The following is a 64,800-nucleotide window of genomic DNA, read 5'->3' as shown; positions in this document are numbered from 1 at the left end:
CCTTAAGGATGGCCGAGTTCGAATTTCGTGAAAATCGGCCCAAAATTGAGAGACAAAATGGCTGCAGTTCGTTCTCAAATAGCGTAAAAAATATGGTATATCAAGGTTGTGGACCCTATAGAGGTCACAATTTTTATCCGATTTTGTTGAAACTTGAAATGTAAGTTTATAACACAAAGATCTTGGTTCCTTTCGATATTTGCGCATATCGAATTGTAATTTCCTGAATTATGGCCTTTGATTGTAGGAAAAATCACTTTCTTTTTAGCTTGTTCTCTATCCATCTCTCGAAAATGTGGGCGTATCCTGCCTGGCAGCCGCTGGTTAAATTAAATTGTTAAATCGCGAACCGTTCTAATCTAATTAAAATCTCGGGTATCCGATGCCATCGAGAGTTGATTATGGTCTTGTTTTGTTAATAAATGTCTAATTAATAGTTTATATAACATTTTAGGCATAAGAAAGGGCCTGCAACAGGCAAATTTAGCTCTTGCATACCTGTAATGTATGTTTAAGTCCCACGAATTCTTAGATCCATGGTCTCTATTGAGCGATATTTGCATTTTTGGCAGCAGTTTATCTTTAGATCATCGGACCAACGGTCCAAATGGTTTTAATCTCATCCCTTCTGACCGTCGCCTATTAAACCTTTGGGCCGCCTCTAAGATTTCAACCAAATTTGGTACCGGTATGTATGTTGCTGAGGTATTGCTTATTCAGATTTGTTCAAATGAAGTTTCATAGTTCCATAGTGACGAAGCGGGACAACCTTACAAGGGTAATTTAGATATCTACTTATTTTCAGTTGTACACAATTTTGTTAGCTTTTAGTTATCTATGCAGATCCCATACGAGCAGTGGCACCTTAAAAATGTAGACAGTTTTTACTTCATTCTCCCAAACTAATTAGCCTATAATTCAATCAAATTTGGTAGTTTAGTCTCTTTGTTACTCGGGGAATGGCCCACATAATTCAATCAAATTTGGTAGTTTAGTCTCTTTGTTACTCGGGGAATGGCCCACATAGGTCTATTCCGATTTTTATACGTCCACGTTCATAATGTGGACGTATATTGCCGTCACCCCTGTCTGTGTGTGTGTGTGTGGGGGGGGGGGTCTGTCTGTGTGTCGCCTACAGGCCACAATTCTTAAGTGATCATCTTCAAACTTTACATACTTATCCCTTATACCCTAAGGATGATCTCTATTGTTTTTGGTGCATGTCCGACCCCCTGGGGCAGAGCCACGCCCATTTTTTGTATTTCTTTGTTTGTCATCTACAGGCCGCAATTCTTAACGTATCATATTGAAACTTTGCATACTTATTCTTTGTACCCTAAGGAACATCACTATCGTTTGGGGTGCATGCCCAATCCCCAGGGAAAGAGCCACGCCCATTTTCTTTTTGCGTGTCTGTGTGTCGCCTACAGGCCACAATTCTTAAGTTATCATCTTGAATCTTTACATACTTATTCCTTATACCCTAAGGATGCTCCCTATTGTTTTTGGTGCATGCCCGATCCCCAGGGTCAGAGCCACGCCCATTTCTTGTATTTGTTTGTTTGTCGTCTACAGGCCGCATTTCTTAACGCATCATCTCGAAACTTTGCATACTTATTCTTTGTACCCTAAGGAACATCCCTATCGTTTGGGGTGCATGCCCAACCCCTAGGGGAAGAGCCATACCCATTTTCTTCTTGTGTGTCTGTGTGTCGCCTACAGGCCACAATTCTTAAGTTATCATCTTGAATCTTTACATACTTATTCCTTATACTCTAAGGATGATCCCTATTGTTTTTTGGTGCATGCACGACCCCCAGTGGCAGAGCCACGCCCATTTCTTGTATTCATTGTCTGTCATCTACAGACAGCATTTCTTAACGTATCACCTTGAAACTTTGCATACTTACTCCTTCTATCCTAAGGAACATCCACATTGTTTGTGGTGAATGCCCAGCCCCCAGGGGCAGATCCACGCCCATTTTATTTTTGTGTGTATGTATGTCACTTACAGCCTGCAATGCTTAATCGATCATCTTAAAAACTTCTTTATACTTATTTCTTACACCCTAAGGCTGACCTCTATTATTTTTGGTGCATACCCGACCCCCTGGGACAGAGCCACGCCCACAATTTGTGTGCCTTTTGTGTTGCCTACAGGCCGCAATTCTTAACATTTCCTTTTGAAACTTTGCATACCTATTCCTTTTCCCTAAGGATGCCCCCGGTTGTTTTTTGGTGATTGCCCAACCCCCAGGGGCAGAGCCATACCCATTTTTTCTTTGTGTCTCTGTGAGTTGCCTACAGGCCACGATTCTTAATGGATTGTCTTTGAACTTGGGATATGTATTCCTTATAGCCTAAGGAATGGGGCAGTGTCACACCCACTTTATTGTTAGTATTTTGTCTGTAAATTTGGCAAAACAAACCCAACGCCATTTCATATTTCATTCTCTTCATTTTAAAAAGTACCATATTAATCAAAGCTGGAACGTGGACGTATACTGCAGCGTTAGCGATGCTCTTGTTTTCAATTATTAAAGATCATCAGATCCATGGGACAGAGGAAACCATAGGCAAATTTTAACCCTTCATGCATTTTTGGCTTCTTTAACAAATTCTGAAATTCAGTCGATGCAAAACAGATGGATTTTTTATCCAGGAGATGCACCAAATAAAGCCCCTCTCCTGTTCACTCTGGGTCCACAACTTTAAATCCCTTAAAAAAAATGTCCTAACATCTCTCAATGAGTCAAATGGTAGGCCTACCAAAAGAAGCCATAGCCCAGCGGGCACGCAACGTTGTTACAACATTGTGACAACGTCAATATTGGTCGTGACGTTGTACAACGTGTTTTCGACCAATATTCGACGTTGTATTTACGTCATATACAGGTTGTTGACACAACGTTGTCACAACGTCATCAAAACGTTATCAAAACGTCATATACAGGTTGTTGTCACATCGTTGTCACAACGTTGCCACAACGTCATTAAAACGTTATTCTAACGTCATATACAGGTTGTTGTCACAACGTTATCAAAACGTCATATACAGGTTGTTGTCACGGCGTTATTACAACGTTGTTACAACGTTGTCACAACGTTGTAACAACGTCTTCAAAACGTTATCAAAACGTCATATACAGGTTGTTGTCACAACGTTGTCACAACGTCATCAAAACGTTATTCAAACGTCATATACAGGTTGTTGTCACAACGTTGTCACAACGTTATCAAAACGTCATATACAGGTTGTTGTCACGGCGTTGTTACAACGTTGTCACAATGTCTTCAAAACGTTATCAAAACGTCATAGGTTGTTGTCACAACGTTGTCACAACGTTATCAAAACGTCATATACAGATTGTTGTGACAACGTTATCAAAACGTCATATACAGGTTGTTGTCACGGCGTTATTACAACGTTGTTACAACGTTGTCACAACGTTGTAACAACGTCTTCAAAACGTTATCAAAACGTCATATACAGGTTGTTGTCACAACGTTGTCACAACGTCATCAAAACGTTATTCAAACGTCATATACAGGTTGTTGTCACAACGTTGTCACAACGTTATCAAAACGTCATATACAGGTTGTTGTCACGGCGTTGTTACAACGTTGTCACAACGTCTTCAAAACGTTATCAAAACGTCATAGGTTGTTGTCACAACGTTGTCACAACGTTATCAAAACGTTATCATATACAGATTGTTGTGACAACGTTGTTAAAACGTTGTCACAACGTTGTCATAACGTTATCGAAACGTCATATATAGAAGTTCGAACCTTGACCTCTGATTGTCAAACCAAGGTCACCACGAGACTCCCAGGGGTCAATTTAGTTTAAATAGCCACGACCTCAAGGTCGTCGGATCCGATTTGTGATGGGCGAGTTATCTGCCCTTAGACCACACCGCTGTAATACTCAGCTATTTCACTTTCTAGGGAAATTTGCCCAAAAAATGTCTTCCAATCGCCCCGGGATTTGGTGACCCGATAGACTGACCCAACATTTGTTCTTCATTTTTTAAAATCGGCAACCAAAAGTCGTGACCTTGACCCGCTAGGGGCCCCGGAAGTATTTTGGTTTTTGAACCCTAGAGGCCCATCTAATAAAGTCAGGACCACTGGACCTTGACCTTCCAAAATGTCATCTTGGTCCACATGACCACGGTAGGTCAAGGTCATCTGAAAGGGTCAAGGTCACCAAAATATCTACTGAGTCGGATGCTCCCGGGCACATGGTGAGGCCCCGGGTCTGCGCGGCAAATCAAAGGTCATGACCATGGATAGGCAACTCATTGACCTTTCGAATGGGGCCTTGACCTTTGACCTGACCCTTGACCTTGGGATCGAAAAAGTCCCAAAACTTCATGTACCACCCAGACTTTCGCTAATAAATGTCAAGGTCAAAGTCGTGACCCGCACCCGCAAGGTCATTTTTGGGGTTGTAACCTGAGTCAAGGTCATGACATTGCCTGACATTCCCTGTTCCCGGCAGCAATTTAGGTAAAAAGTCACATTCAAAATCCCGAGAGAAAGTGAAAGCGGAACTTTCAGAATGTTATTTGGAAGAAAATATTTTGCTTTCTTGTCAGTAAAATAAAGGGCCCCAAATTCGATGACTTTTAAGTATAATATAACATTTTCACTTTCTTGTCATTGAACACGGCGAATTTGTACTGCATTGATTGCGGATTAAAACATTTCGTCGGGTCCCACTCGGCGGTGTGCGACATCGATCATTTATTTGCTTTATAATTTTTCGGAAATCATAATTTCCTTTAATGCATTAAAGTTATTGGTGTAATAAATAGGCAATACTGGCCTGCTTTCATGTTGCTGAGCACACGGGTTGGGAAAGCAAGAAAAGGCGTTTACGTCCGTCATGTATTATACAAAATGTATTATGAACTGTAAACGAGATGCCTCTCCCGCACCTAAATGTCGCTGTTTTTACATTCGGTGTTTTGCAATTGAAATAATAACACAAAGCACAGAAAATGGTGATTAATGCATATTGTGTAGTGTGCAGCGTTTGCTACACAAATTCAGTGCATAATACGGGCCTAAAACAGGAATTGCAATGCGCTTATCTATAGAAATTGACGTATGATCTTGGGTACAGTTGTATTGGTTAACGACGTAGATCGAGATTGAATAACACAATACAAGCTATAATACATTTTAATTAAGGCTTATTGTAAAACAACTAGAAGCTGACAAATATTCCGGTTAATTCTTCAGTAAATTATCTGGTAACACTAGCGGGTTTTTTTCCCGCGGATACTGATAACGTGACTCTAATGTTGCCGCGAAAGATGCTTCTGGGACGCCATATTGGTTTTTTGGTTCGTGCCGAAGGTAAGTTCTATTATTTTAACTCTCAACTGGGTATGTGGAAGGGATATAAAAATCGTCAATTGCTTCTTCTAAGGCTAATATAAGATCAGATAAAATTATATTGTATCTTAACACCCAAAGGGCTATTAGAGACAGTATACAAACAAAACATTAGGCTACCTACGCTACAGCATTATCATTGGCTATAAAACAACAAAAACACCAACTATATTTACATGTATGTAAAACACGCGCATCTATACATACATCATGTAGTAACAGGGACTATTATTATTAAGTTGAATATGAAAGCCCCTCGAATTTGATTACCGGTAAGGTAGGCATGGACTTCGTTGACGACCGCGGTGTAAGTGGCGACGTTCATTTCAAAACACAGACTCAGACTGCAGCTGTGCCGAGTGAATTTCATATTTTTAAGTTATATTTTTAAGTTACAGAATAATCCTATTATTCCTATAATTCACTACTGCCAGTTGAGAAATTGGCCAAAATATCATTTTCAACTTCAAATTCAAACGTTTGAAGATAGTTTTTCCATGGGGGGGGGGGGGGGAGAAAAACAAAGGTGGTAATTGTGTTATTATTTCCGGTGTGAATGATTTTATAAGCGTCATAATGATACCTATGATCCTATAATAGTGAGTTGACAGCCTATTGAGCAAAAGATATAGAAATAATTATGTTTTGACTTTCTTAGAAAATATGAAATTCTCGCTTTAACTATTAAAACTAGCTGGACCAGCTGCATGATTGTGTCAGTCCGCTCAGAATACACGAGTCTAGGCCAAGCGACGTAGAATTTAGAACTGACTGACGTGATCTGCACTAGTCTAGGCTAGACATTTGTGTTGATGTGTTGCGCAAGTAGATCTAATCTAAATGAAATCTCTCATCATTAGTTTTTTCATATTACTCATATACATTGCCGTTAAACGAATAATTTTCAACACATAGCAAGCCATTTGATCTATACTACACGTCACTGGGCTATTTGATTTTACGGAGATTTGTTACCCACGGCAAAATCTCGATCGACGCTTGGTAGTTGGTAGACTTGACGCGATTTTATCATTCGGCTTCACTAAACAAATTATTAATAAAAACAGCCGTAGATCGACATCTAATAGTGCTAATGTAAATTTAATAATACTATTCCGGTATAAAAAAAAGAAATGATAATAAAAGAATAATGAAGTTAAGTATTTAAATGATCATTTTAAGTAGATACCGTTATATTACTGAGCGCCATGGAAAACGCATCACTTTTTTTCCCAAATATTTTATTACTAGGTGGTTTTGTATGTATAATATTATGCAATACTATGAACTATTGTTTCACACAATGCTCCCAAACGCAAAAAATTTCGGCCCGTGTGCACCAAAAAAATTGCATAAGATGCACATGAAAAACCCAATATTCACGTGCAGCATTGTGTGTGAGCCCTTTAAAAGCATGTTTTCAAATTAATGTGTTGTACATGAACTGTGAAACATCAATCTGTCGTAATTTGTTGTTGGACGTGTGAAGGAATCGAGCTAGAGATGCCGAGACTTACTGAAAATCAACGGAATGAAGCCATGGGAATGTCCAGGGCTGGCATGTCTACACGTGCTATTATTGCCAGACACTTCAATTGTCATCAGTCCACTATTGTAAGGTTGGTGGAACGTGTTCGAATTACTGGATCAACACGTGACCGTCAACGTCCTGGTCACTCATCTGCGTGACAGATTCCGCCCAGCGACTCGAACAGGTGCAGCAGTCGTCGGAAGACAAGGACCAGTAAGTGCCAACACCGTAAGACGTCGTCTAAGAGAAGTAGGACTCCGTGCACGACGACCTTATGTTGGAGCTATCCTCACCGTGAGCGGCGTTTGATATGGGCTCAAGGACACACCAGACATTGAGAAGAGTAGACTGGCAAAGTGTGCTCTTCAGTGATAAGAGTCGCTTTCATCCTTATCACGCTGATGGCCGTCAACATGTGTGTAGACGTCTTGAGGAACGTCTTGCAGACTGCTGCATCTTCGAAACGAATCGATGGGGTGGGGGGGAAGTGTAATAGTGTGGGGAGGCTTCACATTTCATCACCGGACCGCCCTACACATTTGCAGGGGTCGCGTTAATGCTGTAGCCTACCGTGATGATGTCTTGCAACCAATTGTTGTTCCGATGTTTCGAGCGCACCCACAACTTCAGCGCTTCCAATAGGATGATGCACGTCCGCATACCGCCCGTTTTAGTATGGACTTCCTGGCTGCTAACAACATCAATGTCTTGGACTGGCCAGCCATGTCTACGGACATGGCACCGATAGAACATGTCTGGGATGCGATTGGACGCCGTCTGTATCGGAGACCACAGATGCACACCATTGCTGCTTTAGAAGCTGCTCTTGTCCAAGAATGGAACAATTTGCCCCAGGCCTTCTTTCAAACATTGGTTAATTCCATGCGACGTCGCTGCACAGCGTGCGTAAGAGCCCGCGGAGGACACACATCTGACTTTGTACCGTTGATTACAGATTAAACATCCATGAGTGTACAAATGTGTTGTTATTGATGTGTTCCCATTTGAATATTGTTCACAATAAGAAGCAAAATAAATAAGATATGTTTACAGGATCATTTTGTTATACGAAAAACTAAGTGATGCGTTTTCCATGGCGCTCAGTATATATAAGTGTGAAACCTGGCCATTATTTAATTAATTACAGGTCTAAGTGAATCCCAGCAAGCACAAAATATTTTAAAAACGTTTTTTGTTTTTGTTTTTGTTATTTTTTTTTTGTTTCTAAAAGGTTATGTAAAAAAAAAATATTTATCAAACGTTTTTTAAATGTTTTAAGTGTATGTTTTTCAGAAGTTTTCGATAAATATTGATAAAAATGTTTAATATAATATGTTTAGATAACGTTCATAATTGATGTTTTCTTTCAAAATTTTCCATTAAAACGTAGTACCGTAAATATGATTTTTTTTTTTAACGTTTATGAAACGTTTATAAAGAACCCGCAATGAATAGGTAAAAAAAAATTTTAAAAACATTTATTAAAGGTTTAATACACCTTTAAAACTTAATTACGTTCATAACTTAATTGCAAAATATCTATATTTAATGTACCGGTATATAAAAAAACCCAATAAAGGTCAAGATTAATTATCTTATACATATTTTATTTTAAAACACACCCAAGGTTGACAGTTGGTCCAATCAAATTTAAACATCTTTCCGCCAAAAAGGAATCCTAGCCAAACATGGCTGCTTTATTAGAGCTGTGATAAACTATTGAGTTTTATAAGTTGCTAGAAGGCGTAAAAGTTGAAAATTAGGTATGTTACGATTAATTAACATTTTGTGTCCATTTAGAAATAATTATGATATAAAAGAATTAATTGTTTCGGTAATTGTAGATTATTTTCTACTGGTAGCCGAACTTCTATTGTCATTTCATTATTGAACCCTCCTTGCAAAGTAAATTGAGTATTTTAAATATGTTTTATTACCTCTTAAATGATTTATTTTAGTTTTGAAACTTTAGTGTTTTTATTTTATAATTGTATTGCATTTTAATCATTTAGTTTTTGGTTAATTGCTATGTCTGGATTTAGAAAGAGCTATTTCAATCTATGTCTGGAATTGGAAGGGGCCATTACAATATTTATAGTATTGTATAATGGACTTTCCCAGTATCTATTATCTTTAAATGTATAGGGTTACCAATTTCATGAAGCTTTGCAGGGAGTGTTAATAGTAATGTAACGTATACAAAACTTGTGATATATTACAAATGACAAGTGATATATGCACTCGTGCTGTATGAACTATTTATATAGTCTTTAGTGAATGAAAACATTTTTGGCTACCATTCCTGGTTTTGAATGTCAAATATGATATGAAAACGAATATCGGTTTGTAATTTTTTTTAACCGTTTTTTTCCCCGGTTGTACGTGACAAGGAGTTGGGTCGCCTGTCCAACCTGGTGGGTTTTCTCCGGGTCCTCAGGTTTCGTCCCACTGCTAAAAAGACCCCCTACGCGCTAGCGAATTATTGAAATAAAATTGAACCATGTGTTAGTCCCGAAATGACCTAGTTTGTGTCAAGTGGACGTTAAACCCCATTTCTCTCTCTCTTCGCGTATTTCGCCGAACATAACTGATTAGACATTACAGTAAAAACAGAAACGATTGAATGTAAATCAGTTAATATACATTCATATTACATTATTATATGCGTTGCAACCCATTTATGTCCATTTCTAGGTGTCAAGGAATGGAAAGTCAAAATTCGTGGTATTGTCAAACGCATAAACAGTATGTCTTTTTATTTTAACAGGTTGATGTCTAATTCCCTAATGGCCCAATTTAATTTAAAGGGAAATAAAGGGAGGCGGTCCATAATGGACTTAGAAATTTACAAAGTTGTCCAAGGTTTGTTTTTATCATACTCAATTTACGAACATATCCTTAAATATCGGATAATCAAACATGGTATGGGCATACAGGAGTTTTTATTACTTCATCGATGAGTATTGATCTTTTTTTTTTGTAATTTACACCCAAGCCTTTCTTACACGTACAAATTCATGGAGAATATGAAAGTTATAACACAAGCGATGTCTCATATAGAATGTGTTATTGGGTCATATATAATATAATTCATATGGGGTTTAACGTCCTACTGTTCTGCTCCGACTAGGCTAATGAAGACGGGCATGAGCCATACCGCGTGCTATGATGGAAATTTTGCCCGGGCCGCGGCACTATGGCCTACTCTTATATCGAATTCCAACTGCCAAAGAGATCTTTTACTTGCACGTCAATGTGTACACGTGGCCTCGGTTTTTCATACCATCCAAACGAATTGTCCTTGTCAGGCCTACTGAACTTTCTCGGCAAATGTAGGGATCGAAAATGCGACCTCCAGACAAGCGAGCCAGCGTTTTACCCAATTAGCCACCTTTGCTCCATAATTCATGGGATGCAGAATTATCTGTTACAGCTTTAAGACGACCTTTTTGATCGGACTCAATTATATAATTTACAAAATTTGACAGAGTAAATATACAGTTTTTTTGTATTCTTCAGATAGTGTAATGATCAGTCAGCCGAGCTGCAAGGAAGCCGAGATAATAACAGCAGTTTCGGCTCATCTAAAATATGCACCCGACAGAAGAGGGACCAATTAAGTACATGTACAGTTTTAATTTGTTTATTACATGTCATATTTTATTATAATCTTTATAAGCCATTTTGAGCAGTGTTTTATATTGGTAACAGGCGCTTTATAAATAAATAAATTTTTATTATTATTACGGTACCAATTGCATTACAATTACTTTCTCATTTTTAGCAATATCATTCATTACCATTACCCATTACATTGAAAGTAAATAATTACATTTTATTACTATTTAAAGATTAGAGCTAATTTAGCATTTAATCAATCAGATTTAAAGACAATAGTTTTACCATGTCTTTAAATCTGATTGATTAAATGCTAAATTAGCACTAATCTTTAAATAGTAATAAAATGTAATAACATTAAATATGTTTCCTTGTTATATTCTTTTAAAACTCTAGTTATCACTGAATGCATAAGAGTATGGTTTTAATATATTTCTGTAAATCCTCTGTTTGATCTTTTATGAATGTATATTTAGTTAATCATGTATAGATCTATGCCTTATTTTCTTTTAAACTGGTTTCAATTATATAGTATAATGTGTATGGTTTCAGTACATCTCAACAATCCTCTGTTTGATCTTTTAATTGTATAATGAGTTAATCCTAGTATATACGATTATTTACCGTTGTTTCATCAATAGCTTGTGATAGCTACTCATGTTCACCTTCCTTGCATACTGATGTTTATATATATATTCATATCTTTCTCATTTTATTTATTTGTATATATATGCTTGAAAATGACTTGTGAAATCTTGTTGAAACGTTGCAGTGAAATAAACCATAGTAATTGTTATTCCATACAAGTGTGTTTTTTGATTATGTTCCAATTACTAAATGCCATTCAAAAATGCGCCATTAAATGTAATTGAAATGTAATTGACCATTACATGATTTTCGGAATGTAATTAATTACATTTCCATTACTCATTACTTTTGAAATCTTCCATTACTCATTACATGACCATTACTTAAAATTTAATGATCAGATTCTATTACCTTTACCCATTACTGCAAAGTTAATATTGTCTGTAATATAATCGTTTGAATTGAATGTTTTGAAACTACGTATTGTCCTATTAATTGATACTGATTTTATTCAGAAAGAAGCAATTAGATTGGTTGTGATGGGACACAATAACTTTGATTCTAATTGAGTGAGAGTGTTGAAACTTCGCGTATCGTTTCACTATGTCAAAACCGTGGCCCAAATCTGTCGGGCATTTAAGCCCCCCCCCCCCCCCTTCCCCGCACACACACCTAATTTAACTTCCATCCTGCCCGGCCGCCTATTCCCGTCTTCGTTAGTCCAGTAGGGGCAGAACTGTAGGGAGTTCGGATGGGGCTTATACTGGGTTTTATACAACCTCAAAACAACAAATTCTGACGTCGTGACAACTTTTCGCCAACCACCACACAACGTTGCAAAACAACAAATTCTGACGTCGTGACAACTTTTCGTCAACCACCACACAATGTTGTGACAATGCTGCTTGAACGTCCGTACAACGTTGTCACAACTTTTCGTCAACCACCACACAACGTTGTGACAATGTTGCTTTGACGTCCGTACAACGTTGTCACAACTTTTCGTCAACCACCACACAACGTTGTGACAATGTTGCTTTGACGTCCGTACAACGTTGTCACAACTTTTCGTCAACCACCACACAACTTTTCGTCAACCACCACACAACGTTGTGACAATGTTGCTTTGACGTCCGTACAACGTTGTCACAACGTAAGAGTTTGTTGCAAAACAACCTACAGCTGACTTATTTCAGACGTTGTGATACAACCTCTGAAAAACGTTGTCACAACGTTCTGTGCCCGCTGGGAGGCCTACATAGGCCTACACACACTGCTTAAATAAACTGTTTTCACTTTTATTAAATGGAAGTAGAATAGATACTTAACTAGCCTAAATTCTAAAAGTTTACTTAGTGTTTTCGACTAAACTTGTCGATTTATGACTTAAAAAGTCGGTCATCTAGTTTAGTGCCTGTTCTCAAAACGAGCTAACTGCAGACAGACAGAAAGTTTAGTAATAATAGTAAATATCATGTATGCACTGATCTATATATAGATCATGAGCTGGGACCTGTTTCACGAAATTTTAACTGAGATAAAATCCAAATTTTAGTAATTTGATTGGATAATATTAGATTGATTTTAGTGCTTAGCCAATCAAAATTGAAGTGTCTACTAAAATTTGGACTTTATCTTTAGTTAAGATTTCGAGAAACGGTGTAGTAGTATGTCTAAAAAAGAGAACGGTGGGGCTGACTGGGCAATACAAGGGAGGCTACTCAAATTTAAGACTTGCCTCCCTTTGAACAACCTATTTGTCGACGTCATACATTTCTGAGCACACATTTAGTGACGTTTTAATCATGGATACTTTGTAAACAAAGCGGATATGGATAGAAGCCTATAATAATAATTTTATGGGGTTTTAATGATAATTAAATGTATTGTTTATCCTTCCCGTAATCATGGGACACGCAGCTTCTTCTAAGAAAGAAACTAACCCAAGTATGTCGGTTCTTCTTCCTTTATATTTTATATAAACATTTTCAGTAGATCTAAATTGATAATATTTATATTAGACCGGGAGCCCAGATATGGTATCAAAGCATGCATATCTGGTATCATCAAAATGTAAGTCTGCCGGGTATCTGGTGGTGGGTGTGGCTGTGAAGGCTGCGATACTGGGCATGAATTCTTGGGCTAGATTAGCTCAAAAGTGTACCACATGAAAATGGTACAGCAGTGTACCTTACATCTTCAAGTATTACAAAAACATTTTGACTGACATTTCTAGTGGTGGGGTACCCCCGAAAGAGGTATCTAATTGCCAGACCACAGCTAGGCTAGATTAGCTGAAATCTGTACCACTTAAAACTGCTTTGCAGTTGTTCATCACCACCACAAGAATCATGAATGATCAATGATCCCAGCTAGGCTAGATTAGCTTAAATCCGTACCGCCTAAAACTGCTTGGAAGTCATTCAGCACCACAGGAATCATTAGTGATCACTGCCAGACAGTTTTTGCGGTGGGCTACCCCTAACGCACATCCCAAAATGCCAGACCCGCCCCTCCCCACCTAGGCTAGATTAGCTGAAGCCCGTACCACCTAAAACTGCTTGGAAGTTGTTCAGCACCACAGGAATCCTGAATGATCACTGCCAGGCAGTTTGTGCCGTGGGTTACCCCTAACACTAACAGACACGCCAAAAATGCCACGCCCCCAACTCGGCTAGTCTAGCTGAAGCCTGTACTACCTAAAACTGCATGGAAGTTGTTCAGCACCACCACATCAAGCAAGAATGACCACAGCCAGACAGTTTGTGTGATGGGTTACCCCTGACAGTCAAACCCAAAATACCATGACCTCTCTCCCCCAACTAGGCTAGGCTAGTCCGTACGATCTACAATTAATTGGACGTTGTTCGGCAAAACCTCAGGAATCATGGATTACCACTGCCAGACAGATTGTGCGGTGGGGTACCCTTGACGACCATCCAAATTGCCACGCCCCGCTACTAGGATCGATTAGCTGAAGTCGGTACCACCTAAAACTGGAGGTTGTTCAGCGCCACCACAGGAATCAAGAATGACCACTACAAGACAGTTTGTTCGTGGGGTACCAATGACAAAAAGCCCAAAATGTCACGCCCCGCAACAAGGCTACATAAGCTGAAGGAAAGCTGAGGAAATTTTCTGGTTATTTACTTTAATTTAGTGGGGTAAAATTCGGGAGATATTCTCTCGAACCTTGGTATGAAAATAGTTTCTATAAGAATTTGACCCATTGAATCCGACGAGCTTGGGTGTTCGTCCTAAAAGTTACTGCTAATTCCAGTAGGAAGCCAAATTCACAATGGGGGCTCATTTTTGAAGGAAACTTATAATGTTCCCTAAAACGGCGTGTAATATATTGAAATATAGGTTTTCGTTGTCAATTACTTCAAATATAAACATAAAAAAACATGTTTCGACCAAAAGGTATTCCAATCTGATGATATTCTGTCCCTTGTATTCTTATAAGGACACAAATTATACACGGTCAAACAGAATCAACCATCGGTCCATCGTGAGTCAAAAGCAAATGTGTATAAAAGCTAACTTTGGCTTGTCGAACCTCATGTAAAACTCTAACTTACGCTCGCTTGAATCACTGGAATACTTGAATCAGTATAACAGTCTGATTCTTCCGCGTTCATCATTATTATGCAATGGGGGTGAACCTTGTCTTGACAGTTATTAGGTCACTCATACGCGCCGGTAAAGCTGAGGTTGGCAAACATTATCCATCCCTTCTTCCCCTCTGTTTTTTTTGGTAGAGAGGGTGTCATAGTGAATCATAATGTATGCTTGACAATTCGCTCTATGAATTCGGCGAATGGCCGCCATTTTGATTATGACCTCAACCTGGAATACCTTTTGGTCGGAATATGTTTTTATGTTTATATCTGAAGTAACTGACACTGAAAACCTATATTTTAATATACTGCACACCTTTGTTAGGGGACTATATGGGTTTCCCTCCAAAATAAGCCTCCATTTTGAATTTGGCCCCCTAGCGGAATAAGCCATCACTTTTAGGAGGAATAGCAAAATTCATTGGATTCAGTGGGTCAAATTACGATGGAAACCAGCTTCATACCGAGGTCCGAGAGAATCTGTCCCGACTTTTACCCAACTAAATTAAAGTAAATAACCAGAAAATGTCTCATGTCGGCCATCTTGAATATTTAAATTTTCCGAAGGGTGCCAGGGTGGCATTACCCAGATTCTGAATCTACACATATTAAAGACATATAATCCACTCAAAACCTACATTTCAATATATTGCACATCTTTTTAGTGAACTTTATTAGTTTCCCTCTAAAATGAGCCTCCATTTTGAATTTGGCCCTCTAGCGGAATTAGCCATCACTTTCAGGAGGAATACCCTAGCTCATTGGATTCAGCGGGTCGAATTCTTCTAGAAACATATTCAAACCGAGGTCCGAGAGCAGCTGCCACATATTTTACCCCACTAAACAACCAGAAACCGCCTCATGTCGGCCATTTGAATATATAAATTTCCCCAATTCTGAATCTACACATATAGAAGATATATAATCCACCAATAAACATTAGGTGGGCTATATTTCCATGTCAAGGCTTAAAATGGGGTTTGGCAACTGGACTTTATGGTTCGTATGTCAGTGGTCACTGAGTTGAACCACTACTTATTATTCTTCATACGATTACTTAATCTTTAATAGATATTACATACTCATGAAAATATGTAATACCCAGAATTCTCAATAAGTCTAACCCAGCTGATAAAAGCCAAATTTTTGGGAGGGGGCGCTTGGCTGTCGTGTTTCTTGGGAGAACCCCACCAAACAAACCCTCTAGCAATGGGCAGTGTGATCCCTGGGGTGTTGAACAATTTCCAAGCAGTTTTAAGTGGTACACACTTCAGTCACTCTAGCCTAATTGCGAAACGTTTCATTTTGGGCGTGTCTGTTAGGGGTAACCCACCATACAATCTGTTTGGCAGTGATCATTCATGATTCCTTTGGTGGTGCTGAACAGCACCAAAGCAGTTATAAGTGGTACATATTTCAGCTAATCTAGCCTAGTTGCGGGGCGGGGAATTTTGGGCGTTATTTTCGGCGTGTCTGTCGGGGTAACCCACCGCACAAATTGTCTGGCAGTGATCATTCTTGATTCCTGTGGTGGTGCTGAACAACTTCCAGGCAGTTTTAAGTGGTACAGATTTCAGCTAATCTAGCTTAGCTGTGGTTTGGCAATTACATAAATCTGTCGGGGGGTACCCCACCACTAGAAATGTCTGTCAGAGTGTTTTTGTAATACTTGAAGATGTACGGTACACTGCCGTACCATTTTCATGTGGTACACTTTTGAGCTAATCTAGCTCAAGAATCCATACCCAGTATCGAAGCCCTCACAGCCACACCCACCACCAGATACCCGGCAGACTTACATTTTAATGATACCAGATATGCATGCTTTGAGACCATATATGCGAAAATTGGTACAATTTTCAGCTAGGTTGACCCCCTGGGCTCCTGCTCTATATCCTGGCCTGTCTTAAAATCACTCACTCAGTCACTGTTACAGTTACAGTGTCAGTTAACTTAGTATAATTTATTAGTACAGTAGGGGACCGCCAGAGTTCTTTTAGTAGGCCGCCAGAGTTCTTAATCTTGTTCTTTATTTTCTATATTCTTTATCTCTGTCTTCTTTCTGGATATGCTTTTGAATTCGGTGTTCATTCATATTACACCTATAATAATTAATAGCCTATGTCTATACTATTGTGCATGTGTAGAGAATTGTTGGTGTTCAGGGTAATCGGCTGATTCGGACCAGATTCGTGGCAGATTCGGACCAAATTGTTGGCTGATTCGGACCAGATTTTTGGCACATTTCGGACCATTATTTGTATTTAAAATATGTTTCCATATATTTAATAATATGTCAAAAGTGACAATCAATAGTGTAATTGATTGATTACTTCAAAACCAAAGAGCTAAATCACGGAAAAGGTGTTTCACATATTCTTGGGTTATTCAGACCAGATTCTTGACTGATTCGAACCATGATATTTGAATGACGAGAGTATTTAAAATATGTTTGCATATATTATGACAAAAATGACAATAAATAATACCCAGTATTATCAAATGATAACCCAATAATATGTAACAGGCATTGCCTGTATGAGTTGAGCGAAGCTGGTGTGATTGTTGTTAAATATAAAACCTTCATAATTAAGTTTCTCAAGTGTACAAGTAATGTTAAATCATCTTGTTTTTCTAAATTTAATTTAATTTAGATCTAATTTGTATGATTAATTTTTTTAAAAAAAGGAACAAAAATGTGTGAGAATTATTTTCATTGACGTCAGAATATATGTGACGCCATTGATTAAATGCGTCATAAAAAATTTCAATGAGTCGCGTAATCTCGCTTGGGCGAGATTTGGTAAGTTGGCATGCTCATTGCCATTTTTGTGCAGTGTATCCGGTTCCAGTCTAAAAAAATTTTTAATTAACAGTCTGTGGTGGCAGATTTAATTACGCTCCTGTGTTACCGGAAAAGAGCTTTGCTCAAGCATATCAGTAGAATTACTGCAACCAATAACCCAATATCAAATATCTGCATACCAGTATAATTACTTCAGCGAATAACCTCATATCAAATAGCTGCATATCAGTATAATTACTTCAGCGAATAACCTCATATCAAATAGCTGCATACCAGTATAATTACTGCAGCGAAGAACCTCATATCATATAGCTGCATATCAGTATAATTACTTCAGCGAATAACCTCATATCAAATATCTGCATACCAGTATAATTACTGCAGCGAATAACTTCATATCAAATAGCTGCATATCAGTATAATTACTTCAGCGAATAACCTCATATCAAATAGCTGCATATCAGTATAATTACTGCAACGAATAACCTCATATCAACAGAAAAGTAGGATACTAAAATAAGTTTCAAGGAGCAATGATGTGAGCTCATTTTCCATCATATTTATATATTCTGATAAATATTATCTAACCAAGTAGCCGAGACAGAGGCCTGCCTGATCTAGACAAGTGTTGAAAGCAATACACTAGATTGGTTGACAAATGTTCATTAAATCCTTCTTTACAGTATAAAACTCAGGTAGCAATCAATATACAAGTATAACATATAAACACAATAGATAATGGATTCGGAAACAAGTTATGAGGTTTATAAAATAAATTAAAAATGACATTTAAATTCCATAAAATTATTGCATATAATATTTTAGATAAGATTAATGAGATAATCCCTGTTAATACAGTCACTGTAACATCAAAAAATGGAATATAGACATAAACTGACGTACCTAAAAGCACATTTTATAGTCACGCTATAGCCCAGATAAAACCCTTTTAAATTTAATTCAATATCAAAATCTCAGTTTCTAGTATTTTTTTATCGTGTGGTCCGAATCAACCTCAAAGTGGTCCGAATCAGCCTAGATTGTGGTCCAAATCAGCTTTGAATTTTTGTCCGAATCAGCCATGTTCCGGATCAGCCATGATCTGAATCAGCTTGGTTTCCAGTTCAGGTACCGGTGTGACAGTTTGAATTGACTCCCAGTGTGTGTTTGCTCCTGGGCACTTGCGCATGTCCGAAACTGCATTAACAACGAAGCTATATCTACTTCGGGCAGTGTGAGATGGTTCCTGATCTCTGATCAGTTCAGGAAAAAGTATTACATATTTAGTTTTGTCATTAATAAACATACTTGTTATCGTGATTAGCTGTTGTTTTAGTGATCAGCAGTTACACGATCAACAGATCTAAGTTGATGGGCTTGAAATTGATACTTCTATCGTTGGTGATTTGTTGCCGTTGTTTTATTTAGTGATTAGTCGTTACACTTCTTGATGTTTTAGCTATGTTTTAATAATTAACTATTTTGCAGATTCAATCTTGGCCTTTATATGATTGGGATTTCTCTGTATCATTGTTATTTTAATTTTGTACTTATTAAAAATTTTACAACTTCACAGTATAGCCTATCTGTTTTATTATACGCCAAAATTTTCATGTGGACGTATATTGTCGTCGCCCCTGTCCGTCCGGACATCCTTCCGTCCACCCATCCACAATTGTTTGTGGACACTCTACAAGTCACAATTCTTATCCGATTTTGACGAAACTTGAAATATAGGTTTATCTTCAAAAGATCTTGGTTGCATTCGATATTGGCATGTATCGGACCAAAAATTCATGGATTATGGCCCCTGAATGTACGAAAAATCATGTTTTTAGCTTGTGGACCCAATAGAGGTCAAAATTTTTCTCAGATATTGTTGAAACTTGAAATTTAAGTTTATAACCCAAAGATCTCAGTTCCTTTCGATATTCGCCCATATCGGATCGTAACTTCCTGAATTATGGCCCCTGATTGTACGAAAAGTCGCATTTTCTGCTGGTTGACCCTATAGAGGTCATTATTTTTATCCGATTTAAAAAACCTTTTAGTATATCACCGTTTCACCCTAAGGATTGTTGAGTTCGAATTACGTAAAAATCGGACCAAAACTGACAGACAAAATGGCCGCCCCTCGTACTCAAATAGCGTAAAAATATGGTATATCAATGTTGTGGACCCTCTAGAGGTCACAATTTTCTTCTGATTTCTATGAAACTAGAAATGTAAGTTTATAACCCAAAGATCTCGGTTCCTTTCAATATTCGCGCATATCGGAACTGTAACTTCCCCGATTATGGCTCCTGATTGTTCGAAAAATCGCATTTTTAGCTTGCGGATTCTCTAAAGGTCACAATTTTTTTTTTCCAATTTTAAAAACCGTTTAAATATTTCACCATTCCACCATAACGAAGGTTGAATTCGAATTTCTGGAAAATCGAAATGAAACTGCCCAACAAAATGGCCGCTCTTTTTACGCAAATTGTGTAAAAGTATGCACTACGAAGGTTGTGGACCCTCTAGAGGTCACAATTTTTATCCGATTCTGATGAAACTTAAAACATATCTTTATATCCCAAAGATCTCAGTCCCTTTTGATATTTGCGCATTTCAGATCGTAACTTTCTGGATTATTGTCCCTGATTGTACAAAAATCGTTTTTGTTTTTAGCTTGTTCTCTATCCATCTCTTGCGAAATGTGGGCGTACCCTGCCTGGCAGCTGCTGGTTACTCAAATTAGAAATTTCAGATCACAGGACTTTAGCGTGAAATCTGACAGCCAGCGGCTGAAATGTAGCCCACTTTAATCTACAATTCTGAATTAATGTTTTATTTAAATCTATTACTAACAATTGTATTGTAATAGTTTAATATCAATCTCAATATCAGCAAAGATACCATTTATGTACAGAAGACTCTTGCGGGAAAATACTGCCCTAACGTCACACAGCCGGGGATTTTCCATCAACGCAAATTGCTCACTGTAATTCATGAATCCGCGCCTTAGTCAATTTGTATTTCTACTTTTTATCAAAATAAACAAACAATAGAAACTTGACACCCTCTCCTGGGAGTAATACTGTAAATATTGGTAGATAATAGTGTAGAAACCGATTTGACCATAAGAAAATCTTTGGAGAAATCTTATCACGGGGATTCAATGCACACCATGTCCACAATGGTGTGAACTGTCTCCTACAACTGCGCATGCGCTAAACGGTAATCACACACCAGGAACCATCTCACACTGTCACACCGGTAAGCTTAGAGATTGGTTGACAGATCCTGAAATTAATTTGCTTCGTTCTATCAAATTAAATGATGTAGTGGCACATTGAATGAATAACTAATATGTAGTATATAGGCCCATCTAGGGTATGCCACACAGCCAGAAATGAACTTACATCAAATGACAGAGATGCAGCTCATGCATTATCAGCAGAGGCATAAAAATAGCCAAATGTGACTGATGTGACGTTATCTTCACATCTATCAAGTACCCGTATAATAAAGCCATAAATAATCTAATGTTAACAGATTAGTTAATTACAGTACCAAGTTCCAATATGGTTGTCTCATAGTGGCATAGAATATATACTATCTTCGATTTTCATCCTACTACCTAGCTGTCTGTAGTGTTTGGTTATTTGGTATAAAATAGTCTAATAGTCTTGATAATTCAGGTCCATCAATCAGCTAGAAAGCGGTCAGTTTACTGGTGTTACACAACCGATTTCAAATCAGTTGAATTTGCCCTTAAATTCTTGAACGATTTCAGTGTATTACGTAACCAAGATTTCAAAAAAGAGGATTAAAAAAAATATTTTTGAATAGTTTAAAATTTTGGTTCCGAAATGCAAATTGTTCTGATGGCGACATTGATCTGAGAACTAACTACAGCAGCCTACATGACAGGATTTTAAGATCTGTAAAAAGTACTTAATAATAATATCTAAGATAGTTCTGTCATGTTTGATTCTAGTTTACTTTTAGAATGCAAAGGTAAGCTTATGGATCATCACATTTAAATGCACATTATTAGTAGGCCTATTAATATAAATACTATTTCCTGGCCTGTAAATGTAATCTTGTGAGCTATTATTGGTTATCATTTTTTTATGCAAATTGCAAGCTCCATATATTTTATTTAAAATGTATGCATGTATTATTATTTTTACAGAATCAAACCGAGCTGAACAATTACCAGGATTAAAGATAGTTATACTTGGTATGTTTGCAATTGTATTTGTTCGTCAGAAGTTAATGTGAAATATAGTATAGTAATGTATACATATACATGCTTTTCTCTAAAACTCTAGATGTTTTTTTTTTAATTCAAGATTACTGATTACTAAAAACACTGTGCATACAATTGAAAGTTATTTGTTCTGAAAGGTAGCGGGTTCAGCTATTGAAGTGATATTATTTTGACAGATTTTATGACTGTTTATTCTTATAGGTGACAGTGGCGTTGGTAAAAGTAGTATATTAGTTCGTTATGTTCACAATCAATTTACACCTATTTATACACCAACTACAAAAGTTTCTATAGGTACGATAATGTTTGTTTTTTTATTATTATTATTACGTTAAAGGCTTGATGCGTCATTTAGCGCTATATGAATCCCTTGCAAACTACATTATTGTGAAAGTTTTACCTCTAATAATAGGAATATAAGTCCAAACATGGTTCAATTCCGATCAGTATTACAAAGTTATGATAAATTGAAATTTCATTGATCTATGCTGGTCATGCCTAACAAGATTCCGCAATCTTTTATTAGTTGCAGAGTAACCTGAGGAGCTTAGTTTAAATCTGATTGAATTCAAGCCGGGAGATTATCTAGCTTGGTATTTTTATTTTGTTTTCTTAAAGCTGAACTCTGATTACAAAACTGCAGAAATAATTAAATTAAAAAAAAGCTAACGCCCTAAACAGCCGCCATACTTGTTTTCAATTGGTAGGACAAACATGGCGATCGCTCAGGGGTAACAAAAACATGGGCAGGCCAAGCCCACATCCAGTATATGCCTGTCAAGCAAAGTGTGCACATCCAGTTAGCTGGTCAACTACCAATTACCTCCTGACTGATTGAAGTTTTTTCACTATCACTACTATCAGCTTACTAAAAATATTATTGCTACACAATTATTATGTCTGATCAGGTACATATTATTTTACTAATTAGATGAAATAAGCCAACCACGATGTACTTTATGCCTTGAGCAATTGATATTTTAGCAAAAATGCATATGACGCATCAAGTGTTTAATGATCTGAATTTATCAACATTGCTTATGATAATATGAGGTATTATTTAAATTGTAAACAGATTCAAGATGGAACAGATACTTCTTCAAAACATGATGTTAGACAAATTCTCAATAAAGAATAGTTTAAAACATTGTTGGATTTCCCTATGGGTATTTAACTATAAGGCCACTGACACAACAATTCTTTATTTTTTTAAAAGATTTTATTCACTATAAATGAATGGGACATTAGGGAAAAGACAAAATGTCTATATCAGACCCCTATCCCTTTAAGTTGTTTGACAATACCTGATAAAAGTTAACTTACTTTTTCTTGCAAAACAAAAAATAAAAATAGTTGTTTGCTATTCTGAAAATTGTTTACTTCCAAACTTTAAATTTTAAACGAAAAACTTCCTCAGACTCAAGATCAAGACTAAAAAAATGAAATAAATTGGTTTGGCCTAAATGGATTTTTTTTATTGTATATTGCAGTCACCTGCCGGATTATGTTCTGCATTTTAAACATTGTGAACACAATACATGTACAAGACTTTGCTGTTGTTGGTCTAAGATGGAAATCCCTTAGTGTCTGTTTTATGTAGAACTGCATGCATCATCATTTATAGTAATTGTACCAGCAGATAAAGAGCAATCGATCGAGACGCGTACTGGATTAAATCTTTGATTACTACACAGTCTTGTTAAGTTTGTTGTTCAGGGACTTGTATTATGGATTTATACCAATTGTTAAGATACTGTATTTTTTATAGATAATATTGTAAAGAAACTAAACATTCCTGATCATGTATTGGTATCGTTAACATTCTGGGATTTACCAGGTAAAGAAGATATTGAACTGTATAGATCTTATTTTACTGATGTTGATGCAGCTATTGGTAAGTAAATATATTAAAGCCTCTCACTGTCAGGGTCTGTGCAATGTGGTCGTAATGGTACTAAAACAACAGGGTCCCTGTGCCCAAAGGGTGTCTGATAGGTTGCCAAGAATTCAGGAATGGGGACCAACAAAACATGCATAGCACACAGAAATAGCACAAAGAATCTGTATATCACTTACGCACCATCAAAAGATGGCACAATAAATGCTGGTTCATCCTAATTACAGAAGCTTCTCTATTGTCGTGCCTTCCAGTGATTTCCTCAACAGAATAAGATCCACTGCACAATAACCTATTCACTTCTTTTAGTAATTTAAATTTAAAACCTTTTGAATTGGAATAGATTTTTATCTACTGTATCTTTGTAATTAAAGAGGAATTATGTATGAGCTAAACTTGCCTTTGACTGGGTTTGTTTCTGGCTTCAAATGTTACATTTGTTCACATGACAAGCCCATAATCAACTCTTTAGACCATTGGATGGCTTGGCTATGGAATGGATTAGACAATGCCCACAATATGGCAAGAGACTGGTGATGAAAGGAATGAGATGATTACCATGGCAATGGACTGGACAATTGAAATTTTCAATATATTCATTTTTCATTACCCCGATATCTATTTTTGAACTATTAAATCTATAGCACGAATAGTCAGGCAGGTCTTTCTCTAAATCTTGCATAATGTAATTTATTTGATCGCTTATAGTTGTTGTGGATCTAAGTGATCCGAAATTTTTGAATATGGCTTTGGTATGGAAACAGATATTGATGAACAACATGACAGTGACGACTGTTGTAGACAACACACCAGGAGTTAAAAGACATGAAGAAATTTATAAAAAAGAACCAGCACCCAACAAATATACAATTCCGATTCTTTTACTTGGAAATAAATTTGATTTAGTAAGTTTATTTAATAATAACTTACACTAAAAGGCTGCCATGCTCTTGGGCAGTTGAGGCTTAAGGCTGGCCCCCAGATCCATTCACTTGATTTGATATTTGTTTATTTTGTCTATATTCTGTCTTGTCTGCCTGTTGACTTTGATTTTCCTCCCTTGATTTGGATCACGTCCAATGTCAATCTGTTTCACAGAGGATTACGAACGTTTTCTAATAACTCTGTAAAGTATGACTACTTTCAACACATGACGTCATATCACGTGGCGACAATCATTGGCTCAAAGGCGCGTGCATTGTTTACATAAGACGTTACTGGTCCGGGCAGAATGGTGCCTTTTAATCATTTTGCATACCCATTTACACTAAATAGAACATATTTTTTACTTACATATACTTCAAACACCTTTATTTGCTTTTCTAATAATGCTTTAAAAAAAAAAATGTTCCAGAATTTAATTTGCAGAAGGGAAAAAGTTAATATTGGGGGCTCATTAAGCTGCGCCAATGTCATCCCTAGCGAATATTCACTGCTGATCAGTGTGGTTCAATGTTTGTTTCTAGAGATTAAATCATCATAACAAGAAATATGTGTAGAACAAACATGTATTGTTGTGTCATTTTGACTTCTGAGTCCAGTTATTCTTCTTTACAATTTGAGGTGATTGGATAGCCGACTGGTTAGCATGTGTATGCTATCTTATAATGTCTGTCATTGAGTCAGCTGGCGTGGTTTCGATTCCCCAGCTGTACGTGACAAGGAGTAGGGTCGCCTGTCCAACCTCGTGGGTTTTCTCCGGGTCCTCCGGTTTCCTCCCACTGCTAAAGACCCAACACGCAAGCGAATTATTGAAATAAAGTTGAACTGGGTGTTAGTCCCGAAATGATCTAGTTTGTGTCAAGTAGACTGTTAAACCCCATTTCTCTCTCTCTCTCTCTCTCTCGGTTACTAGATGTGAGCTACGGGTAAGTACATAACAGCAAATATTCATCTTTATTACATCAACAATTTAATAAACAATTTATTAAATACAATTTACAGGATAAAGAAAATTAGATATGATTTGTTAATTTCATATAATCACTAGATACTCCAATATGTTTTCAATTATTTATGGACATATTATTTTTATAGGTAGAGAAGATGACCCAGAACTCAGAAGGTTATAGTATTTCATTTTTAAACATAAAAATTATCATCTGATCTCCTTTGATGTGAAGGGGGGGGGGATGCCTAAGGTCTATTATCTATGCAAGTACCATGATTCAAACCCACACATGTGCGTGATGATATGGACTGTGTAACCTTTTGAGGTTTCTCTGGGTATTTCGGCTTCTGCCCACCTCTAAAGATCTTTATTATTGAAATAAAATATAGTCCCTAAATGACCTAGTTATTCCTGAGTGGAGTTAAAAATCTCTCCCTCTCTCTCCGGGGGGTTGGATGGCCAAATGGTTAGCATGTGCGCACTGCGCTGTATCATACGGTCTGTCATTGAGTCAACTGGCGGGGTTTCGAATCCCCGGTTGTACGTGACAAGGAGTAGGGTTGCCTGTCCAACCTCGTGGGTTTTCTTCGGGTCCTCCGGTTTCCTCCCACTGCTAAAGACGCCTACGTGCAAGCGAATTATTGAAATACAATTGAACCATGTGTTAGTTCCGAAATGAACTAGTTTGTGTTGAGTGGACGTTAAATCCCATTTCTCTCTCTCTCTCTCTCTCCCTCTCTCTCCATCTTTTATTTTCATCTATTCACCACATGATCTATACTGGTGTTAGTCAGTGGTGCAGCATGAAGGGACTGGCAAGGAACAGTGCCTGGTCATTCAAATGGGTCATAAAGTAATGTCCCGTGGAATTCTATGGAAATTAGTCTGAAATTCCACTATCAGGCAAAAATTTCCCTCATAACTCACTGCATGACATTATCAGCCCTAGTCCTAATGCAGAAAATTATTTTCATATTTATAGATAGTATACAGACATCAGACAATAAACTACCATGTATTAAAGAACTAGAGGAATACAGTGCTAAATATAACTTCACAGGAAGGTAACAAATTTCTTATATGTCTTAATGGCTTGAATTCTAATTCTTATATTAATGTAAATGTAACTGATTCATTGCCAAATCTTCTCTTCTTTGAGAATTGCCAGTGGAGGTGTATTTACAGTTTATTGCATAGGATGGAGACCTAGCCATAGGTATCTTTTGTCAAGAGTTGGTGTGAGGTGTTTTTAAGTCACATATTTTTAAGAAGCTGTAAAAAATATTACTTGAGATACTTTCTGATATCAGTTAATTGAAATTACGATGAAGTTTTGTTTTTATTAATGAGTATACTTCAATGTTTCAGTATGGCTGTGTCAGCAAGAGAGGGTGATGGATCTGTTCACCAAGCTATACAGAGTTTTATACGTCACATCATCGAGAAAAAATATCGTCCCAGAAAACAAGAAGAGAATAATAATGATAAACTTGGTTCCGCACCACCTGTAGAGAAAATATTTGAAATAAGTGGTATTGAAAATGTGAGCATTTACTGGTATTCTATCTAACTAAATAATTTTTAGAAGCATATCAATATTATTAATCAATTATGAATTGTGGGAAGGGAGGAGGGATTCAAAAGCTTCCTTTCCCGCCTTGAATGCAAAAACATTTCTATATAATCTAAAATAATCTAAAATAAACCATTCAGACACTATAGAACATTTTTGATTATGTTTTCTTAACACCCCAACATGCCAGAATAAAGGTTAAATATAGTTTTTAAGAGTGTATCCGCGAGAAGGCCAGACAGAAATCGCAAAAAGTGCTAAGATGGGGGGTTGAAAGTTTTTGATCAAACTTATGGTATGACACCTAGGGGTAAGAAGTGACATGCTTAAGTGGTTCCAACCTGATGTTTCTATAAAGGACTGTACTTGAAATAGTCATTTTATGGATAAAATTTTGGTTTTCACGTATGTATTTTATCACACTTTTTAAGCACAGATTGCATTCTATGGTGCAATAGCAACCTTCTGGTTTTGACCCTTTCTGATAAAGCAGGTGGTCAACTTCCACCCCAGCACTAATTTGAAAAAAAAATATCAGTACATGCAAATTTTTTGTGGACTTGTTTTAGGCTTCCATATTCATATTGTCCCTATAGTACAGAAAAGATACACTGTAACTTTTTCTTTCATGGTCACACGTAGAATTTCTTGGGATGGTTTTGAAGTGCTAAGCACATAGTTAGTATCCATGGTGTAAAAAAAATGACCGGAATGCAGCATACTTAAAATATAAAGCTTATTGAAAAGTGCTCAAAATAAGCTTTTGTGATATATTTTTTTCAAATATAAATCGAGAAATAAGATTACTGATTATTATACGTTTTCATCATATCCATAGCTGTCACTTGTACCATTGTGGTACTGTATATAAGTGTATATTTGTATATTTGGTATTTGTCGTATTGTCCCTTTAACGTTTTTGTTGTATTGTCCCTTTAAGGTTTCATTTTCTAACAGGTCACCGAAAATGGCAACAAAATGCTCAATTTCCACTATTCATTTTGGGACGCATTCACTGATTTCTACAATACAGAAATGTGGAAGCTTAAATTTTAACGCAGCTTTGCGTCAAAGTGGGCAACATTGAACAGTGGGGTAACTGGAGGTCATTTTACTATAGCACAGAAACTGATATTTAACACAACATATGGAATACCAAATACATGTACTACATTTTAGTTTTACTAATGTAAAAATAAATATACACTATTTTGACAGGAAATTTTAAGCCAAAATGTGAAAAGAAATTTTTTTTATCACACAGACTATTCATTTATTTTTTAATACCCAAAATCATATTGAACTGGATTCAAATGGAAGGGGACCCTGATACCCTGGTGGTGACGAGAGCCAGGAGACAAAGGCCCAGAAAGGTGGCTTATAGTTTTTAATTCTCCAATTTTTCCAAACAATGTGGACTGACAGAATCCAATTCTAACCCTACCCACATTTCAGAAAAGTCACCGATAGTCTTCTACTTTACGATCAAGTAACAGTTATTTTCTTTTTATTAATTTTTACCAACAAAATTTTTTAAAACATTACGCGACACACCTCCAGGCCCCTCTAGGCTCCTGGCCCCTAGGCACATGTCCCAGCTGTCCTCTCTCTCATGGGCCCTAAAGATGAAAGTGTGTTTTAAACACAATTGAGCAAGCTGAGATTCATGATGCTGTTTAAGACCAAGAGTGTCAAAAATATTATACACCTTGGCCGGAGGACCCCTAGATCTTGAGATCCCAAACTTCAGTCTGACAATCCTATAGGTAAATTCGGCACTGTACGCCTTGGAATTATTTCAGATGTGGATGAATATATCTTGTAAATTAGCCGATACGTTTAGAATGTTCTTAGCCTTTTGCTGACTGATATTCTGTAAGCTGCGTTTAGTTGCTGTTGCCATAAATCGCTATATCTGCAACTTGATTGTATTGCTATGAATATTACTTGTTGTTTTTGTTCTCTGGTGTATAATTTAATATTAAATTATATATTATATCAATCTAAACAAATGGTTTGTTCAAAGTTTTAGTATATTTCAATACGAATATTCAAAAGTATCAGATTTTCATCTGCGAGACTATAACAATTTTACTGTCAATCATGCGATTAGTGGTTCGAATATCACTTTTAGGTGAATTTCTCATTTTTGTTTGGATTATTTTATTTAAAAGAATGTCTATTTGAGAGTAATGGATATGTTATCTACTACCATTAATTATCTCCAAAATAACTGAATTATGGGTTAATTTCATGGGTTATTGTTTCCTTTACTCAGTTTTTGTTGAGTCTATTCCGGTCATTTTTATTTTTTGTATCAATGGTTGGGAGGTTGCTTGTTCACATGAGCATAAATTTTCTGAGCCCATCCCATGAAAGGAGTAGCTATAGGGCGTCAAACTTTGGGTGACGAAAAATGGGGAATTTTGATAGGCATTGATATCCAGTTCATATACCAATCACGTTTGCCCGAATATTCTGAAATTAATTTTGTGGTCTCTTTGCTACGTATATTAAAGGTGTAACGACTTGCCAAATTTCGCAATTTCACCATATGAAAAATGTGGGTTTTTTTAATTTTCTCGGTCAGGAATTGAAAGATTTATCTCATATTGCACATTTATTTGTTTTGGGACTATCCCAACTTATAAACAAAATTTGGTCAAAATCTGTGATTGAAGACTCAGCACCTTCTGCATGGGGCTCTCGTGGACGCACTCTTAAGACCATACACAATCAAAAGTATTTTTATTTTAAAAAATTTGGTGTAAAAATTAGCCCAAATTATCGTTTCTAACTTAGCTATAGCCATTTAATGTTTAGCAGTATATTGGTTCTATTTATTTCACACTGTTATCGTACAAACCAGTGAGTTAGCTGCTGTGGGCGTATGTTTCATTGCCTGGCAGTCTGTCGTTGTATATGGTCTGAGAGCCTTTATTTGCTGTTTATTCTGGTATAATGGGCCATTAAATATATCTAATCTGTATTAGAATTACATAAACATACATATTTGAAGAAACTTTTATGGCATTTAAGATATTTGAAAATAAATAATTTTTTTTTCCAGATAGACAAAGAGTTTTTGAAAGCTGAGAAATGTATCCGAAGAATTCAGTCCCTGTCTAAATATAGTGATCAATCTTTGAAAAAGTTTTTTGCAAAATGTTCTCAGTCCAATCTTACAAATAGTGAAGATATAAGTTTAGAAAACTGTGTTGTTGCTTTAAAGAAATATTTCTGTTCTCCTGATACACAACTTGAGGTAAGGAAGTAGAAATGGAGCACAAAACTATACTAAAGTCATTAAAGAACGATGCTTTTTCCTAAAATGACAAGATTTCTTTGATTTTGGTGAAAAATGGTGATTTTATCAAATTTGACGTATTTTACAAATAGTTATGTTTCAGAATTGATGTCTGCATCTAAAACCTGGGTTGAGCTATAACCAAATTTGTGTTCAACAGTCAACAGTTTCATACAATCATGGGCCATAATCCAAGACGTTACAATCCGACATGTGAAATATCAAAAGGAACCAAGATTTTTGCGATATAAACATATATTTTGATTTTCATCCAAACTCAACCATCATTACGATGTAATGGTGATATAATTGAATAGTTTTTAAAATCAAAAAAAATTGTGACCTCTAGAAGTTCAACAAGCTAAAAACGTGATTTTTCGTACAATCAGGGGGCCATAATCCATGAAGTTACGATCCAATATGTGAGAATATCGTAAGGAACTAAGATCTTTAAGTTTCATCTAAATCGGATAAAAATTGTGACCTCTAGAGGGTCCTCAACCTTGGTATTAGATACTTTTACTCTATTAGCGTAGGAGGAGCGGACTTATTGTAGGGCAGTTTCGGTCCAATTTTCACGAAATTCGAACTCAACCATAGGGTGTAACGTGGATACATTTGAATGGTTTTTAAAATCGAATAAAAATTGTGACCTAGACTAGAGGGTCCACAAGCAAAAAAACGTAATTTTTCCTACAAATACAATCGGGGGCCATCCATGAAGTTATAGTCCGATATGCACGAATATCGAAAGGAACCAAGATCTTTGGGTTGTAAACATACATTTTAAGTTTCGTCAAAATCAGATAAAAGTTATGACCTCTAGAGTGTCCACAAGCTAAAAATGTGATTTTTCGTACAATCAGGGGCCATAATTCATGAAGTTACGGTCCGATACGTGCCAATATGCGCCCATATGAAAATGTCGATGTATAGCAAAGTTATGTAAAAAGCTCATCATTTAATCAAATTTGTGTTCAAAAATCTGACTCATCACTGAATCGAAATTAAACCTCTGAAGAAATTAATTCAATTATTAAATTTGTGTAAGCGTATTGTCTTCACCCTCGTCTATCTATCTAGGGATCCACAATTGTTAATACTAATAAAACACCTTATAGTGTAAGTTTCTTATTGACTATAAGATTTATGTAAAATAACACAGAATCAATCTCATTATAGAAATAAGTGAACTCTGTTTAATTTATTGTATATTTTTCTGTTCTATAGATGCATGAAGAAGATGATTTTTGTACCATTAATTTAAAAACAGATAAAGAAAACATTAAAATGGCTTCTTGTTATGAGAAAATCTTCAAAACCTTTAACCTTGAGGTAAGATACCATTGAAAAGATATGTGTAGGTAATCAGAAATTGCTAAGAGGTAGCATTGCCTTCCACATCTTGCCAGTTTTCTATGGGTACTTAGATTCGCAGCACTATATCATCCCTGAACTCAAGGCTACAAATAATTTTTTGAAATATAAACATATCTTGTTAGTCCCAAAATGATCTGACTTGTGTAGAATGAATGTTCATATATAGATGTTTTTGCCAAGGAAATTCCTCAGGATTTTCTGGCATGGTTTACCCTTGTCTGTTGTGCATTACGGAGGGTCTGGCCAGGAACGTCTAGTTGTTCAGATGGGATGAAAAACATGTCCCATGTCCTATGAAGTGCTGTAGTGCCACTGCCCGGACAAATTTCCCTCCTGTAGCATGTACACTGCATGACAGATGAAAAACAAACATGTCTTTTCTCTCTCCCTTACTTTGTTATTTTTCAAAGGATTAGTACATGTATATAAATACATATTATATAGCATCTTATTTTCTCCTCTAGTATTCAGCATCAGTAAAGGCCATATTGAGAGAATTTCCAGACTTTATTTCTACACTGAGCAATATAGACAATAGAATAGAAGTATTATGTCAAGATAATTCCTGCCAACAGAATCTGCTGAATGATAAACCTGTAGATTATGTAGAAGCTTCATTGATTATTGAGAAGAACAGAGCTAAAATAAAATTTACGCAAAACCAAGCTACTGATAGAATTATGTCAGCTGAAACATCGCTGAAAAAAATGAAAACATCACTGTTGTGGTAATAGATACTCCATGAATTATTTTCATTATGAAAAAAGGTTTGACAGTAAATTTATGCAACCTGTCATAGATGTGAATTTAAAGAGGCATTAGCAATTTTAGAGATCTTTGCAGGTTGGTAAAAAATTTGAGGCCAATCAGCCAAGACATATTTAGTGGTTTTTGAATAGTGTAGCGATTGCTTGTGAAAAATATCTTACTCTAAGAGGGTATTTGAGTCTTGAGGTATTTTGAATATATTTATTTTATCAGTGAGAGTGATTATGCCTCTTTAAATTCTGCACAAAATATGTCTGATTTAAACTTGTCTGTTGTTAGCTTTCAGAATTGGCAACTATTATATTATGTTGCTCTGTCTGCGAAAAAAGATTATGTTAATTCACATTTGTTTTATGTACTTGACTGTATGTATATTAGTGTGTGTATTTATATATAACAAGTCTCCTCTAAAGTAATTTCCCTTGAACCTGTTATACACTCCATCGAAATAATAACAATACGACCCCAATTCCCATCGAATAAATTAGTTAGCACAATTTATCCAAATCTACCTAAGGCAACACAAATAAAATAACTTGTTTCTCGGGCACCGCCCGCACGCAAAATTGGTTGCGCGTGCAGTCTATTTATTAGTCTTGATGAAAAAAAATAAATATGTAACGCCCGCCCGCACATCGACAAGCAAGTCGTAAAAAAAATATCCCGCATGTACCTACATCCGCCATACATGTATATCTATTCAAATGTATTAAAACTGATTCAGATGAACATGCTGTCTTTTTTATCCGAACAATGGCGAAGTTTGGCAGATTTGCCTTTTTTATTGATATCGAAAGAACCTCCATTTTGTATCACGTGATATTAATTACCTCCCCTGATAAACTAGAATTTGATTCGTGTTAAAAGTCATTGGCGACAATATTTCAATCATTCGATCGTAATCGGCTCATTATTGCCGGCTTCAGTCGGTCCTTGTTTGGAAAATCCTATTGATAAAATAATGAACCGTAGAACAGGTTAATTAATTATAGCTAAGAATACGATACGATGACGATAGTCGTCATAATGCATACCTTAGAATCTGGGTCATTATTAGCACATTTACGGTAGTTTCGATAATCCGGAAAATAATAATTGGATTACCGATTTGATGGTTTTACTGACCAGTTGTTAGTTAGATTTAAATAGTCATTCAATATAAACACCGGATAGAACACCGAATATCCTGAGAAACACACCGAATATCCCAAGAAACGGTATTTCCGGCAATCTCCAATACCGATGACACGGTGTGACATGCATTGGTTGGAATTCGGTAAATAATTATAAATAAACCGGCGATACTAGATTTAGTTTTAAATACTGTTTACCATGATTATTATTTTTGATACACCTGGTGAAAGAGGCTTAGTTTTTAAAAATATTGTTGTCTTTATGGAGGGCTATTACATAGTCGTATGGAATTTTATTTTAAACCAATTTCAATTATGTGAATTAAATATGGAAAATTATTTTCCTTTCAGTCAGTGTTGTCTCAGTGTTTTAGTAGACTTGATTTTGGGTTTATGTTTTAAGTATGTACAATAAAGTTGAATATAACGGAAAGCAAAAACGTAAACAAGTAATGACTTTCTCATTTAAAAAAAAAAAAAAAAGAAAGACCGCCCTCCCGCCCCAACAATTTTCAGCAATAGCCAAATTTTATTTTGCACCCTCAATGAGTAAAAAAAAAAAAGAAACCGCCCTCCCTCCCTACAGTTTCAGCTGTCAGTTGCCCGAGAAACAAGACATTTATTTTGTGTGGCCTAAATTGAAATCCACTAATATGAAACCTTTAAACTCATTGATATTCATCAAATATCTTCATTTGAACATTCCAAGTTACAAATCTGTTTTATCAGTTTTTAGCGATCTCCAAACCTGAAAAAAAGGCAGGACATTTAACTTGCATGAACAAAAAAGAAATGTTGTCTGATATATAGTCAGAATCCCACCAGTTATACACAGGTTATATCTATTTATCATGTGTAAATGTTGTTTCCTTCTAATTTAACTAAAAATAACTTATTTGGAACTATTATTTTTTAAATATATTAAAATTAATAAGATTTATTGTATATTACAAGATTTTTGTGTTACTGTTTTACTGGGATTAATCTGTTATCAAATTATTTTAGGTCTTTGGAATTAAAAAAGTAGTCACAAAGCTGCCTCGACTGACCTATTCTGGTTTAAAAAATTGAAGAGCAAAACTCTTCATTCTGTGATATATTTTACTTATTTATTTATTTGCATATAAATCACGAAGTATATTTGTTTTCAAAATACAATGAAATATTTTTTCCAATTTTATATTAATTTTATTTTCCCCATATGTTAATGTTATATATTTTTTATGCAATATTTGTTCTTTTACACTAATGAAAATATATTCATAATAAATCAAATATCAAAATTTTCATTTTTCATTTTCCTCTGAAAGTCAAAGATAAGTACTTGGTACAAATTTGGAAAGACTGGGTTTGACCCCTGACAACTTATTCACAGTAAGAAATGTTTTCATCTAGAAATTAATGTCTTTGTACCGCTTTGTACACCTCAATTACCAACTATGTATTGTACTGGCTTAATAATAGTATTTCTGTCTCTTCTATTTTACCACACTCACTGAGAAAATTAGACTGACATGCTTGCAGATATTCCATTGCAGCTTTTACTTACTGGAGCATTTTTTTTACGAGGTATATTGCCGTCGCCGCTCTGTGTGTGTGTGTGTGTGTCGCCTACAGGCCACAATTCTTAAGTGATCATCTTGTAACTTCACATACTTATTCCTTATACCCTAAGCATGATCCCTATTGTTTTTGGCGTATGTCCGACCCCCAGGGGTAGAGCCACACCCATTTCTTGTGTTTGTTTGTTTGTCGTCTAAAGGCCGCATTTCTTAAAGTATCATCTTGAAACTTTGCATGCTTATTCTTTGTACCCTAAGGAACATCCCTATTGTTTGGGGGGCATGCCCAACCGCCAGGGACAAAGCCACGCCCATTTTCTTTTTGTGTGTCTGTGTGTCACTTACAGGCTGAAATTCTGAATCGATTGTCTTGAAAACTTTTTATACTTATTCCTTATACCCTAAGGCTGACCTCTATTATTTTTGGTGCATGCCCAGCCCCTGGGACAGAGGCACGCCCAATGTTTGTGTGTCTTGTGTTTCACCTAGAGGCTGCAATTCGTAACAGATCCTTTTGAAACTTTACATACCTATTCCTTATACCCTAAGGATAATCCCTATTGTTTTTTGGTGATTGCCCCACCCCCAGTGGCAGAGCCAAACCTATTTTTTTTTAGTGTCTCTGTGTGTTGCCTACAGGCCACAATTCTTAATGGATCGTCTTTGAACTTGGGGTACGTATTCCTTATAGCCTAAGGACGACAACTGCATGTCCCAACCCCCAGAGGCAGAACCACGCCCAATTTTTGTGTTTATCGTTTACAGGCCGCAATTCTGAATGGATCAGCTTGGTACTTGGCATATGTATTCCTTATAGCCTAAGGGTGTCAACTATTGATTTTCGTGAATGCCCCAAACCCCCAGGGGCAGAGCCAAGCAAAATTTTTGGCTTTAGCGCCCAAAGGCAACAATTCTGAATGGATTATCTTGGAACTTGGTATACTTATTCCTTATACCCCAAGGACGGCAACTAGTGATGTTGGTGCACGACCCCCCCCCCTTTCGTAAATGATATACAGGTTGCAATTATTAACAGATTTGGATCCAAATCAGAATGATCTAGCATAGGGTTGTACCTATATATTATGTTGGTCCATCTCCAACCCCCAGGGGCAGAGCCACGCCCAATTTTTGTGTTTTTTGTCTGCAGGCTGGAATTCTAAATGGATCATCTTGGAACTTGGCATATTTATTCCTTATACTGTAAGGATAGCAACTATTTATTTTGGTGTATGTCCCGACCCCCAGGGGTGTGGTACCACACCCACTTTTTAGTTAGTTTTTATCTGTAAATACTCAACAGGTTGCAATTATTAACAGATTTTGTTCAAATTCAGCATATCAATCATTTCAATAACCGGGTTGTACCTATTTATATAGTTCCATATCACCCTCAGGGGCAGAGCCACACCCAATTTTTGTGTTTATCGTCTACAGGCTGCAATTGTGAATGGATCACCTTGAAACTTTACATATTTATTACTAATACCGCAAAGACAGCAACTATAAATTTATTTTGGTGCATGCCCCGACTCCCTGGGGGCGATATCACGTCCACTTTTTTGTTAATATTTAGTCTGTAAATTTGGCAAAACAAAACCAACTCCTAGCCTTCTTTGCCTCTTGTCATATTACAGTCATTTCATATTTCATGCTCTTCATTTAAAAAAAGTACCATATCAATCAAGGCAGGAATGTAGACGTATATTGCAGCGGTAGCGATGCTCTTGTTACTATTGACAACTGTTATCGGGACTACATACAATACAAGAACAAATAATGATCTGTTGAAGTTTTGTATTAAGATACATCATAATGATAATGTGATCAACTTCTGTATAGTATTTAACATAAGTTACATTTGTTAGGACACTCTTGTGGAATGTTAGTGTATTTTTCACACCATTCATCTTTATATAGTGGACAGATATTAGAATCAGGTTTACAGTCAACTGAAATGTTTAAAAAATATCATATCATATATGGTACTATTCGAATTTTTTTTATATAGAAAATATGAGTATATTATTTACTGGCAATCGTTAAGTGTGAAAAGAATATGTAACCTGTTGCTAGCCAGAGAGACAATAGTTGTTTTTCTAGAACATATGATACCACTTCACATTCATTTGGGAAGTGTACGGAGTTTTAAAATTTGTTGCACTTTCGTAAATAACATGATCAGTCTATAACCCCACAAATCTACAGGTCTCAACTTAAACGTATCAGTTGTAGTTCGATGATATTTCCGATAGTATACTTACTCTCAGAACATTCATTTCCTTTGTAAAGTGTTGTACAGTTACATTTACATGTAGAATAGTCCATTCTACCACCATTCTGACATAACATACCATTACAATCTGTCAAAATAATAATACATATGTACATTAATACCCCGGACAGTTTTATTCTAGTATGTATGCCCAGGTATAATCATCATCTTACCTTTTTTGATCCACCAAAGTAACCAAACGAAAACATCACCAAAAGTCATCAAATAAAAAAGCAAATGGAGCCTTTCGGGTGACTTGTTGGTGGGGGTCACAAAATTCCCACCAAAAATAAATTCGTCCTTAGGGTGTAATGGTGATATGATAATACGGTTTTTTAAATTGGATAAAAATTATGACCTCTATAGGGTCCACAAGCTAAAAACGCGATTTTTCGTACAATCAGTGGCCATAATTCAGGAGGTTACGGTCCGATATGCGCGAATATCGAAAGGAACCGAGATCTTTGGGTTATAAACTTACATTTCAAGTTTCAACAAAATCAGATAAAAATTGTGACCTCTATAGGGTCCACAACCTTGATATACCATATTTTTACGCTATTTGAGAACGAACGGCGGCCATTTTGTCTGTCAATTTTGGGCCGATTTTCATGAAATTCGAACTCATTCATCCTTTGGGTGTAACGGTGATATAATAATACGGTTTTTTAAATCGGATAAAAATTATGACCTCTATAGGGTCCACAAGCTAAAAACGCGATTTTTCGTACAAACAGGGGCCATAATTCAGGAAGTTACGGTCCGATATGCGCGAATATCGAAAAGAACCGAGATCTTTGGGTTATAAACTTACATTTCAAGTTTCAACAAAATCGGATAAAAATTGTGACCTCTATAGGGTCCACAACCTTGATATACCATATTTTTACGCTATTTGAGAACGAACGGCGGTCATTTTGTCTGTCAATTTTGGGCCGATTTTCACGAAATTCGAACTCGGCCATCCTTAGGGTGTAACGGTGATATAATAAAACGGTTTTTTAAATCGGATAACAATTATGACCTCTATAGGGTCCACAAGCTAAAAACGTGATTTTTTGTACAATCAGGGGCCATAATTCAGGAAGTTACAGTCCGATATGAGCGAATATCGAAAGGAACCGAGATCTTTGGGTTATCAACTTACATTTCAAGTTTCAACAAAATCGGATAAAAATTGTGACCTCTATAGTGTCCACAAGCTAACAACGTGATTTTTCGTACAAACAGGGGCCATAATCCATGAAGTTTCGATCCGATACATGCCAATATCGAAAGCAGCCGAGATATTTTGGAGATAAACCTATATTTCAAGTTTCGTCAAAATCGGATAAGAATTGTGACCTGTAGAGTGTCCACAACCAATTGTGGACGGACGGACGGACAGGGGCGACGGCATAATACGTCCACATGAAAATGTGGGCGTATAAAAATTCTAAATCCAGGCGGGTCTTATATTGAGGTACTAGCAAATAATCAGCAATTAACCAGAATAAATTTTAAAAATTTAAAAGGTAAATCTCTTTTTGATCCTGGATCAACAATTTACAGGGCATTGAAGATTTACCGTGATGTGACTATACAGTTATATCTTTTGTTTTCAATACAGATTGAATTCAAAATTACATTCTATCCCAACTTTAAGACATAACCATACTTACAGCAAAGGTTGAGTTTTGTGTCACAGTGTCCAGGACAGTCATCACACGGGTTATCCAGTACGTACGGTCTCTTTAGTTCAGATGAATATTGCCTTAAAAGATAAATTACGTCCAGTGTGGATGGAAAGTCACATAATTGGTGTCCCCTTTGGATCAACATTTGGCCCCTTTTATGATTTTATAACTTATTACCATTTTTATACGTCCACATTGAAATGTGGTCGTATAGTGTCGCCCCCCCCCCCCCCCCGTTCGGCGTCCACAAGTGCTTGTGGACGCTCTAGAAGCTAAATTTAACATTTGATTTACTTTAAATTAATATACAGTGTTTAAGGTCATGAGACAAAGAAGGCTATTGATTTTCAACTATTTTCTTGTAGAAGCTCTAGAGGCTAAAGTTAAAGTAGCTAAGTCTCGAACTCAATATCATCCAAAGTCTTCGACATTGAAAAAACGAATTGTTTGTCAATTTAAACCAGCATTGATGTTGTGATCTTACCGGGAAAAGGTGAGATTCTGATATCTAATATTTAAGTCAAAATAAATATTTTACCATTGGTACACGAATCGTTTACCATAATGAGTTTCAGTGCCATTTTAACAAGGGACTCGAAGAACGAGGCTAGACATATTCCACAAGTTATGTCAAACGGTGACGGCATATTCTGATCTGGAGAGCATGCGCAATAAATACTATCGGTGTAGACTGGAATAACCAGACACTAGAGATTGAAATTCGATTGAGACTTCTGGCGCATTTCGCTGAAAGTAGTTGATTTGAAATTAGAGTAAAAAAGGAAACTATTGAATGTATATCAGTTTAGATACATTCATATTATATTATTATATGCGTTGGGACCCATTTGTGTCAATTTCTAGCTCCCAAATATTAGCGATTTAGCTCCGATTGACTTGACATTTATACACAGTGTTTAAGGTCATGCAACGAAGGATCCTAGTCTTGTTCAACGATTTTTGATAATTACTGCCAGAGTTAGGACTCTTGATCACTTTGAAAAATCCTGTGGTTGCTCTAGAGGCTAAAGTTAATATAGATTTTTAAAGGTCGTGAGACAAAGAATCGAAACAAATTCTAATGATTTCTGGTAATTACTTAAAGGGACTGTCCCGATTTGAACAGAGTCTCAAAATTAAAAATCCGAGTACATGTACTCGGATTTTTAATTAGCGTCAAAATATAAAGAAATGGTGTATTTACCCTGTCTCACAATTTCAGCTCAAAATATTGAGTCATTTAGACGTGAACGCTAAAACTGCTTATCCGGACACTTAACCCTTTTAAGATTTCGGGTCAATTCTTTCGTTGGGTGACATGATAATCGATTCCCGTTTCTTTAGAGGTTTATACATTGAATGACCCATGTGCTGTACTTGGTAACGAAAGGTAAATTTCACCTACACATTATTTTTATAAAATAAAAGGCTGGTTTTATCCAGACACCGCATAATACAGCTTTGGGCACCGGTCTCCACTTCCAGATTAAGATGGGTTTAAGTTGTTTTTGTAAACGTATCAAATATATTGGGTTAGTTGCTCGGCCCTAAGCTAGAGGATTTTAAGTAATTTTAACACAAAATTAACCCGTTTTATTTTCCAAAATATTATCGGGATTGGCCCTTTATTACTCGTAATAAGATTTTCATGTGTTGTAAACGTTCTCCTTACTTACAAAAGAAAAAAATATGCGACAACCTTTGTTGACTGCCCGGACGACTTAGTTGAAGAATGACGTTCAATGCGTCTGTAATCTGATAACTTTGTCTATATGGTAAGATGCTCTTGTGGGTTATTGGCTACAGTTATTAATTTTTTTTTTATAAACATATTTTATTCACTATAAATGAATGGAAAATTGGGGAACAGGCAAAATGCCTATGTCAGACCCCTATCCCTATTTACAATACAAATTATATACTAATAATGAAAAGCGGTATATATACAATATATACAACCCTTACTTAGTTGAATACACCTAAAGTAGTATAGTATGTAATAATAATAATAATAATATTAATAACAACAACAATAGTTTAGTTAAATTGAAATAGTTAGTAAATGAGAACCCCTTGTCAGTGGTGCAGGACGTAGGGCCTGACAAGGACAGCGATCTAGTCTTTCGGATGGGATGAAAACCGAAGTGCCGTGTACACAGTGGCGTGTACGTAAAGGAACTCTTGAAAGCAATTTGTTCCACAGAGGATTACGAAAGTTTTCTAATATCTCTGTAAAAGATGACTACCTTCAACACGTGACGTCTCATCACGCGGTGTCAATCATTGGCTTAATGGATTGTTTACATAAACATTACTCATTTTAATACCCATTTGCACTAAATAGGGAATAATTTTTACCTACAAATACGTCAAACGTCATTATTTATTTTTCTAATACATAAAAAATATGTTTTAGAATTTAATTTGTCGGAGGAAAAAAGTTAATATTTGTGGCTCAGTAAGTCGCATTGATGTCATCCTTATCAGTGATTGTAGCGGCCTAGCGAATATTCACTGCTGATCAGTGTATCTTGACAGTTGGAAATCGATATAAGGGTGGACCGTAGCGCCTCTATCCGAGCAAAATTTTCCTCATAGCACACAGCATGGCGTATGCGTGTCCTCATTAGCCAAATCGGTGCAGAAAAGTAGGACGTTATATCCCATTTCATGTCAGAAAATGAGAAACAGTTTGTAACATACCCTCTACCATAATTACATACGAATGACCGCTCTTTAAAAGCAGCAGAGCTACCATCTGGACATTTGGCTTGACCACAGCCCACTCGTACAGCATTATCATTTACAACCTAAATAAACATAATATTTGGTATTAGTTATAACCAACCAAAACATGAAAACGATTCTGTATTTTCAAAAAAGCATGCATACGACAATCCACTTAGGGTCCATTACAATACACTTATTGACTATTCGGACTCAAACAAACTGTGCATAAAAGCGGAATTTGCAAGACAATAATAATCAATATACCTGCGTGTAATGTCCAATTGTTTCACCATCTATAGAACCAGTACCAAATTTAAAACTAGAAACTTCTGAATACCAAGCATCTATCGCCTCTGTCCAAGTCTTGGTGTCGTACGCACAATTTTGACCAATATCAACACTAGGATAAGCTGTATATGGTTTAAAAAAAAGAAACATATATACTATATTATCTGGGGTTTTACTGCTCTTAAATGCTCGAATTTGGAATATAAATCTGAGAAATATAATGTGATAATTTTATCTATCTATCTATCTATCTATCTATCTATTTAAAAGGAGTATATGCCAACCCTTCGTCCTTCTGTTATCATTTTCATCATGGCCGAATACGCACTGTTGTGCCCACTTTAATGCTATTAGAGCCAGCTCATCATCCCAAATCTGAAGACAAAAATGTATTGAAGAATGAAATAGTGCAAAATTTCCGTTTAATAATGGATTGCAAGGCTATAACTTAGTAAAAGCCAAAACAAATTGCGTGGTTAAGGGAAGTGCGTGGTGTAAGTGTATATGCATAAAAAGTTTCCACAGCAATATGCTTTTATTAGTAGTTCATTTCAGAGAGGGTTCATGGCCATCCTTGGTTCGAATCCCAACGTAGGCCGAAAGGAATATTCCGGATTTACAATCCAGGTTGTTATAATATGCCACGTGCCCAATCGTTCGTTCGGAAGGACCCAAAACCGCGGTCTACCCATATCGGATTGCTTGCTAAACGAATTCATCAGTTAATTTGGAGGTCGCCAATGTGTTGGTGAAGTTCTCGTCGCACAGTAAATTGTCGTTAAACCCTATACTTATACCATTCCATTCAATTTCATCAGAGATAAAAATTATATACTATCAGTACCACTTCTGGCATCCTTCCTGCAGACGGTTTAACTCCAGCTCTTAATGTGTTGTGTCTGTCTATTATTTCTTTTTGAGTGCCATCATCTACAGGAATTTCTTCACCAACATTTTTCTCTATACACATAGTATGTGTAGATTTCAACCCAGCATACTCACATGCCTATTAATATTAAATGAAATATTTATCTTTGAAGATACATTATGGGAGATTAGATAAAGAGCTGTCAGTTCTCACTATAATAATTAAAAACTTGATAATGTGAAGGGAATTTGCAGAAAATTTCAGTCAAATTGATCCACTCTGAACCGATATTTTAGCGATTGAGTTTTCGGCCTACCCTCGATCATCATTACTAAAGTGGGTACGAAAAAAAACATAGTCTCGATTATCCATTACATGATTAAATCATGAATGAAAGTTGAGCAGCAAATGGGGTCCTAATCCAGTAAATATCACAGGCTAGCGTTGACATCGAGAGTTGATTATGGTCTGGATAAGTTAATTAATGTCTTATTAATAATTCAGATAACATTTCAGGCCTAAAAAAAGACCTGTAATAGGTAGATTTAGCTCTTGCATAATGTATGTTTGTAATACGAGCGTAAGTCATGCACTAGTTTCGATCTGTTTTACATACAGGACAACTTTTTATATGATCTTAATTTATTGTCGTCACACCTGTTTGCCGTCCATTAAAGACCCAATACCTCGAAGGGGACTTAGTACAGGTCTTTCACGGATAGGCTTAAACCTTTTCAATCAGCCCTCGCATGACACAACCAGAATTACTGCGTGGTATTAGATTTGAACGGATAAGGAAACTGGCGACCGACTAGTTCCTTTTTCATTTTTGGCAATAGGTTATATGGTTACAAATCTGGTCAAACAATTACCATGATCTGCTGCAAAGGTGTACAGATTGTCACTGGACGTCAGGAATCTGACACGCTTTTGATCCACAGTCAAGAGCTTTGCTGACCATCTTGTAGAAACGTTTGTCACTTGTTGGCGATAATGTGCTCGACCTTCTCATAAGAGATGCCCACAACACTGGCAATATTTTGAGTGGTCAATCTGAATAAAATACAGATCTATATATCGTTTCGTTTTTTCTTATATTTTCGATGACCTACACTACCCGAAGATCTGACCAGTTGTACTGGGGGGTCGCGTCAGGGGTCATATGAGCGGCTTTTGACCCTATGACATTGATTAATCAATAAACGTTGACGTTTCTAGGGGTTTACCCATAGTTCCGTGCAGAGAACGCCAATAAGTCGCCGTAATAGACCATTTCAGTGGCTAATTCCTCACATCAGCTAGAACGCGTGTTATATAACAACCCTTCCAGATCCCAGTGCTGTGAAGACAATTAACGCGAAATTTTGAACCATAAACGAAATAGGATCTGTGTTTTAATCAGATTGATCGTCGATCAGTCATCACCATGCCATGTACCAGGGTAATGTTTTCTTGAATGGTTGCTGTTTCTGGCCTTCAAGAACTCCGGTCATTGACTGTGGAAAAGGAAGGGGCATCATCCTCTTAAGTGGAGACCATTTTGGCATATATCTGTGTTGGGTTCAGTGGCAGGTACTTGATGACTGCCCTATGGCTTTTGGTCAGTTTTGTCCATTTCTTGTGATTTCAATGGGTAGGTATGAAGACAATAATAACACTACAGTTGCAGTTCTTATGTCTATGATTCATTCAATGGCAAAAGTCTGATTCAACCCAATTGATTATTCAGGCTTAGAATTTTTCAGCCAGTCCTCGTAAAGACCGGGTTTTCCATAATGAGTTGCAACCACGGATATCACAAAAACGCCCAGCCGAGAAGCCTTTTTCGGTTTGCAATATTAATTAACCACGGCATAATTTCGGGTGATAAATTTGGACGGTAAAACGCACCACAACGCAAAAGTTATGGTCATAATAGAGAACATAAATTAATTAATATAGAGAAGATATGTAAATATTGAATATTAGAAATTATATTTCTCGTAAAGTGTAAGAATATTTACCTCTCGTTTTTGCATTGTAGCAGCATAGCAACAAACTGAAATTTTAAAAATACAGTATGTCCAGAAGGGTTATTTGGAAACACAGCCAGAGTCTCTAACATAATGTATACATTTACTTAATTCTACACAAACTGATTAAAACACAGATCCTATTTCGTTTCGTTTTTTATAGTCTTTACTACACTATGATCTGGAAGAGTTCTTATAAAACACCCGTTTTTAGCGTGAGGTGCACAGATCCTATTTCGTTTCGTTTTTATAGTCTTTACTTCACTAGGATCTGGAAGAGTTGTTATATAACCCTTAAATCCGATTGTACTTCTTTGGGATGAAATTCAGAGGAGACTTAATAACGTCGTACCGAGACCAAACACAGCCGATGGATTGCGCCAGGCTTTTCTGAGAGTGTGGTTCCAGGTGCCAATGGCGTTTATCAATCGTCTGGTCCACTGCATGTACAGACGCTGCTCTGCTGTTATTGACACTCGCGGTGGACACACCAAATACTGATATATTAAGCCTTCTCGTAATGTCTTGAAATTGTGATGAATTAATCACTAATATGCCAACATACTGTTCACAAAAAATTGCTTTGATCCATTTAGTAAGCCGTTTTCTAGAATGATTTGATTAAAGTGCCTCTCTGATTTTGAAATCGTACTGACGTTTTTTGAAATCGTACTGACGTTTTTTGAAATCGTACTGACGTTTTTTGTTTATTTTCTTTTTTTTTTCTTTTTTTTTTTGCTGTTTAGTATCTGCATTTTAATCAGATTGTATACCTTAACAAGACAGTGTATCTTTTTTTTTGGGGGGGGGGGGGGGCGGTGACGGGGTATTTGAGTCAAAAGTCAATGCTATGCTGTAAGTGTTTTACATCCCTAATGCTAAGTGTACAGTGTGAATTGCAACAAGTCAAATGTAAAAAAAAATACTTGCAATACTGACAAATACAAAGTTTTTTGGTTCTGTGCAAAAAGAATTAGCTCCATTACATGGAGAAGGATAAAGCCTACGGCCGTGACACTTTTCTCACAGAAAGTTTTGTTTCACAACTGACAGGGTGGGGGAATAAATGAACGAAGACGATTTACTAATTTTGAGACTAATAAAAATGCTCTATATATGTAGCTATTAGCTTGGCAGTTGTTTTGAAAAATGTTTATGTTCAGTTACTTCTTTTATTTCGAGGGTTAGAGTTTCTTTTTAAAGATCTATAACCATGTTTCCGTGTATTTTTTATTGTTTTAAGGTAATTGTTAAGAATAATCGCGCATGCCTCCTTGTCGTTTATTCCTAAATGGAATGGGGTGTCATCGGCAAAAAATCGGATGTCTGATTTAATCATTATTCTCAATATCATTAGAGGATAATAAAAACAGTAGATGTCCTAGTACACTACCCTGTTCTTCAAGCACGATAATAAATCTTTTCGGATTGAAAAGCAATCGTAGCTTAAAAACATTTGCGTTGTTATATGAAAATAACACTAATTAAATATACTTACTTGCAATGCCTAGAACAGTCAACCCATGAACAAAATACAACTGCATTTTAAATATTAAAACTGTTGCCACGATCGCAACAAAAACGACTGCAGATTATTTTCAAACACATTTATACCCCCATGAATATTGCATTTTTTGTAATAAATCACAGTGCATTGTCAGAATATTGTGTAATGAACCACTCTAACATATTTATATTCAACCGATTGAATATACATGTAATTGATTATTCTTTCCTTGCTTGAATCAATTTGATATTAAATACCGATTGAATTTATATTTTATTTTACTTGCACAGTAGCAAGTTTTAAAATGTACTAAACAATAAAATAAATTGGATGGTTATCTTATATGAAAACCCTAATATGACAAAGGATAAATATAGTGATTTAGACCACAATCATACTAGACTGTTCTTGTTTTTATTAAAAAAAACCCATATTAACCAAATATTATTCAAGTAGTTCAATGCTAACTCAAGTTACAACCATTTAATGTTTCTATTGATTTCACATTGACATCCATATTTCTTATAGTAATAATAGTTATATGCTTTTTGTACAAGCCAGACCATTCTTCAAAATCAGCTTTCGCCATATCCCTGTATATCGGCTTACAGGTATATTGTTGAGGTAAAGCTATTTTACAATACCTTTATTCCAATTGCTTCATTAGTTAATGTGTGGGGTATATATAAATATCACATAGACGGAAAACAATTATTCTAATATACTGAGCGCCATGGAAAACGCATCACTTAGTTTTTCGTATAACAAAATGATCCTGTAAACATATCTTATTTATTTTATTTCTTATTGTGAACAATATTCAAATGGGAACACATCAATAACAACACATTTGTACACTTATGGATGTTTAATCAAGGGTACAAAGTCAGAGGGGTCAAAACCAAAAGTACGACACAGATGTCAGTAGCGCGTGTGTCCTCCACGGGCTCTTACGCACGCTGTGCAGCGACGTCACATGGAATTTCCCAATGTTTGAAAGAAGGCTTGGGGCAAATTTTTCTATTCTTGGACAAGAGCAGCTTCTAAAGCAGCAATGGTGTGCATCTGTGGTCTCCGATACAGACGGCGTCCAATCTTATCCCAGACATGTTCTATCGGTGCCATGTCTTGGGGCAAATTTTTCTATTCTTGGACAAGAGCAGCTTCTAAAGCAGCAATGGTGTGCATCTGTGGTCTCCGATACAGACGGCGTCCAATCTTATCCCAGACATGTTCTATCGGTGCCATGTCCGGAGACATGGCTGGCCAGTCCAAGACATTGATGTTGTTAGCAGCCAGGTAGTCCATACTAAAACGGGCGGTATGCGAACGTGCATTATCCTGTTGGAAGTGCTGAAGATGTGGGTGCGCTCGAAACATCGGGAAAACAATTGGTTGCAAGACATCATCACGGTGGGCTACAGCATTAACGCGACCCCTGCAAATGTGTAGGGCAGTCCGGTGATGAAATGTGAAGCCTCCCCACACCATTACACTTCCCCCACCCCATCGATTCGTTCCGAAGACGCAGCAGTCTGCAAGACGTTCCCCAAGACGTCTCCACACACGTTGACGGCCATCAGCGTGATAAAGATGAAAGCGACTCTCATCACTGAAGAGCACACTTTGCCAGTCTATTCTTCTCCATGTCTGGTGTCCTTGAGCCCATATCAAACGCCGCTGACGGTGATGATCCCTGAGGATAGCTCCAACATAAGGTCGTCGTGCACGGAGTCCTACTTCTCTTAGACGACGTCTTACGGTGTTGGCACTTACTTGTCCTTGTCTTCCGACGACTGCTGTACCTGTTCGAGTCGCTGGGCGGAATCTGTCACGCAGATGAGTGACCCGGATGTAGCGGTCTTGAGCCTGGGTTGTAACGCGTTGTGGACCAAGACGTTGACGGTCACGTGTTGATCCAGTAACTCGAACACGTTCCACCAACCTTACAATAGTGGACTGATGACAATTGAAATGTCTGGCAATAGCACGTGTAGACATGCCAGCCCTGGACATTCCCATGGCTTCATTCCGTTGATTTTCAGTAAGTCTCGGCATCTCTAGCTCGATTCGTTCACACGTCCAACAACAAATTACGACAGATTGATGTTTCACAGTTCATGTACTGCACATTAAGTTGAAAACATGTTTTTAAGGGCTCACACACAATGCTGCACGTGAATATTGGGTTTTTCATGTGCATCTCGTGCAATTTTTTTTTGTGCACACGGGCCGATATTTTTTGCGTTTGGGAGCATTGTGTGAAACAATAGTTCATAGTATTGCATAATATTATACATACAAAACCACCTAGTGATAAAATATTTGGGAAAAAAAAGTGATGCGTTTTCCATGGCGCTCAGTATATATTTTCACGCATTCCAATAAAGATAGCCACGCAAAGCTTGGAAATACGCCTACACTTAACACTAGAGACTTTTGGCAAGCGTAAATTTCTGGTCCGTATCCGTATGGATTTTGCGTGTGACGTCATCAATGTGTGTGTATTTCTCATACGTGATACGGCACACGGATACGGCAGCACGTATCGAACAGCTTTCATACGGAAAAGGGCCGTATAACATTGCCGTGTCCCTTTACCGTCTTTTTTGCTTCTTTTAGACGCTGAAATGTTGTTCGAGTGGACGTTAAACCCCATTTATCTCTCTCTCTCTCTCTCTCTCTCTCTCTGAAATGTTGTATCATGGCGTTTTTATGAATCTTTGTGTATTCTAGAACACGAACGTGTATATTTGATGTGATTTTAACCATGATGGTTGATCTACGTGCTAAATTTAGGGAGGCGGAACCTTGCAAATCTGTAAATGATTTTATTCTGTGGTAAAGGGGTATAAACTTTCTGAAATGATACCTTAGTGAAACCAAAAATTGCAATCGAGTCGAAGTCGAAGATTTTTAATAAGATTTGACATTAAATTTTTTTAATAGCTCAGCGACAAGTACTGATGGTGATCTTGGTAGATATCTGTCATCATGCTGTAATAGAACTAAGCTCAGCTGATCGAGGTACACGTACGTGACGCGAAAATCTGCCAAAACTCTAAAACTACATTGACGCAACGTATCACGTGATGATACGGATACGCGATACGGATGTGAAAAATTCCACTTGCCAAAAGTCTCTATTGTCTCGACAGCAACTTATCCGAAAGAAAAACTTGGATGTTGACCAAATTTGATATCTCGGCAAAAATTGGTGATGGGGGTAACTTTGGAACTGAAATTCGCAGAATGCTGAATATCGCATAACCCCAGTGCTTCCCTCAAAATTTCGGAAGCCCCAGTCCCCCTTTGGTGCCCCTTGGAAAGCTACTTAAGGAACCAAATAATTATCATTTTATAGTCAGCCCCACTGAGCCATCTACCCATCTCCCCAGGACAAAATGCTATACTTTCATTTCTACTGTATGTTAAACAAAACAAAAAAGGAACGAAAATTTTTTTTTTTTTTTAATTAGCCTGTCGTGTTTGACACATGTCATGCACTATGCAGGAAGAATGGACAGCAAAACATAGACTAAAACATAATGGTATCAATTAAATCCAAACATCAAAGTGAATCCAAAATGACGGCGCTCTTGTACTCCTAATGTAGGTGCTTATATTGTTTGAAGGTTGGGGTTGGCTCTGTTACTCGAGCACGTGTTGAAAACGGAAACTTTTTGCTGCCTTTCTGAAAGTGCACAAATGCTTGAGCAACCCCAGAATACTGAACAATTTGTCTTTTTAAATATTCGTTTAGTTTAGAAACGCATAACCTTTTTGCCTCATGAAAGCTTTCATTTGTACTTTCGGTTTGCCGTCTTTAGGCATTTTCGGTTGAACATGAAGTGATTCGATCTTGTTGACCACTGTTCGAATATCAACGCTTGGTGATTTCTTACTCACGGGACAGAGTTTGTGATGTAAATCGGCATATCGCGGGTCTTTATTAAAATCAAGGGGAGTTACTTTCCGGCGTATACCACTTCTGTTATCTCGCGCCAACCACGGTTTCTTTTCTTCGATAATCTTCTGTTCAATAACTTCCCTCACCACAGATCCCATGGCTTTAGGCAGCATGTCTATGGGTCTTAGATTCGACCGTATTACAGGTGTAGATTCAGATTCGGAATCGGGTTCGGAATCTGAGCTCGAATCCGACGAAAGTGAAGCTGAAGCCCCTTTCAGTGTTGATTCTGTGAATTTTACGCATTTTTTTTCATTATCGTCTCCTGGTGGTACCGGCGGTTTTTTTCGATTGTTAGTAGGATCCATTCGTTCCAAAAGCGCATAACGAGCATTATTTGTACGACTTTTCGTTGAATCCTGTCCAGGTGTCTCGCCGTTTTGTCTTGCTGACATAACACGTCGCATTGCAGATGATTTTCTCATCATTCTGTCAATGAAAACTTTTTTATCGTATGAATTCTGTGACAGGAATTTATAACGTTCCTTAGAAAGTTCCCATAATTTAGATTTTAACATTCTCTCTTCAGTTACATTATCTGTAAGCTGGCCAGACATTCGTGATGCTTCAAAATTTCCAGTCAGTGGATCGGCATCCTTTTTAACCCACGCTTCAATTTCTTTTCTGGCATTTGTCTTGCTACTGATATATTTTGAGTTCATCCGCGGGGGAGCACTTTTCGGTTTTCGCATCATTTTTGATCAGCATATGCACTTGAATAACACTATAAAACTCCTCCCATTATTCGGGGACCTATCACTCTTTGCATACTATGTTTTTAACTGAACACATTTGGGGGACCATTTCAGACCTCAACAATAGGTATGACTGTACGCATTCGAAGTCCTATACCACACAATGTTGTTAGTGAAGCCTTCGATGTATAATCTCTAAGTCACATAATTTGTTTTTGTTCTTCACCTGTATCGTTACAATGTCGTTTCTTTTAATGGAAGTTAATATGGATTATTATGTATTCTTTAATCCTAAATCCGTTAATAGCTGTTGTAGTCAGGTAAACCTCTTGGATAATACCGGATAAATAATGTAATTTAGCCACGCTTATCACTTAAAATGGTGGTAATAAGAGACTCGTTGGCTTTAATCTAAAGTTAACCATGCATAACAATTTAATATTCACATGACAAAATATCCCATATACATCTAATTATCTTTAAATATTATAGCCACTAAAATAGGCAAGCAGAAAAATAGGGTTACGAAATTAAGGCCGCATAATATTTTTGTACGTTTCCACGGGTACACGTACACGTATTTAGCGATGATAGCTATGTTATTATAAAATACGAATAATTGACTCTAATCACAATCTGATTAAAATCGTACGTCAACTACGTCTGCTTTGCGTTTAATACTATTATAAATTTTTTTATCACAATCTGATTAAAATTTGGCATTTACGTTGCGTTTTATTTTAATAATTTATAATAATCTTATTAAAATCATATGTCGTTTACGTTGAGAATTTTATAACCAAAGCGCATGAGAAATGGGTCTGGTTGTAGTATGATTATTTGATTTTAATTAGATTAGCTCTAATCAGAGATAATAATTATACAGTAATGTGCGTTAATGGCTCTTTTCTGGTCTCAAAAATGACAACTACTCTACATTTTATTGTTGAAGAATACATCCGTGGAAAATTATGAACGGTACCCAATACAAATACCGGTTAATTTGCATAAGAGCTGCAAATGTTGAAACACTTCTTATAATATCCTTATTGTAAATATAGGACGGTCTTAGCTTGTCATACATAAAAAAAATACTTGTGAGTTTTACGAAGTTCAAATTACAAATCTATAGCATATTATACTAGAGTTAATGACGGGTGATTGATCATGATATATTTGAACTATATGATAATTCTCGTGAGCATAAACCGATTTGGGGCGACATGTTATTATTGCTAATGTTATGAAAAGTTACAATTCTAGATAAACTGTGAAATGCCATTAAATGTTTGTTCACTTTGAAAAATACCTATTTCAGAAATATCGATTTCACTGGTGCTCCTCGTTTTATTTTGTGTATCATGATAAAATACATGGACATGGTCGGTCCTTATCCCCATACCCATTTAATATGCCCCTTGACAATAACTTTCAGCGAAAACATTATTTCCGTCTCAGTTTTATTTATTTTCCTTTTGTCCATTTATAAAAAAGATGAAGCAAACCAATAGCCTATCCGTCACCCTGTTTTGAAGCAAAGTGGGTAGGCTGTAAGGTTCCGTGTTGACGGTGCACCTTTTATGCGAGTGTATAAAAAATATGCCAGATATCTTGTTCCAACTTCGAAAGCTTGTTACCTTGCGTAGACAGTCAATTTCTATTCAATATACTGTGTCGTTTGAATTTGTGAGACATTCTTATCCGGCTTTCAGTCTCAATATATTATTTTCATCCACAATCGGTAAGGACGCATTCGTTATAGAATCTACGGCGGCGACACACTTATTCAATAACGATAATATTAAAGTAATTTTTAAGCACGATATCATACGAAAATTTTTTCATAATGTCATAATATTTCTATGGTATAGAAACGATTTTTTTCTGAACTACTCCACAACTTAATTTTAAGCACGATATCATTCGAAGTTACTTTTTGTTCAGGAACATGCTTTTTGTCAAATGTCTTAACCAAAGTAATATTGTCATGATAGAAACGTCTATGAGGTGATATCAAAACCTCTCTCTCTCTCTCTCTCTCTCTCTCTCTCTGTTTACGGTAGATAAATGCATAAATAAATGAAAAATTCGTCCAGGTAAAAAATTCCCTACTTTACTTAAACATACATTGTTATCTAAATTATTAATTAGACATTAATTAACTTATCCAGACCATAATCAACTCTCGATGTCATCGCTAGCCTGCGATGTTTATTGGATTAGGTCCGATTTGCTGTTCGACTTCCATTCATAATTTAATCATGAAATGGATAATCGAGACTATATTTTTATCGTACCGACTTTAGTAATGATGATAGAGGGTATGCCGAAAATTCAATCCCTAATATCTCGGTTCAGAGTGGATCAATTTGACTGAAATTTTCAGCAAATTTCCTTTACATTATCTAGTTTTTAACTATTATTGAGAACTGCCAGTTCTTTATCTAATCTCCCATAATGTATCTTTAATTCTGACATACATTAAATCGTATAAACTAGCTGTCTGTCCTCTATAGGCGTCTTCAGATATTAATAATGTATACAAAATGTTGAAAATACCACACACACACATGACAATGGGCCATAAATAATATTAGGTAACGTACAGCAAAAGCTTAAAAGTATATAATACATTATATAATTCACTGCATCTGCACTGCATTGGTGAGTGGTAGACAGATTCTAATATTTTGCCACTAATTGTATAATGCATTAAATATCCAGGTGTGGGATTAGATTTGTTTTGGGTTTTTTTAAAATATGCTAGGCATATCCTGTCTATTGAAGATAGACATCATTATTCGTATTACAGTAGATTGTTTATCAAGATAGATTTACACAATTTGGTTTTGAATAAATCAGTAGGAATCTTTAACAAGGCGCCATGTGCCAAGCCTATTAATTATTGAGTATTGATGTTGGATCGATTTACCCAAAAGCCTGTTTATGTAATGTAAATTACCTATATAGTTACTATACATCGATAATCCCTACAACCCTCTACATTTAAACCCTAGTTACCACGTCTTTTAATCCGAATACAAGTGAAATCATGGTCAGATTGGTGTTAGTTAATTTGAGTAGAAAGTGTTTGCAAGATCTTGATACAATTGACATTTTGATTTAACTACTTCAGAATTATACATTGGAACTCTCGAAGGTTCAACTTGACAGTGGTTCCTCTCCAGAAAAATCGTCTTTAAAGTTAACATTTGAGAGATAACATGGCCGCCCGTCCTGCTAGTGGTGGTGCTGCATCAATATCAAGTAGTACTGGAATTCCAGTCATATCAACACAAACTAAACATACGCCATTACCAGAAGAATGGACCTTACCCCACGAATGGAGCATTGAAAAAAGAGAGATCTTTCAAGTAAGTTGTTTTCGTGGTAAATTTAAATACATGCATAATATGAGACACAACAGTATGTAAATAGACGATTAAAAGATTGACAAACAATTTCAAAGTTCGGATACACGTATACATTTTTCTTCTTCTCGATAATTTGAAGCCAAACCATATCCCGACCAGACAAAATACAAAAATTAATATCAAGGTGTTTATAGAAAGGTTAAAATCTGAAATTTACTTATTTTGCATTTATACCCTTTTATTGCAGATTTATACAAACATCGAATTGCGAAGACCATTCATCTCCCCCAAAGTCGCTAAGAGTTAAACGATTTTAATAGATACATTTTTTCCTTTTTTTAATTTCCAGAACTGGAAAATGGATATACAAAAGCAGATAGCAAATCTTGCAGGATCATTGGTAAGTTTATATGTGGATAATCTTATTGATCACATACTAGAATCAAATGAAATGAAATGAGGTTTAGCGTCTTACTTTTCTGCACCGACTGGGCTAATGAAGACGGGAAAGAAACAATCATATTTGAACAAAAACTTTACATTAATCCTGTGTGTGTTTTAAAAAGGAAGTGCCAAAGTCCACTCACCACCTTTTTTTTTTACTAAAGATAGGTTGCCAGGCAACGAAACATACGCCCACAACAATTAAATCATCCGGGAGGTCGACAAGGGTTGTCGCATGTTTATTCTTTTATATGGAGGTAATGGGGGGCATTTATAAGACAATTTCATACAGATCATAATTTTCGTTGTTTGGGGGTTCACAAGGTTCTATAATTTGAAACAAGGGTTTCTTAATTCTGAAAGTAATTTACAGAAATTGCTGGAATTGGGCAGACTTTTTCCGTTTACTAATTCAAATAATGCATATAAATTTTATACAGATCGAATGATAACTTTTGTCGTTCAAGGGTTCACAAGGTCCACGAAGTGAAACAAGGGCCATAACTCAAGACGTAATTGAAGTAATTAACAGAAATAGCTGATTTTCAATTGGTTTCATCGTTTCACCAATTTAAATGATGTACATAACTTTCATACAGATTGGATGATAACTGTTGTCTTTGGCTTTCACGGTGTCTGTCAAAGTGAAATAAGGTTCAACAAAGTCAAAACAAGGGCGATATCTCGAGATGTAATTAACGGAAATTGCTGAAAATTAATAGGCTTCATCGTTTCACTAATTTAAACGCAGCATACACATTTTATATAGGTTGAATGATAACTTTTGTTGTTAGAGCGTTCACAAAGTTCAACAAAGTAAAATATGATTCAACAAAGTGGAACAAGGGTCATAACGTACTCGAGCCATTATTAACGGAAATAGCTGAAAATTAACAGATCTCTTCGTTTCACTGATTTAAGTAACGCATATAAATTTCATACAGATCGGGCCATAACTCGAGACGTAATTAACGGAAATTGCTGAAAATGAACAGGATTCCTCGTTTCACAATTCTTATAAAATATGAAAGGTATATTCTTTCTAGTAAATGGAAATACTCTTTCTGAAATCGATATTTTTGTTAGGTAGGACGTTCGTTAATAATGCCTTTGTTGCATTGTCGGCATTTCAAAAGCAAAAATTCATGAATGACCTATAGGGATCCGTTCCACAAAGCACACGGATCTCAAACAAACATTAGAGACTTTTGGCAAGCGTAAATTCCTGGCCCGTATCGCGTATCCGTATAGATTTCGAGTGTGACGTCATCAATGTGTGTGTATTTCTCATACGTGATACGGTACACGGATACGACAGCACGTATCGATCAGCTTTCATACGGAAAAGGTCCGTATAACATTGTCGTCTTTTTTACCGTCTTTTTTCTACTTTTAGAAGCTGAAATGTTGTGTTATAGCGTTTTTATGAATCTATGAGTAGGCTATCCCAGAACACGAAGGTGTATATTTGATGTGATTTTAACCACGATAACGACTGGAATTTCGTCATTTATTTTTATGGGTTTTTCTCGGAATTTTCATACTTTTCCTGTCTGTCTGCATGCTGGTTGAACTACGCGCTAAATTTAGGGAGGTGGGACTTTGCAAATCTGTAAATGATTTTGTTCGATGGTAAAGGGGTACAAACTTTCTGAAATGATACATTAGTGAAACCAGAAATTGCTGTCGAATCGAAGTCGAAGATTTTTAATAAGATTCGACATTACATATTTTTTAATAGCCCACTTGACTAGTACTGGTGGTGATGCTGTAATAGAACTAAGCTTAGTTCAGCGACGCATAAGTACGCGACGCCAAAATCTGCCAAAACTCTAAAACTACATTGGCGCAACATATCACGTATACGATACGGATACGTGATACGGATGGGAAAATTCCACTTGCCAAAAGTCTCTATTTAGAGAACGCTTCAACCCACAGACTCACGGCCTCCTTTCTAGCGACCTATAATTTGCCACCCTTATTTCGATATCTCCGTGGGTCTCTCCTTTACTCCCGTCTGGATTAATCTGCTTTAGCTGCCCACGATCCTGAGAAATGAAACGTACCTATCTTAAGGCCCGGTCCCACTACACTTACGGATGCAAAGAGGATGTAAAACGGGGAAAAAACGTGCCCTCCGTTTGAAAACGCCATGCATCCGTTGTGTACTCATTGCATACGTGTTTCATACGCTCTATCCATCGAGCATCCGTTCACTTTGATTTCATCCGCGCAAAAAGTTTTGAGCTGCACAAAACTTTTATAACGGATGAACTTTCTGCCGTGTACGATGTAAATGCGCGACATATACGAGCACCAAACGTTCCATGTCCGTTATTATCCGTTAAACGTCCACTGTATCCTCTCTGCATCCTCGCAACTCACATCCGCTCCAGCTGAAAACGGAAAGAGGAAGGAAAGATAAGGTACATGGAACGTCTATACATCGTTAGTAGCACGGAAATAGAAAGGATGTAAGGGTATGCATCTCGTATATAAAGTTTTCAAAACGGACAAAGCGTTTGTATCTGGGATGTATCTGGTATATTGAAGGATGTCTGGAGTTTGCCTAACCCCTTCGGAGCTGTCATCCACTTAGATCCGCTTTCATCCGCTAGGCTTGCGATGAACATCCATTGAACATTCCTGCTACATACTTCCCACGTTCGTTCTTTTCCTTTCTGTTTTCGTCAATTTTGTCCATTTCTGGAGCGGATGAAAACGTATTGAGCCACCCCCGAAAGTTTGCTCGTCTGCTGTGTCCTTTTTGCATACGTTTTGTGTCCATCGGCCACTGGGACGGGGCCTTATATTAAGGGTACGTAGCATTGCCTACTTGGTGTAACGTGTCAGTAAAGTAATATCGAATAAATATTAATTCTTTAATCCTTTTTATTTGTTCCAGGAAAGTTCTCTGTGTGATCATCCACATCCTATAATCGGTAATGAATTCAACTACTCTGATGCTTATGTTCAAGCTGAGATAGATACACTATTACAAGAAAAAGAGCGTTTAGCCGGAAATACATTACTATATGGACTAGCCAGAGTGCCACACCCACAGAAACAATGATAAGGATTGTAAATAATAATAACTGTGTAAAGGGCGTTAAGGGAGATGACAAATTAGATGAATTGAATGAAAAGGTAGTCGGTAATCTTACTAATCGTATTTTGGTACTGGTTGGGCACTGAGATCATTGGCCTATAGCTGTAGACTTTAGAAATGTGTATGTTACTAAAATCGACATACATAAAATGTATTTATCTTTATCAGTTATTTACATCATGCAAACTTTCATTGAATAAAATAATGTTAGGAAAACATGTTTTGATTCATACCAGAGCATTCTTCAGTTTGATTACACATCTGTATTGTTGTCTCTCAGATTTGCACAGTCTCAGTTAATACTTATTATTTGTATGTCTGATCTGCTAAAGACCACTACATGCAAGCTTACTGAAATAAAATTGTACCATGTTGGTACCGAAATGACCTAGTGTAAATAGTGTAGTGTTTGGGGACAGTTGTCATCTGAAACAGAACTGGAGATTTATGTGTAGCGTCCTAATTTTCCGCACGGAGTGGGCTAATGAAGACAGTGTTTAAAATCTGATCCGATAGACAGACATGGGCTTTAACCTCCACCCAGCACAAACATTAATTCACTTGTGCCTACAGGTCTTTGAGAGTCTGAAATCACGTCACTTGATTCAGTGGCAAACCTTATGATCTAAACCACATGCATTTGACAACTCTGATACCCAACCTGACAATTACTGGAGGAGAAGTTGATCCATTTCTGACTGATGAGCTTATGCCGTGGAAAAATTTCCCACATTGTTAAAAGCTTATAAACAGATTTCTAAATTGAAATTTTGTAATTGAACCCATATCCTTTAGGCAAAGCATTCCAGATTTCCTCCTGTAGATTGCCTTGTGACTGCAGGTTGATCAAGCATAATAAATTAGTTCATATATTTACAATTTTTATAATAAATCATTTCATATGCTTGGATTAATAATAAAACAAAACCTTACAAGTTTTACAATAATAAAATTTATTATATATTTATCTTTTTAATATATTTTTTAAAATAGAAATATGTATTTCAACATGTGTTACATTAACATGCACAATCACAACCCTCTCAAATCAATTTACCTGTCAAAATCACATTTACTATCCAATAAAATGTAACAATTATTTGATTAAATAACATGCATTGATCATGTAACAATCATTATGATAATCAGTTATTGTAATATCATAGTTTTTTCTCATTAGGACTTATTAGCAAAAACACCCATAAATATGTAACAATATATCACCTGTTAAAGCACTATATAATCAATAGCCACTTTATTACTACCTTTTCACAGATTTACATAATACCATTTATTCTATTAGAAATAGTTAATTTGTTTTTGTGGATTACAAAACTCTGCATGACATATAGAAAGAACCAGCGGCTGCCAGGTAGGATACGCCCACATTTTGCAAGAGATGGAAAGAGAACAAGCTAAACAAAAAGCGATTTTTCGTACAATAATCAAGGACCATAATTCAGGAAGTTATGATCCAATGTAGGCGAATATTGACAGGAACCAAGATCTTTGGGTTATAAAGATATATTTTAAGTTTCATCAAAATTGTGACTTCTAGAGGGTACAAAACCTTGATATACCATATATTTACACTATTTGGGTACGAGGAGTGGCCATTTTGTCCAGCAGTTTTGGTCCGATTTTCATGAAATTCAAACTCATCCGTCATTAAGGTGTAACAGTGAAATATTCAAACGTTTTTTTCATTAGGATAAAAATTGGGACCTCTAGAGGAACCAAAAGCTAAAAATGTGATTTTTCGTACAATCAAGGGCCATAATTCAGGAACTTACGATCCAATATACATGAATATCAAAAGGATCCAAGATCTTCAGGTTATAAACATGTATTTCAAGTTTCATCAAAATTGGATCAAAATTGTGGCCTCTAGAGTGTCCACAACCTTGATATACCATATATACACTATTTGCGTACGAGGGGTGGCCATTTCATTCGTCAGTTTTGGTCTGATTTTCGCGAAATTCGAACTCAACCATCATTAGGGAGTAAAGGTGATATATTCAAATGAAAATGTGGGCATATAAAAAAATGTTTAAAAATTCTAAATGCAATTTAATTTTCAGTTTGGACAGTATGCTCATAAGAATCAAAAAATGAAACTTTTACCCCTGAGCTTTTTTCATATTTATAGTAACCAATGTACTATAACTTAGATCTTGAACTGTTTGACACACTAGTAAATAATTTAGACCTTTGAGCAAAATCATTTGAACTTGCCAACCAAGAACCACCATCCGCAACTACAACTGTTCCAGTTAGTAATTCTGCCATACTTGTTACTAAGAACAAGCAAACATTTCCTATTTCCACTCTCTCTCCAATTCTCTGTATTGGAATGCCCTGTGTTAAGGCCTCAGGTAGGACACCTCCAGCTTAAAAAAGTACAAGAATATTTAGCTACAGTAACCTCAAGTTAAAGACTTTTGGAAGTTGTGGTACATATTTTCTGAATTCAAATATGTTTCCAACAGACAGCAATAAAGTTATTTTATGTACATGTATTTCTTTATTAGTTGTGAGATTACTTTTAAAAAAAGAAGGGAAAGTCTAACTTTACATTTTTTTCATGTACAGTAGAATCTGCATTAAGCAGCCACCCAAGGGAATTTTCACAACTGACCGCTTAACGTGAGTGGCCTTTTAATAAAATCTCGGTGCTTTTTGTGCTGACATAAATTAAATATTACACTTGGATGCATTGAAAGCGAACATCAATACTTGCATCAGTAAATTTGACCGTACTGAATCTTGCGCCGAACGAAAATTCTTTACTCAAGTCTCGGACATAACTTCTGTAAACTTATCATTTTGTACCAACCTTCGATACTACTCTCTACCATTGTTATGCATTTGATAATATTTATCCATTTTTGTGAAGAAAATCGATGAATTAATTTTATTTTATCAAAAAAGCACATGAACAAATTAACATCGCTGATTTTATCACCTATTTACAGGGGGTGTAACTCTGTATGTAATATTATAGGAGGCGCTAAAACGTCTGTTTAACAACAAAGTGGCAATGGAAAAGAGATACTAGATGATCGTGACAAAACTTGGTACTTTTATTTTATTCAATCAGTATCAAATAATGTGTCGTTACGCGTGAAAACAATGATCAGGTTAGTCGTTTAATAAAACAAAAGATTAATTCGGGTTGATTGTTCTTTTTACATTTCTTTTTACCTGATCAGTGGGGGTCTAGTTAATTAACTACTACTCACGGGATTAGTGGGGGTGTTACAAAGAACAACAAGAGGGTATCATTCAACAATGGCCGTTGAATGGGCGATGTTTTGTTGAATTTATTAGTAAAATAGTGACTGCTGGCCGCGTTAGAGGAGTGACTGTTGAATAAAGAGATGAAACAATAGAATTTTTACGGGGGGAATTTATTGTGACTGCTTACAAGGAGATGTCGCTGAGTAGGAGTGGCTGCGTTTCTACTGTACCAATACATTCAATACATTATGAAGTGAAATGTAATTTACTAACCTAGTCTTCTCATGCCCTCTGTATCAGCAATAGGTCCTGGTGCTACACACATTACCCTGATTCTATCAGGTCCCCATTCCACTGCCATATGGCGTGTAAGTGTTTCTAAAAATAACATAGACACTTGAGATAAGTTGAAAGGTAGCAAAATGATACATCCACCAGCTTGCGAATGACAAATCTAAGCCAAATAGAAGTCAATTTCTATACATCCACAGTTGGCTTGTTAACAGGATAGAAGCTACAGAGGCTGATGTGAAGCATTAGAGTCATAAGAGAACAAACCATATTGATTTCCAGCATTCTATGACCTTCTGCATCAAAGGGATCCCCACTTTTATACAAACATTGTTAACTTGATAGAAGCAACAGTTTTTAACATATTTTTTTAAAATTCGGTGTGAAGCATTATTGAGATCAATGAGAGAACAAACCCTATCAATTTTCAGCATTATGTGGCCTTCAGTTCCGCAGTTATGTTGCCATTTCCGAAAAACATTAAAAAAATAGGAAGAAACAACCCAATTACCATGTTTGACATTTTCACTTTCAGATCAAAATATTGAGTGGTTTGAAAATGATAGCTAAATTTTCATAAAGGTATTTCATTATTCAATTATAGGAATGTCTTGACAATCACAGTGAACACTTATCACTATAATAACTTTGGTAAAAACAGGATGAGGGGAGTTAACTAGTTTCATTCACTAAAATGGCTCCTTTGAATTATAAATTTTTATACATACCTATAGCAGCTTTAGCAGAACCTACATGTGCTTGTAATGCCTGGCCTCTATAATGTAGAGTTGCTGTTATATTAATAATCACTCCACCATTATTCTGGAATCAAATTATACAATGTCATTAATTAATATTCAATGTAATAATTGTGTTTATTACATTTGTATTCTGTTATGAATTACTCTTTACCAACTGATGAATATTTTTGCCATTTTCAGTAGACTAGATAATCGTTGCTAGGACAAATCACTAAAACTCAACAAAGGTAGAATAGCTGGGTAAATTTAGGGTTTGCTTGAACTCAGTTAAACCATGTCCATCCATTGAAGCGAAATGAAAGGTTCAGTTATATCGTAGGCTAATTCTTTTTTATTGTCCAGTAAAAATGTCAACATACACATGAAGATAGAGATCTCTATGGTAAATAAATATATACTATATCATGTAATTCATAAACTGTTTCCTTTCGATATATGAAGGCTCCAATATAAATTTAATTCATGGGTGCCTTAATTCCCCAAATGTGTTATGAGTGGCTGTAATAGATATGTTCTCAGTTTTTCGGTGCGGAACAAAACTATTGACCATTCATTAACAAGTTACATACACCTATCATACTTAAGTAAAATTTGCATTTTGATCTCCAGAATTTACTCTTTACAAATCTACCTTAAAGTATCTTTCATACATAGCTTTACTTGTATTAAACGTTCCCAATGTATCTATCTCAATTACAGTCTTAAATGCATTATACGACATACTCTCAAGTGGACAAAGAAAGTTTCCTGCAGCTCCTAGGAAAAAAAGAAAGCAAAATGTTTAAAGTAAAAGTCTAGCCATTTGTTTATATTTAAACACTGTCTTATTTCAAAATAGTCACAAAAGTGCACAATCCGAAATACAAATCATTTTACTTTAATTTGCAAATTAAAATACGGCTGTGACATTTTGAGAGCAACAACTAGTCACTGTTTAAAAATAATAAAACAATGCATATGCTATTCTATTCAGTGGTATTCATATAGTCAATTATTTATGGAGAATAACTATTATAGAATGAGTACATTGTTCTGTTCATTAGCAGTGACTAGCAGTTATCCTTCTGATAATTGTAAAAATTTTATTGCTAATTAAGATTAGATTTTTAATAGTTAACATGGACCACTCCAACATTTGTGATTTTTTAATGTTATGAAAGAATTTATATCTACCAAATATTTTCTATGAGTAACATTATAGTACTTTTTCATAATTTCCATATTGCCATCAGATAAACATTTAATAATACATAGGCCTACTATAGATAAGAAAAACCTACCGTTTATAAGATAGTCTATTCGCCCATATACTTTCAATGTTTCATCTATAGCATTTAAAATATCTTGAGGCTGTTGTAAACAAAGCAATACAAAATAGAAACTACAATATTCTTTATTTGTAATTCAGGCATTGGGTGGCTTAAAGTGAAAAAATGTCAATCAGTCAGGAGGTAATTGGTAATTGAAATATTGCTAGCCAGATGTGGACAGTGTGGTTGACAAGGCATGCACTGGATGTGGGCGTGGCATGCCTCTGTTTTTGTACGCCGTACAATCCGATGTTTGTTCTACAAATTGAAAACAAGTATGGCGATTATTTAGAGTGTTCATTTTTTTCATTTAATTATTTCTGTAGTTTTGTAATCAGAGTTCAGTTTAAATGGTCTAATTAGGGTGGCATGGGCTCCATGTCAGCTATATATGCCGGTCAAGACTGAGGGCTATGGAAAATGAGTGAAACTAGATCTGACTGGAAAAATAGTGCCTCAGACAATAAGGTCTGTCATCGATTCATGCACGTACAAGAAGGCGGATGTGCAGATGTAAAGCGCATTCAGATATTATTTGTATATTATAATGCGCTACATAAGAATAAAATATTATTATTATTATTATGTTAGTCGCAAAATTGACCAGTTGCATTTATCTCATTTAATAATTTCCTTTTTAAAAACAAGTATTATTGTAAATATACGCTTGGGGTTAACCTTTAGATGTTGGGTTTGGGGTTTAAACAATATTTATAGTATTATTTACCAACCTTTCTAACATCAACTTGATAATACAAACATCTTCGACCAGTAGCTTTCATTAATGTATCAGCTGATTTTCTTAATCTCTCTACATTTCTACCAACAATTACAGCATCACACTGATGTCTTAAAAATACCAGTAGTCATGATAAATAGTCAAACAGATCCAGGCAGTAACCC

At 36.2% G+C, this 64,800-nt stretch overlaps 3 protein-coding genes and 1 long non-coding RNA gene across 6 annotated transcripts in view; 1 reads left to right on the top strand and 3 right to left on the bottom strand.

Moving 5' to 3' along the window:
* The first annotated feature begins 12,929 nt into the window (after positions 1–12,929).
* LOC126810916 (uncharacterized) lies at positions 12,930–33,156 on the top strand. Its single transcript, XM_050536292.2, has 11 exons — positions 12,930–13,093; positions 21,753–21,800; positions 22,032–22,124; positions 23,599–23,724; positions 24,436–24,632; positions 25,765–25,792; positions 26,601–26,682; positions 26,987–27,161; positions 30,262–30,456; positions 31,729–31,833; positions 32,343–33,156. Exons 1-11 carry the CDS (start codon positions 13,054–13,056, stop codon positions 32,607–32,609), a joined length of 1,356 nt encoding a protein of 451 aa, XP_050392249.1. The 5' UTR covers positions 12,930–13,053; the 3' UTR covers positions 32,610–33,156.
* Positions 33,157–42,379: 9,223 nt separating this feature from the next.
* Positions 42,380–46,813, bottom strand: LOC126811068 (uncharacterized). The gene is made up of 5 exons (XR_007675373.2): positions 46,689–46,813; positions 45,182–45,216; positions 43,155–43,316; positions 42,595–42,685; positions 42,380–42,432 (listed from the first exon to the last, which is right to left on the bottom strand). It is a non-coding gene; the product is annotated as an uncharacterized LOC126811068 (long non-coding RNA).
* Positions 46,814–50,181: 3,368 nt separating this feature from the next.
* Positions 50,182–51,593, bottom strand: LOC126811708 (uncharacterized). The gene has a single exon (XM_050537568.1). The coding sequence runs from the start codon at positions 51,360–51,362 to the stop codon at positions 50,457–50,459; it is 906 nt and encodes a 301-aa protein (XP_050393525.1). The 5' UTR covers positions 51,363–51,593; the 3' UTR covers positions 50,182–50,456.
* Positions 51,594–59,283: 7,690 nt separating this feature from the next.
* LOC126811702 (peroxisomal 2,4-dienoyl-CoA reductase [(3E)-enoyl-CoA-producing]) overlaps positions 59,284–64,800 on the bottom strand; it is an 11,904-nt gene continuing 6,387 nt past the window's right edge. For all 3 annotated transcript variants that reach the window (XM_050537541.2, XM_056098437.1, XM_050537540.2), the window contains 6 exons: positions 64,629–64,746; positions 63,868–63,937; positions 63,219–63,343; positions 62,555–62,648; positions 61,809–61,913; positions 59,284–60,685 (listed from right to left, as the gene is read on the bottom strand). In XM_050537541.2, coding sequence (XP_050393498.1) covers positions 60,456–60,685; positions 61,809–61,913; positions 62,555–62,648; positions 63,219–63,343; positions 63,868–63,937; positions 64,629–64,746 — 742 coding nt within the window. In that variant the 3' untranslated portion in view covers positions 59,284–60,455. The remainder of the gene's footprint in view (positions 60,686–61,808; positions 61,914–62,554; positions 62,649–63,218; positions 63,344–63,867; positions 63,938–64,628; positions 64,747–64,800) is intronic.

The sequence above is a fragment of the Patella vulgata genome, chromosome 2, assembly GCF_932274485.2.
Source record: "Patella vulgata chromosome 2, xgPatVulg1.2, whole genome shotgun sequence".
NCBI classification, from domain to species: domain Eukaryota; kingdom Metazoa; phylum Mollusca; class Gastropoda; family Patellidae; genus Patella; species Patella vulgata.
The sequence above is the reverse complement of the archived record's forward strand: the minus strand, read 5'-3'. Positions and strand labels throughout refer to the sequence as shown.

What these genes read in the sequence shown, in the direction of transcription:
- LOC126810916 (XM_050536292.2), top strand. Translation starts at nt 13,054, where the DNA reads ATGGGACACGCAGCTTCTTCTAAGAAAGAAACTAACCCAA. An exon ending in TAAGAAAGAAACTAACCCAA is followed by an intron (nt 13,094 to 21,752) that starts GTATGTCGGTTC and finishes TTATTTTTACAG; the next exon opens with AATCAAACCGAGCTGAACAA. An exon ending in TGATGTTGATGCAGCTATTG is followed by an intron (nt 23,725 to 24,435) that starts GTAAGTAAATAT and finishes GATCGCTTATAG; the next exon opens with TTGTTGTGGATCTAAGTGAT.
- LOC126811708 (XM_050537568.1), bottom strand. Translation starts at nt 51,362, where the DNA reads ATGATGCGAAAACCGAAAAGTGCTCCCCCGCGGATGAACTCAAAATAT.